At 37.6% G+C, this 72089-nt stretch overlaps 3 protein-coding genes across 3 annotated transcripts; 1 reads left to right on the top strand and 2 right to left on the bottom strand.

Annotated features, from left to right (window-relative positions):
* The first annotated feature begins 38374 nt into the window (after positions 1-38374).
* On the top strand, positions 38375-41363 carry LOC122308325 (subtilisin-like protease SBT1.8). The gene is made up of 2 exons (XM_043121592.1): positions 38375-40093; positions 40169-41363. The coding sequence occupies exons 1-2, from the start codon at positions 38464-38466 to the stop codon at positions 40843-40845; spliced, it is 2307 nt and encodes a 768-aa protein (XP_042977526.1). The 5' UTR covers positions 38375-38463; the 3' UTR covers positions 40846-41363.
* Positions 41364-42353: 990 nt separating this feature from the next.
* LOC122306764 (guanine nucleotide-binding protein subunit gamma 3) lies at positions 42354-46492 on the bottom strand. The gene is made up of 5 exons (XM_043119277.1): positions 45632-46492; positions 44090-44142; positions 43901-43945; positions 43755-43799; positions 42354-42895 (listed from the first exon to the last, which is right to left on the bottom strand). The coding sequence occupies exons 1-5, from the start codon at positions 45776-45778 to the stop codon at positions 42502-42504; spliced, it is 684 nt and encodes a 227-aa protein (XP_042975211.1). The 5' UTR covers positions 45779-46492; the 3' UTR covers positions 42354-42501.
* Positions 46493-50503: 4011 nt separating this feature from the next.
* LOC122308223 lies at positions 50504-51322 on the bottom strand. The gene has a single exon (XM_043121424.1). It carries the CDS (start codon positions 51266-51268, stop codon positions 50795-50797), a length of 474 nt encoding a protein of 157 aa, XP_042977358.1. The 5' UTR covers positions 51269-51322; the 3' UTR covers positions 50504-50794.
* Between the last annotated feature and the right edge of the window lie 20767 nt (positions 51323-72089).

Here is a 72089-nt window from a genome sequence, read left to right as displayed (position 1 = left end):
ATCCAAACCTCTTCTGCATGGTAGATTCATTAACTTGGATGGGAGCCGATATTGGATCCCTTTCAAGTATGAAAGATTACCTACATTTTGTTTTCAATGCAGGACTATTAAACATGTTGGCCTCTCCTGTCCAAACTCTCCATTAGGAGTAAAACTACGTGAAGAAACTGAAGTGCAGTATGGAACATGGCTCAGGGCAAGCTCTTAGCAAAGAAGTGCTTCCTTCTTTGGCAAGAAGGGTGGAGAATCCGAGAGCTCAGGAAGTTGGTGCCAAAACAAGTCAGGGGGCAGTAGGACTGACTTGGATTGGACAGGGCCTAGCAAACAGGTTAAGCCTGGAGCAGTTCTCGAGCAAGCAGAGATGGGGAGTTCTGACAGTTTATAGCTGAGTGGCATTTTACTAGGGAAAGGAAGCAAGTACACACCTGGTAGTCAACTGAACATCCCTCTTCAGGCAAGTAGTGGTAACCTACAGACTCCCCTAGTGGCTGTAGAACAGTCTAAAGAGGCTGGGATATCAACCCGAGTCACCTCTAGTCAAGGCCTCAGCATGGCACAAGGGAACTACTCTAGTTCAAGTCCTATCAGGGATAACCCCCAAGTTAGTTCCCCATCACATAACTCTCCTATTAAAGTACCCTCTAGCAGTCAATGCAAAGGTCCTACGTGGAAGAGAAGAGCGAAGGTATTGGTTTTATGGGTGCTCTTGACCCTCCTGGATCACAGGGTCTGAGTGACACTATTATGACTGATTCTAATGGCCTGAAACAAAAGAAAAGATCAGGGGTGGAGTTGCATGAACCTATTATGACTAGGAGAAGGGCTAAACAAGCTAAGTTGGCAGAGGCTGAATTCTAGCCCTGCCAATTCCCATGAAACACTTAGCTTGGAACTACCAAGGGCTTGGGAACCCTCGGACACTTCGTGAGCTTCACCTTCTAGTGAAGGAGAAGAGCCCTGATGTGATCTTTCTTAGTGAAACTAAATGCAAGAAGGAAAGGATTGAAAAAATTAGAGACAGATTAAAGTTTGAATGTAGCTTCTCAGTAGACGGTAGTGGAAGAAGTGGGGGACTGACATTTCTATGGAAGGAGAGGGTGGAAGCAGAATTAGATTCTTACTCTCAACACCAAATATCCCTTTTGATTAATGCAAGCAACTTGAGTTTTAAAAGGACTCTAACTAATTTCTATGGTCAACCAATCATAGCTAAAAGAAATGAAAGTTGGGATCTTTTGAGACTAATTCACTCTAGAATCCAAACTCCATGATTAAGTATGGGAGATTTTAATGAAATCATGTACCAAGAAGAGCAATTTGGTTCTGCTACCCGCCCTTTCAAGCAAATGGAAGAATTCAGGTTGGCCTTGGTTGACTGTGGTTTGATGGACATGGGTTACATAGGCTCTATCTTTACTTGGTGCAATAGAAGGGAAGGGTCAGAACTCACAAAGTCCAGATTAGATAGGGCTCTGATAAATGAGGATTGGGCAAATCTGTTTGATGTTAATAAAGCCTATGTTCTACCTGGCCAGTGCTCTGACCATAACCCACTAATAATCCAATGTGTCAATTCTGATCAAGAAGAAGTTCCAAAGCGAAAGATGTTCATATATGAAGTGGCTTGGGGCAAAAAAGAGGGTTGCAAGGATCTTATTAAAGAAGTATGGAGCCAATGGAATTTGAAGGGGACTAAGCTTGAAGACACTCGAGCAGGGCTGGAGGGATGTAGAGAAAAACTTCAGTCATGGAGTAAGGAGGCATTTAGAAATCAGAAGAGATTGCTTGACCAAAAGAGAGAAGAGCTCAGAAGACTTCCAGACTCTAACACAGGCCAGTTTAGTTGTCTGATTAAAACACTACAAAAGGAAGTAGATGAGCTTCTTGAAGAGGAAGAACTCAAGTGGAGTCAAAGAGCAAAACAAAGGTGGCTTAGGGATGGGGACAGAAAGACCAAGTATTTCCATAAGTGTGCTACTCATAGGAAACAGATGAATTCAATTAAAGTGGTTACCAGTGAGGAAGGTGTTAGAGAGCATAGTCAAGAAGGCATAGCCAGGGTCTTTCAAGCTTTCTACCAAGTCCTCTTTTCTACCTCCCATCCAATGATTATTGATGAAGCCTTGCAGTCTGTTCAGCCTTGTGTAAGTGAAGATATGAACTCCTGACTCACTAAGGCTTTCACTGAAGAAGAAGTGATAGCAGCAATTAAATGCATGAACCCTCTTGGCTCTCCTAGCCCGGATGGCTTCCCAGCTGTTTTTTTATCAACGACATTGGTGCACAGTTGGTAAGAGAGTTACAAAAGCAGTCATTGAAGCACTAAATAGTAGGCAAGGGCTTGGTGACCTAACCCAAACTTTCATCTCTCTAATACCAAAGAAGAAGCTCCCCCAATCTATTGTTGATTTCAAACCCATCAGCTTATGTAATGTCCTCTATAAAATTGTTTCCAAAGTAATAGCAAATAGGGTCAAAACCATCCTATCAACCTGATTTCATCATCTCAAAGTGCTTTTGTCCCAAGGAGGTTAATTTCTGACAATGTAGTGGTGGCTTATGAGCTTCTACACTCGACGCAAACTAGACTTAAAGGAAAACATAATGGGTTTATGGCCTTAAAGTTAGACATGAGCAAGGCTTATGATAGAGTGGAATGGGTTTTTCTGCAAAAAATAATGCTTAAAATGGGCTTTGCTGTCAGTTGGGTAGATTTGATTATGTAGTGTGTTACAACTATTAGCTACTCCTTGTTGATCAATGGAATTCCTCAAAAGGCTTTCCACCCCACTAGAGGTATTAGGCAGGGAGATCCTCTCTCCCCATATCTATTCATTATATGTTTAGAGTTTCTGAGTCACAGCCTCAACAGAGCAGAGAATCAAGGCCTAATTTCTGGTTTACCAGCAGCTCGAGATGGCCTAAAAATAAAGCATCTGCTATTTGCTGATGACAGCTTAGTATTCTGCGGGTCCAAGCCAGAAGAATGGAGTAGGCTACAACAAGTACTAAGCAGTTATGAACAAGTCACTGGTCAAAGGCTCAACATAGAGAAGACTTCCATATTCTTCAGCAAAAACACCAGGAGAGAGGTTCAGCAGTCTATCCTTCAGCAAGCAGGGCTCAGAGCTCATGGTCCTTTTGATAAGTATTTGGGACTCCCTTCTTATGTTGGGAAACAAAGAACCAAAGCCTTTAGTTCAATTGTGGATAGGATCAAGACTAAAATGGCTAGCTAGAAGACTAAAGTGCTATCCCAAGGTGGAAAGGAAATGCTGCTGAAATCTATTTTGCAATCAATCCCCACTTATAGCATAGGAATCTTTAAACTCCCTAAGTCAATCGTTAAGAGTCTCAACAAGTTGTTACAATCCTTTTGGTGGGGTCAAACAGATACTAAGTCTAAAGTTCACTATTTGAGCTGGCAGACAATGGGAAAACTCAAGGAACAGGGGGGCTTGGGGTTTAGAGACTTTGAGCTTTTTAACCTAGCATTGCTGGCTAAACAAGGTTGGAGAATCATTCAAAACCCTCTCTCCCTTGCAGCTCAGGTACTGAAGGCCAAGTATTTTTCAGGCTCTAGTTTCTTCTCAGCTAAGGGAAAAGCAAGCGACAAGGCATGTACTTATGGAGGGATTTGGAAAGATAAGTGGCTTCCAAGTCCTTCCACCTTTAAAGTGCAATCACCTGTAAGAATTCTGAATGCAGAGGCAACAGTAGCAGAACTCATGAATCTAGACACTAGGCAGTGGGACTTGAATCTAATCCATGCCATTTTCTCAGAACTTGAGGCCAGTGTAATCAGCAAAATGACTATTAGCCAGTGTGGTAGTCAGGATGTGTAGACGTGGAGGTGTTTAGAAAATGGGAAATTCACAATTAAAACTGCATACCATTTACAAGGAACAATGGAGGAAGGTAGGAAGGGGCAATGTTCAAGCTTGAACCAAGTGTCGAAGTTCTGGAGGAAGGTATGGGGTTTGCATGCACCTCAAGCCACAAAGTCCTTTCTGTGGAGAGCAGCTAAGGAGTCCCTTCCCATGTGTTTGAACCTGTATAATAGGAAGATAGTGGAATCTCCCCTCTGTCCAATCTGCTCCAATGCTCCTGAATCAATTACTCATGCTCTATGGTCATGCTCAGCTGCACAAGATGTTTGGTCTATGAGTTCTAGAAGATTACAAAAACTAAGTGTTCAAAGTGGCCCCTTTTTAGAGGTTTTGAAATCTATGTTAGAAAATCTCTCCTCTCATGAGCTAACAGAAGTGGCAGTTACAGCAAGAGCACTATGGAACAGGAGGAATTTGTGGCTGTTTGAGCAATCCTTACACTCACCCTTCCAGGTCTCCAAACAAATCCACACAGAGTTGTCAGCAATTGATCACTGGGCAAGTAAAAAGGATAAAGCTTATGTGACTCAGGTGGAAAGTAGGACTGAGTGGACTGCCCCTTCACCAGGTTTCTACAAGGCTAACTGGGATGCAGCAGTGGATAAAGAGAACTCCAAGATTGGTGTGGGAGTGGTTGTAAGAGATTCAAGTGGTATGGTCATAGCTTCAATGTGTTCATCCATGTCCTTAAATCCAGATCCTTTGCTGGGGGAAGCAGTAGCAGCTCTCAAAGCATCTACACTCTGCTTTGATATAGGATTGAACCAGGTCATGTTAGAAGGAGACTCATCAGCAGTGGTTCAAGCTGTCCAACACAGAGATGAAAGCTGGAGCCCCACGGGTCTGGTGGTTAGAGATATTAAGCTTGTTCTGTCAAGATTTCATTCTTGGTCTATCCATTACATTTCTAGGAAGTTCAATGTAGTAGCACATGCGCTAGCTAAGTTTGCATTGACATGTTCAGGGGAACATACCTTTATGGAGAACTACCCTCCATGTATTCAATATCTTCTTTAGTGAAATGAAAATTTTCCTTTCAAAAAAAAAAAAAAAACTCAAATTAGAAGTTTAACCATGGCCAAGTGAAAACCCTAGGTGCATGTGACACATCTTGGGCTTGAGGGAAACCAATAGTATGGTGTATGTGTTTTCTAATTGGAAGAATGAAATAAAACACAAGGCGTTGGGCTTCGAGGGTTGGGCTTTGGTTGGGCCAAAAGTGTAAGCCTTGGTTCTAGAATTTATTTCTAGATTTGTGGGGCCTATCCATCAAGTTGGGCCTAAGGCCTTAGTGTCTCTCCTAAGCCTTTATACCCAAAAATCTTGGGCCCTTAATAAACCAAGCTCTTGGGCCTTCCTAAATCCATCAAAAAGTTAACCCAAATTACTTAACCCAATAAGGTGGCAAAATCTCCAATATGCCACTTGTCATTCTAACACTATCCTCTTGGCACCTTTTCTCAAAATTAATTAAGTACTAAAAGTTCTCGAAAATAATACTACTAAACCAATCAAGATCTAAATTTTTTTTTTTCCTCAAAATCAATATTGCACTAGAATCTCTAATAATTTTACTAAACCCAAAGTATACGACCCTTTTTCCAATTCAAGTATCCAAAATTGTTTTTATTCTCAAATTTCTCAACTCCTAATTAATTAGGATTAAGGCTACTAAGATCAAGGCCTAAGGAGCTTTTCAGGCAGGGTGTTACATTCCCCCCCCCCCCCCTAAAAAAAAGAAGATTTCATCCTTGAAATCAGGGCATGGATATGGATGAATAAATAATGCAACACACATATACCATGTATGCATACCTACCAGAGATTCTACGGTCCCAAATTGGATGAAGAATCCTCGGCGACATCCTCATTATCCGATACCTCCTCCTTTGTGTGATAGAAGAATCTATCTTCCTTTGAGTCATAGTACGTGTTAACTCATTCTTCCATTTCCCTCCAATGTTCAGTTGATGCGTCTTTGATCTCTAGAGATCCTTCTTCACAGTATTGTATGCGACAAAAAGAGGGATCGGTGACTTTGAGGTATTCATGGAAGAGATAACTAGATACAAAGATTCTTGGTTTATCCTCTTTCTCCAAGTGGCTTATTCAATGTTGTAATTTTGCCAAAGCACCTTCACTAAATGAATTCTTTCGATTCCTAAGTTCTTTTGATTACAATCCATAATCTGAACGAAAGCTTCCTCATATGTCAAGTTGGGTTGTAACAAAATGTCCTCCAGATTTTTAGGCCTAAAATTATGGCAGCTAACTCTAAGTCGTAGGTGGGGTAATTCTGCTCATTCCTCCTAAGTTGTCGAGAATCGTAAGCAACAACACGTTCATCTTGCATCCAAGTCCTTATAGTCTAGAGAAACTCTCTATGAACCTTTGGTAACAATCGGCTAATCTCAAGAAACTTTAGACCTTGCATACATTGGTAGGATGCTGCCAATACACTACTACTTCAATCATACTAGGATCAACCACTACTCCTTTACGTGAAATCTTATGCACTAAGAATTTTACTTCCATGAGTGAAAATTCACACTTGCATACAGAATATGTTCCTTCAATCTTTCTAGCACTAAGCTAAGATCTTGCCTATGTTCCTCTATCTAAACCTTCAACTCCTTTAATTCTAACGGGCCATTTGGTATGGTGTTCTATTTGTGGCATGTTCTAGATCTATAACGGACTTTGTTTCCCTATTGGGAGTAATCTTGGTGAGTCATCTATGAACCTTAGGAAAATACTCAACTACAAGTATTCCCCAAATCTCTTTATTCCTACTGGAGCCTTCAAGTATCAGGATAAATAGGCTATCGTACCGTAAGCGATGCAGTTGCTAACTAAAGAGGGAATAGTCTTTATAGTTTCTCTTATCCCACCATCTTCCAGTGAGTCAAACAAAATCTCAGTCCTCTCTTGGCATAGTGTTTAGGTAACCAATTCATTCCTAATATCAAATCAAACCTCAATAGGCTAAAAATAATAAGATATGCTTCCATAATCCTTCCATCTAGATTTATTGGGAAATTCCTAACGACTCAGGTACACTTGATTGTACTTCCATCGAGAATCAAAACTACTACGTTCTGAGGTAAAGATTCTTTTAGCAAGTTACATGTTTACCACTAACTCGAAAGACCACATTGTGCCAAAGCCAAATAAGGCACATTTAGTAAATTTTTATAACGTCATATTACCTAAAGCATAATCATCAACTATCGAATACCTAGAAGCTAAATTAAAAGGCTAGTTTCTATAAAAAGAGAGGGGTACTAAGGGAAAATACCAATAGCTACTTCTATTTCTTCAACTCCTTGTGCTTCCTCTTCCATATCACCGGGGGTAATATTGTAAATGTGGGCTTATGCAGGTGGCCTCTGATTCAACTTGTTACTAGGGTTAGGAGCACTTTTTCCTTCTTGTGCATTTTAAAGACATTCCGAAACATATGGCCAGGTTGACTACATTTGAAACATACCCCCAATACAAATTTGGACTCTCTATCCTGGACCTTTACACACTTTGGGCAAGTAGTAGGTGGGGTAGGCATAATGCCCTTTCCTTTGTTAGATCTTGTACTATCCCACTCTTGATGTTGCTTCCTTCCACAGTGAAGGGAGAAGCCCCCTTTCTCTCCATGCTAATCTGAGCCACATCATTTCATTGATTCACTTTATTGTGGCCATATTGACTAACTCTTGGAAGTTATTGGTGCGAAAGCTGGCTACATAACTGTGAATCTGAGGTTGCAGTCCACCTTAAAAATTTTGAGCCTACATCTTTTCAGTGGCAATCAGAAGTGGAGTGAACTGACGTTATTTCAAATGTGTTCTTTCAAGTGTAGAAGTACCAAGTTGTATCAAGAATAAATCCATAATGGTATTCCACAGGGACAAAAGGGTATTAAAACAACCTTGAAAATGTTATGTAAAAGCTTATGGTTTATGTATAAAGAAAGGAGAGAGGGTGCTATGTGAATTCCTTTTAAACGTTTTATGGATATATAAAAACAAAGTGTATGTAAGCATTTATGTATTCTAATTACAAAAGCAAGCTATAAACATATCCACATGTGGCTCCGAATCTAAATGATGAGGTATCAATTCCATTCCTACTTCTTAACATGTAAAGAATCATTGAAAATAGGATAAACAATGTATGAAACTAAATGAAACAAAATGAAGTCAGAAAATACTTAAGATTTGAAAAGGGAAAATCTAAGAAGCAATTTATCAAACACTTGAGCTACGGATGGGACTCTTTTTGTTTTGGTTTTTAGTAAGTTTTCTCAACTATCAATCCAGTCAAGGAATTGATAATCAGAAAATGAAGAGTTCACATTCAAATTTTCACCATTTCTTTAAAATCTTCACTACATTACCAGCTAAACCCATAATAACATCCGACCGAAATGAGCCTTGATAAATCAAGCCTTTGTTGTGTCTTACGTCTACAACAAAGCAAGAACAAGAGCTTCTTTCTACTTTCAAATTGATTTCAAGCTTGCAACATAGTAAAAATAATGTTTAAACCATAGAAATATCATTAATTAATTTCAAGCTTGCAACATAGTAAAAATAACGTTTAAGCCACAGAAATATCATTAACCAAAAACCCAAACAAATTGAGCCTCATCCTGCAACCCAAGCTAGCAAAACTAGCCTTGCATCATCTTTTCAAAAGTGAGAATAAAAACAAGAAAAAAAAAACATAGCTCATAGAAGAAATGCCCAACGCAAAGCCACACACTCTCTACTGTGAATCTTTGTGCTACCTCCCATTGATTCCGCCTCATTCCAGCACAACTCCTTGTATATATAACCTCTCGTGCTCTACTTTTCTCCCTAATGTTGCACACACCCATTCACATAGCCTTAGTCCATAATTGATTTTATTCTCTGTTGGTTCACATCCCACCTCTCTCCCATAGCCTCAGACTTAGCATCATATTTTGTTGAGGCTTTTCTACTTCCTTCCAAGAATGCCCTCTCATGCTTTTATTCTCCATTGCAATGCTCCTTTCTTCCTAAAGAAATGTCAAGTGAAGGGTGAGGAGATGAAACTTTTAGTCGTTTTACCCACTGGAGATGAAACTTCCATTACTAGAATTTGATGCATAATTAAGTACTCAACTCTTCTTTGATGAAATAAATCACTCACTTAAGCAACTTAATTAAGCATTTCTAACACTTTATCACACCCCCAACTAGCTTTTTGCTAGTCTCTAGCAAATAAAGTGATTGCGAGGCGAAACAGATTCAACTTTACTTCAAAATCACTTAACTCAAAAATCTATGCCATAGATCAGATTCGTTGGTTTTAAAGCATTGGGGCTAATGTAAATCAGATATTAATTCTCCACATAAGTTTATACATTATCCAGTTAATCATCCAGAGAAGTAAAATTCCAAAAGAATGCTTAACCCTGTGTGTGCAAGTGTAATAAGATTTTCAAATTTGACTCCTAAATTCCATTTAAAGGTTCCAACAATAGCAACTGATAAAACAAGACCAACTGCTCTTACTCTAATTTGAAACCATTGCAATGGTGGCTTTCACGCTATTACACTTTAAAAGGCCCCCGTTTTTTTAGCCTTTATTTTTTTTTTTTTATGAACCCCTGTAATAGGCAGCCTTTTCCATCACACACAACTTTTCTCTATCCCTAGCTTGTCCCTCTTCTCATCTATTTTTCATGCTTTCATTCTCTTCTTTTTCTTTCTATGCTTAACAAAGTTGCTTCCTAAGTCATTTGGATATGGTTCATTGGAGTTTCATATAGCTGCTATGATGAACACCCAATCATGATATAAAAGTGTCAACTAAGGTATTCCAAGTGTATGTCTAGATTACCAGTTAGCAGTTTTCTTAGCAAACCACCCCTAGCTTAATCAACTAAAAATTGGATAAACTTCTATTTTGAGTTAAAAATCTAGATCCTTAAATGCTAAAGTAGCTCATAATTCCAACAGGTCTTTTCACAGGTATATAAATTTGAAAAATAGTAATTTTAAAACCAATTGAATTATGAAAGAAATCAATTCCTTTCAAAATTTCTTGGCGGTGCAATAAAACTATTTCACATAAAGCATGCTAGTAAAAAAAAAGTACTAAGCAATAACAGGAAAAGTAGGATCTTGCAAAAGACTGGTGGTAGTCTCAGGTGAAAAATTCCCTAGAAAAGGCTTGAGCCTTTGACTATTTATTTTGAAGGTATTTCCATTTTGAGGGTTCACAACCTCAATAGCCCCATGAGGGAAAATAGTCTTTACCACATAGGGTCCACTCCACTGAGATCTTAGCTTACCAGGGAATGAATGGTGTCTAGAATTATAAAGTAAAACTTGCTGATCAGGCTCAAAAGATTTTCTGAGAATATTTTATCATGCAAGATTTTCATATGTTCCTTGGTTAGCTTAGAATTCTCATAGGCATCCCTCCTTAATTCCTCTAGTTCAAAAAGCTGTAGCTTTCTCAAGGATCTAGCTTGTTCCATGTCAAAATTAAACTTTTTAACTGTCCAGTATGCTTTGTGCTCAAGTTCCACGGGGAGGTGGCATGCTTTATCATAGACCAGCCTATATGGAGACATACATGCCCACAAGGCATCAACCAACCTCAATGACTAATCCTTTCTTGAGGGATTAATAGTTTTTTCAAGGATATGTTTAATTTCCCTATTTGCTAATTCAACTTGGCCATTGGTTTGTGGATGGTAAGGGGTGGACACCTTATGATGGTTCCCATACTTTTTCAAAAGGGATTCCATTGGTTTATTGCAGAAGTGTGTCCCATTTTCACTAATGATAGCTTTTGGCATGCCAAACCTCGATACAATGTTATCTTTTATAAATTAAGCACCACTTGATGATCATTCTTTTTTAATGGAATAGCCTCTACCCACTTAGAGACATAGTCCATTGCAACCAAAATATACACATGCCCAAAAGTTGGAGAGAATGGCCCCATAAAGTCTAGACCCCAACAATAAAAAATCTCAAGAACTAAAACTAGTTGTAAGGGCATCGTATTCCTCCTAGTTATCCCTCCCATTTTCTGATATGGTTCACAATTTTTACAAAATTGAAAAGCATCTTTGACCAATGGGGCCAATACGAACCAGATTGTAAAATTTTGGCAACTGTCATCTTAGCAAAACAATGCCCACCACAAGCTTCAGTGTGACAAGTAGTAAGAACTGAGGTTATATCAATGTTTGGGATGAACTTACGAACTATTTGATTAGAATAATACTTAAACAAGTAAGGGTCATCATTTAAAAAAAAATTACCTAACTTCTATTTTGAAACGCTTTCAGTATTGAGTAGTCCAATGTGGGGGTGTCTTTCCTGTCACCAAAAAGTTCACTATGTCTACATACCAAGGGTTGAACTCAATTGAAAGAATATGTTCATTAGGGAAAGAGTAAGAAATGGGCAAGGAAGGTTCAGTTTCTATGAAGGTGAGTCTGGACAGGTGGTCAGCCACTACATTTTCTACCCCTTTCTTGTCTTTAATTGTGATGTCAAACTCTTGGAGGAGTAGCACCCATCGGATCAAACTTAGATTAGCATCTTTCTTGGTCAATAAATATTTCAAAGCTGCATGGTCAATGAAAATAACCACAGGTGACCCAAGAATGTAAGATCTAAACTTGTCTAAAGCAAAAACAATTGCAAGCAGCTCTTTCTCTGTGGTAGAGTAATTTTTATGGCTCCCATCAAGGTTTTGCTAGTGTAATAAATGACATAGGGAAGCTTATTCCTACTCTGACCAAGTACAGCACCTATGGCAAAATCATTGGCAACACACATTATTTCAAAGGGAATGGACCAATCAGGAGGTTGCATGATGGGGGCTGTGATGAGTAGATTCTTGAGTTGGTCAAATGCAATTTGATGCTCTGTGGTCCACTCAAAAATAGTGTCATGCATGAGTAGTTTACATAAAGGTTTAGAAATGGAGCTAAAACCTCTTATAAATCTCCTATAAAACCCTACATGCCCAAAAAAATGACCTAATGTTTCTCACTGTTTTAGGTATGGGAAGTTTAGAAATGAAATTAATCTTTGACTTATCAACCTCAATACCCTTAGAAGACACTATATGCCCCAGTACTATACCTTGCTGAGCCATAAAATGGCATTTTTCCTAGTTAAGCAAAAAATTCTTTTCCTCACACCTAGTCAAAATAGCTTGTAGGTTGCTAAGCAGTTTTCAAAAGTGCTTCCAAAGACAGGGAAGTCATCCATGAAAACTTCTAAACTACTTTCAATTAAATCACTTAATATACTGAGCTTGCATCTTTTGAAAGTTGCAGGAACATTACAAAGCCCGAAAGGCATTCTTCTAAATGCAAAAGTTTCAAATGGATAGGTAAATGTAGTCTTTTTTTGTCTTCAAGTGCTATTTCAAGCTGATAATAGCCCGAGAACCCATCCAAAAAGCAACAAAATACATGACCAACAACATTTTCTAGGACTTGGTCAAGAAATGGCAAGGGGAAATGGTCTTTTCTTGTGGCTGCATTAAGCTTCCTATAGTCTATGCACATTCTCCAGCCTGTAGTCACCCTTATGGGCATTAACTCATTCTCCTCATTATTTACTACTGTCAACCCAGATTGTTTTGGCACTACTTGTATAGGGCTAACCCACCTACTATCAGAGATGAGGTAAATGATACCCATATCTAACAACTTAAGTACCTCATTCTTCACTACTTCTTTCATTGTGGGGTTAAGTCTCCTTTGCATTTCCCTAGAAGGTTTGGCATGCTCCTCCAAATAGATCTTATGAGTACAAATTAAAGGGTTAATGTCCAACCTATGTCCTTTTTATATTTTTTAGGACCTCTAATAGCTTCTCCTCTTGTCTATTAGTTAGGTGAGAAGAGATTACCACTGGGAAGGTATTATGGGGTCCCAAGAAAGCATGCCCCAGCTCTGCTAGTAGGGACTTGAGATCCAAAATTGGGATTTGCACCTCTAAAGGTTTCAATGCTGCTGTCACAGGTGGAAGCTGCTCAAACTTGGGCTTCTAATGCAACTCAACTTGGTTTCCTACAAATGAAGTAGAGGACAATTCATCATATGTGTTAATTGGGTCAAAATCATCTTCTAAATCATTAAATGAATCAGTAAACTGGTAGGACAATGGAAGAGTTTCTGAAAAAATGCTTTACAACATATTTAGTTCCTATACTTCTTCCACTTCTTGGGGCTGCCTGCACAAGTTGAAAATGTTTAGTTCCATTTTCATATTTCCAAAACTTAATTTTAGAACACCAATTCTATAATTTATTAGAGCATTTGAGGTAGTAAGAAATGGTCTTCCCAAAGTTGCATGTCAATAACAACAAAATTCACTAAGTAACAAAACTTATCAACCCGGTGTAAAACATCCTCCATTACCCCTCCAAGTATTTTGATTGATCTGTCAGCTAGCTTTAAGGTAATGGAGGTAGGTTTCAACTTACCTAGGCCAAGCTTTCACAAACATTGTAAGGCAGTAGGTTCACACTAGACTCCAAATCTAGTAATGCATAACCAATTTTACAGTTTCCAATCCAATTATGCAAGCAGTAGTAGGTGAACCTGGGTCTTTGTATTTGGGTGGGGTGTTGCTTTGTATGATTGCACTGACCTACTCAGTGAGAAAAAATTTCTTTTCACACTCAGTTTCCTCTTGATAGTACACAAGTCTTTTAGAAATTTTTCATAAGCAGGAATTTGCTGGATGGCATGTAATAAAGGTATATTAATTCTCACTTGCTTAAAACCTTCTAAAATCTCAGCATGATTCTTGTCTTTGTGTAAAGGGACTAACCTTTTAGGAAAAGGTGCAGGTGCTTGCCAATTGTTCTTTTCAGTTTCAACATGCAATGGGTTAGAATCCTTACCAATGGTGCCTGGTTTAGCAGTTGGATTTTCTAGAACTTTACCACTCCTCAAGGTAGTGACAACTTTTACTGGTTTAAGGGTGGCGCCTTCAACTGCATCTGACACTTGATGGAGTTGGTCATGAGGATTAGGTTGTGGCAGAGCAAGGAACTTTCCTTTCTCTTGGATGCTTAGGGTTGTAGTCAACCTTTTTAGCGACCCCCTGACACCATTGATGGCTTGTGAGTTTTGGTTTTTGATGGTGGCTTGCCCTTGCGTAAACTATTGGAGGTTTGCTGCCATTGGGATTGTAGGTATTGGAGAAGGGAACTGCAAAAGCTTTTGCAACCATGTTAACAACATTAGCTTGATCCAAAAGAAATTCTTTAAAAGTTGGGATTGTAGGGCAATCATTAGTTGAGTGCTCTATCCCCTAAGAGATAGTGCATTTATCTGGGATTTTTTGAACAGCTTCAACTTCATGAGGTTTATTAACATCTATGGTCTCCAACTTTCTATAAATCATATATAACCTAGCATGCAAATCATCTACTTCCCTCAAGTTATACTTTCCCCCTCCACTAATGGTTTTTAAGGGTTCAGCCCTAACATATATATTTGAGGTATCCCATGACTGGGCATTTTCAGATAATAATCAAAATAGTCAAAGGCCTCGTCTGGTTCTTTATTAAAAACTTCTCCATTGCATATTGTTTCCACAAACTGCCTCATCTTGAGTTGTAAACCCTCAAAAAAAAAAAAAAAAAACTAATTATTCTCTACTTTTCATACTCATGGCAAGTGCAAGCATTAAGCAAACCTTTAAATCTCTCCCAACATTGATAAAAAGTCTCAGTGTCTTTTTTATCAAAATTCATGATTTGCCTTTTCAATGTATCCGTTCTATGCATAGGAAAAAACTTTTTTAAGAACTCAATTTGCATTTCCTACCAAGTTCAAATGGATCTAGGCCTTAAAGAGTTCAACCAGGTTTTGGCTTTGTCTTTTAATGAGAATGGGAACGGTTTAAGCCTAATTACTTCCTCAATACAAGTTTGATCCATGAAGGTTGAACAAACTTCCTCAAATTCCTTAATATGCAAATATGGGTTCTCTGATTCATTCCCATGAAAATGAGGTATCAAGGGAATCATGCCAAGTTTAAAGTTAAAGTTATTTGCACATAAGGGTTGGATTATGCAATAGGGTGAGCTGATCCTAATAGGTTGCACGTAATCTCTGAGGGTTCTATTAAGGTTACCCACCCTACTCTCATCTTGTTCATCTTTAGCCATAGTGCTAGATTTTTCAAAGGATAAATCAAGTGAAATTGATGCACAATCAGAGTATGTCTCAAATTCTATCCTAACCAAACTAGATGTATGATCTCTACTCCAAACAGACAAGCAAATATTCAACAAAACCATCAGACTAACATCAAGGTTGGTGGATAGTAATAGCAAAAAGTGAGTAAATGACAGTAAAATTTTTCATTCAGTATTATTCAAAAGTAACAACCAAAAGAAGAGAGAATTAGGGTTAGATGTCACCAGAATATGAAGCGGTTCACATCATCATGCTACCTCGACTTCCTCAAACAAAATTGCTTTAATGAACACCAATTGTCTCCAACAACGGCGCCAAAAGCTTGACGTTATTCCACGTGTTCTTCCAAGTGTAGAAGTGACAAGTTGTATCAAGGATAAATCCAAAATCGTATTTTAGAGGGACACAAGTGTATTAAAACAACCTTGAAAATGCCTTATAAAATCTTATGGTTTATGTATAAAGAAAGGAGAGAGCGTGATATGTGAATTCTTTTTTAACTTTCTATGGCTATATAAAAACAAAGTGTATGTACGAATTTATGTAATCTAATTACAAAAGCAAGCTGTAAACATATCCACATGTGAGTCTGAATATAAATGATAAGGTATCAATTTCATTCCTACTTCTTAACATGTAAAGAATCATTGAAAATAGGATAAACAATGTATGAAACTAAATGCAGCAAAATGAAGTTAGAAAATACATAAGATTTTAAAAGGAAAAATCTAAGAAGCAAATTATCAAATACTTGAGTTGCAGCTAGGACTATTTTTGTTTCGATTTTTAGGAAGTTTTCTCAACTATCAATCTAGTCAAGGAATTGATAATCGGAAGATGGAGAGTTCTCATTCAAATTTGCACCATTACTTTAAAATCTTCACTACATTACCAGCTAACCCATAATAACATACGATCGAAAGGAGCCTTGATAAATCAAGCCTTTGTTGCGCCTTACGTCCACAACAAAGCAAGAACAAGAGCTTTTTTCTTGTTTCAAATTGATTTCAAGCTTGCAACATAGTAAAAATAACTTAAACCATAGAAATATCATTAAGCAAAAACCCAAACAAATGAAGCCTCGTCCTGCAACCCAACCTACTAATATTAACCTTGCATCATCTTTTCAACAAGAAAAAAAAATAGCTCATAGAAGAAATGCCCAGCGCAAAACCACACACTCTCTATTGTGAATTTTTGTGCTACTTCCCTGTGATTCCCCCTCATTCTAGTGCAATTCCTTACTCTCTACTTTTCTCCCTCATGTCGCACACGCCCCCTCACATAGCCTTAGTCCATAACTGATTTTATTCTCTATTGGTTCACGTCCCACCTCTCTCCCATAGCCTCAGACTTAGCATCATATTCTGTTGAGGCTTTTCTTCTTCCTTCCAAGAATGCCCTCTCATACTTTGCTTCTCCATTACAAGGCTCCTTTCTTCCCAAAGAAATGTCGGGTGAAGGGTGAGGAGATGAAACTTTTAGTTGTTTTAGGTTTTACCCACTAGTGCTTGTAATTACAATTTTGTCCTTAACCAACTCATATTAAGTCTGAAACTCCCCATGACACATGACTCTTTTACTTTTCATAAATGCCCCACAGCATATAAGCATAATATAAGTGTTTATTATTTTAAGGGCAAACATGGAACTTTTGTGTGCAAAATATTGGCATCTATCAGCTTGGCATACAGTACTAGAATTTGATGCACAATTAAGTGCTCAACTCTTCTTTAATGAAATAAATCACTCACGTAAGCAACTTAATTAAGCATTTCTAGCACTTTATCAAAAACCTTCCTAACTTCATAAACTTAGTAGCATATTACTCAATCATGAGGCTTCCTTGCACCAAGGTTGCAAACTCTTGTGCTTTATTTTGCTTAACGAATTATGGGAAGAATGAATTGTCAAACTCATCCTTGAAACTTTCCCAACTCAAGGAAGAAATATCGCCTAACTCTCTTATCAACAACTACCACTTGGTATCACACCAAATACCAGCTTCCCCTTGCAACTAGTGCCCAGCATTGCACCTTCTGCTTCTCAGTGCAACCACTAATCTCAAAGGTCCTATCGAGATCTAATAACTACTTGTTGGCCTTCACAGGTCCTTCAATTTTAATGAAGTTGGGATATCTATATATTAAGAACTTCTCATACATGCAACCCATCATCTCAACTCTTTCTTGCCTTTCTACTTGGTATTGTGCTGCTATTGGTTCTGCCTAAAGACAATCTCCTGTTGTTGCCTCATTGTTTCCATCATTTGGTGAATAGCATTAGCCAAAGCATGTCCACCATCTGACAAAGGATCTTGCTCCCTGTGGGCACTAGAGCCTTCAAGTTTCCTTTTACGCCTTCCACACTGCATATGTCCTTAATCTTCCAACTCCTAAGATGTATGTGTATCAGACCGAGCTCCAACTATAGGATTCAATTCTATGCAAAACTAAAGATTCAAACCTGTATTTTGGAATAAAACTCCTAAGGACATGTGGTTTTACCCAGAGACATAGTTACACTGATACCACCTTGTGACACCCCCAACCTCTGCTTGGGATGGAATAAAAACTTGGAGTGTTAGGACATGCAACACAATATTACATACCCTCATTCATGACAACTAAAAGATACAACTAGTAGTATGCAATAATTGTAGCAGAAATATGGGTGATAAAAAAAATTATTGATGTCATAATGAACTAAACATCCCAATGATCTATAAACCATAAATAGGTATTTCCTCATTTAAGAGGTCCACTTGAGCTCAACATAACGTGGGAGATGGAATCTCCATAATCCAAATACTACGTCAAAGTCTCCCAGTCAAATCAATCCTCTCTTTCACTCTATAGTATATAGAGTCATCGCTATAAACACTAAAATCAAATCCAGTCTCCTTTCTAGATTGGGCTTCTCAACCATTTGAAGCCGGTGGTTCATCTTTCTCGTCGTATGCCGATCTTGATACAACTTCTACCATTCTGGAGGGAATGGTAGTGGGACTACCATGGTGAGATTCCTTGAAATCTCCATAAGTTAAATAACCAACTTGCATAGAGATAAGATATGAATGATTAATGACAAACATAAGATGCATACAATGATATGCAGAAAAAATCAGTATTTGTCTCCCATACAGGTTCCTCAACATTTTTCAGAAAAAATTTAATGCAAATTTTCTTTCAGAGAACATTTCTTACTTTAACTGACAAAAGAATCATAACATTTCATCATTATTAGCAATTCATACTTAATCGTAATATCATAACGTATGGTATCGTCACAGTTCCCTATATACATTGTGAGTACCTACTGGCAACCGCAGTACAACCCACATTGAAACTACGTTGTCTACAAGATAGTTTACAAATTTTGTGGCCCTTAAAGCTCCCAAAACAATTTTCATGACTGCAGTACCTACTGGTGACCGCAGTGCAACCCCCAATTTTGAATTAAGCATGATAACCTTTTCTAAACTCAACCAAATTTCACTTCAACACTTAAAAGAAAGACTTGATATGAAAACTAAGATCTAAGGCAAGAAAATTTACAATTTTCATGGCCCTTAAAGCTCCCAAAACAACTTCACTAAAAAACTCTCAAGAACTTCACTCAGTTTCACTCTATTGCTCACTAAGGTGAGAAATGCTCTCAAGACTCAAGAGAAGGCTTGGAGGAGAGGTGTGGACAAATGAGGAAGTAAGAGAGGTATTTATAGGCTTCCAGAGGGGAGGGGGATGTTGGTTGTTTCCAAGGAAGTGAATGTGAGTGGTGGAGGGGGGAGGTGGAGTGTTGATTGCATTTTCCAGATTTATCATGGCTTGGTCAGCTGAATAGTGACCTAAAGTGTCATCATTTCATCATGGCCAAGAGATAGGAGATGTCCATAGCTGCAGGGGTTGCTTGATTCAGATTTTTGAAACAAGAATTCACAAGACAAGCAAGTCATAGCCAAAGGTTTTGGGTTTCCTTCAAAGCTATCCAAATTTTTTATCCTCTTTTGTCCCATTCTCTTTGTCTAATTTAGGGTCATTATGACCATCATTTAAAGTATTTTTCAGGTGAGGAAGAGAGGCAGGATTGGCTACCAAGTGATCATGCTTGAGCACAAAATGAAAGGGGCAAAAGAGGTGACGGTTTTTCAAGTGTGCCTCTCTTTGTTCCAATCGGTTGGGCTACGGGGAGAAAATTAGTCAACCAAGAACTTGAGTGCTTTGAAGCACTTCCAAGGGAAAAAAAATTCTAGGGTGGTGGTGTGTGGGAGTGGCTGGTTTTGGTGCAAAAAAATCCTTGAAGAAGCTAAGGGCACTTGGTTTGGCTCCAACTAGATTTTCAAAGGAAATGGTTGGATTTTGGGTTGGTTTCTTGGAGGTACTTCACCCTTTTCTAGGTCTGGTCCATAAGTGATGAGATGATGTCTTATTTTTAGAGTTACAAATGAAAATATAATGGAAAAGGAATGGCCTAGGGGATGATTTGATGCAATGCACATGAAGGTGCACCTAGGGGCCAATTGGTGGTGACTGGGGCATTGACATGGCTTTGCTTCTATTGATTGGGCCAAAAGTGCAAGCCTTGGTTGTGGGCTTTGGAGTGAACTTTATTTCTAGATTTGTGAGGCCTATCCATAGCCTCAAAGGACTACTAGGTTGGTTCCTAATCTTTGGGTCTTTCCTCAATTGGGTCAAATTCTTGAACCTTACTTAGCTAGGCCAATGGCCGTGTGCTTAATAAGTTGGGCCTAATATCTTGGGTCTAATAAGTTAGGCCCAGAGTCTTGTGTCCAAGAAGTGAGACCTAAAATCTTATTTCTTCCAAATTGGGCCTAAGGCCTTCACTCTTCTAAGTTAGGCCCAATGGATTTATGTCCTTTACATTGGGCCTATTTTCTAGTTTCCTCCAATAAAGGCTTAAAACTTTATATCTCCCAAGTTGGGCCTAAGGCTTTTTAACATCTTATCCTTAGCCCATTACATCACTATTGAATTAGAGCCCTAAAGTCTTATGTCCATCAAGTTGGGCCTAAGGCCTTAGTGTCTCTCCTAAGCCTTTATATCCAAAAAGCTTGTGCCCTTAATAAACCAATCTCTTGGGCCTTCCTAAATCCATAAAAGAACTTAACCCAAATTACTTAGCCCAATAAGATGGCAAAATATCCAATATGCTACTTGTCATTCTAACATTGGCCTCCTGACACCTTTTCTTAAAATTAATCAAGTACTAAAAATTACCCAAAATAATACTACTAAACCAATCAAGATCCAAACATTTTCCTTTTTTCTCAAAATCAATATTGCATTAGAATCTTCTAATAATTCTACTAAACCCAAAGTATGCGGCCTTTTTTCCAATTGAAGTATCCTTATTTGTTCTTATTCTCAAATAGCTCAACTCCTAAGTAACTAGGATTAAGGCTACTAAGGTCAAGGCCTAATGAGCTTTTTAGGCGGGGTGTTACACTGACACCCTCACGATCAGCTACAGGAGCTTTAGCGTCTGGGGGAAAGAGTCGGGGATCAACTCTCAGCCTAACCCATAGTTGTGCTCAAGGGCAACGGGATCAGGAGGAAGCTTGCGAATATTGAGGGCTCTCAAATGTGCATCAAGCGCAAGCGCTTGTGAGCTTGCTTGAGGCTTCAAAATGACATAATCAAGCATCCTCTTAAGACCTTCGATATACCCATGCATCCAAGCTTTGTTGCGGACAAAGAGGGCCTATCCCAACTACCTGCTTAGGCTAGAAATGACGTCCTGCACCTAGATAGATCACTCCGCAAGTCCTTGATAACCATGTCCAAAATGGTTATCCTCCAAATCTTTCAATGCCCCCTTAGCTCTCATCTTCTCCGATTCAGCCATGGCCTGAGTAGCTGATAGTGAGCCCTCTCACTCCTTCAAGGTAGCCGAAAGGGATGATTGCTCCCCCTCCAGTAGTTTGATTTGTTGAGTGTCAGAGTCTCGACAACCCCTCAGCTCATCACTCTCCAACTAAAGCCAACCCAGCAACTCCTTCAAGGCCGTCACTGAAACGATCGGCTTTTCAACCAACTCCTGGGCTGAGGTGGTCACCATCAAAGCAACCAAGGTTTTGTTTTAGGCTAGCTCAGCCTATGCTTTTGACGCTACCAGCTCTACCTCCAAGCGCCTCTTTTCCTCTACTCTCCACTAGCGAGGCAAAGCACCATCCACGCCAAGGAACAAAGGTCGCATTTCTCCTCTTCAACCACCTCTTGGCCACTCACTATAAAGTCAACCAATAGGTTGGCTCCTTACAGCCCACCATAATAAATGTCAGAATGGTTAGGAAAAAGGAAAACAAACAAAGAAATGAGAAGGTAGAATAAACAGGAACCTCGGAGAAGAAGCCCCTCAAGGATTCAGCCACCCACTCCAGGGCCTCCACCCAAACTCCCCCAACTTCAAGGTGGGTGGACACAAGTATGACCTCCACCGGGTTATCCATGGGAGGTGGCCGTTCAACCTCTCTTGCACCCTCAGCTTACCTGGTGGCCTCATTGGCTGAGCTAGCGGCTGAAGGATGAGAAGGACACCCAGTTATGCGTGGTCAATCCTCCTGGGGAGGGGGTTCCATCCCTTCCAAAAGCACATGAACCGCCCTATTTAGACCTCAAGATGGAATTTATCACCTACTCGGTAGCTAGCAGGGCGACAACAGGCAACCTAGCTCCCCTTCCAAGAGTCTTCTCGACCAACTCCTCAACAGGCATCGCCATAAGGTCAATGAGGATAGCGACTGACGTGGCATTATCTCCAAGAGATTTGACGCGAAGAGGCTTGGGTGAAGGTGTACCCTCCTCGAAAGTGTTGAATCCTTCTACGAAGTCCTCAGAAGTATCCCTGAAGACTTGTTCCTCAACCACAGAATGAGCAATGGAGGCAGAGAAGTGATCATCTCCATGTCCACCTTAGGAGGAGGTTCAATTAAAGTCAATTTCGACAAGGTCTGCTCTAGGAGGGCTCCCCATAAATGCATCTGGAGTGTATTAGCCAACTGGAATAGCTCGCACAGTCCTTCAGGCACAGTGAGTGCTTCTGGAGCGACGGTCATAATTGGCTCCACAACTAAAGCTATGATGAGAGAAGAAGTAGCTAATGCACCGAGGCCAGCGGGGTTCTCTCCCTCTGGCCCTGAACACAAGATCCGTGGGAGACACTCGAGAGCTTGGGTGCTGGGTAGGTATTGCGGTTTCAGTCGCTACACGTCGACCACCTTCAACAATTCATCTGGAGGGGGCTGAGAAGGGGGCTTGGGGCTGCTATCCACCCTAATCATCTCTGTGTGCAGTTTCTTCCCCTTGCCTTCGATGGGAAGGTTGGGGGAATGCTTCCTTATCGAGGCAACTGGGGCACAACTCCTCAGGAGTAGTCTTCGGGTGCAAGGTCTTGTCATTAGGAACAACACCCCACTGGGCCCTGACGGGGAACTCAGTGCATTTTATCTCCCCAATGGGAAATTTGTATCCCCAGCCAGACACAAGAAGAACTTGCTGGTGCAATCCTTGATTTTGCAATACCACTGCTCCAATACGACAAGTGCATTCACCACCTTGAAACTGCAAATATTCCTGGCACACCTTATAACATTGTGGGTCATGAGGAACTCACGGCTGGTCAAGTCAACATTCTTTAGGTTAGACTTCAATAGCGTGCACTACCACAAAATGCAGTAGCATATCAGGATCCGCCAATTGTTTGGGTGAAGTTGGGAGGGAGCCAACCCAAGATGATCCAAGACTTTGCAAACAGAGCAAGGGAAAGGCAACCTCAGCCCACAAGAGAACATGTTGGAGGATGGGGAAGGAACCATCAGTGTCAACGACCCCATCTCGTGGCCTAGGAATCTCAAAACCACTGTGTCAGGGATGTGATAGGTAGAGATGAGCGACATCAAAAATTTGCGGAAGCCCCCAAGCACCAGTGATGATTAGCATAGTCTAGCCCCAGAGTACTAGCCTCAAGCATGTCTTGTTCATTAGAGATTGTGGGTTCACCGGAATTCCTTGCCGCCATTAGAAGTAAGGATGAGGAAGGAGACGAAGAAAGTGAGAGGTTGAACAAAGAGGAAAGGGATGAAAGGAAAAGGCAAATGAAGTGAGAGGAGAATGACAAGGATAGGACAAAGCTTATATAAAGGAGCAGCGGTTGGCTTTTCAACTTCCACGAACTAAATGTGGGAAGTGGAGTGGTTTGAATCCCATGGAACAAGCGGCACGACACAAATTTGGAGAAACCACCTAACAACCATTAATGCGGAAGGGACAGAACGGTCAGCACCAAGTCCCAGAACCCAACTGTCAAATAACATGTCAGTAAAGTCAAAAAGTAAAGCATCAAATGTCACATCAATTGACAAAATGGAGCCCCAGGGGCCTGACACATGGAGGAGTAGGAAGGAGAAAGAACCACCCTACTTGGGAGGGGAGGATACCAAGTGACGATGGTTGGGTAAAGATGTGAAAGGAAAGGAAGGAAGAAGGTCCCACCAGAACAGTCCAATGAGAATTGGTGGGGAAACTGTAAGGGATTTTTTTTTTCCTGGGCCAAAAGCCTAAAGTATAAGCCCAACACCACAAGTGGCCCAAGCCAATTGAACAACCCATCAGCCCAATCAAAGGGTCCCAGGCTTTGGAACAAAGGTCAGTCTATGACTGGGAAGGCGCGAAAAAACCACCATAACACAAAGGAAGAAGGAACACATCACCTCAATGGAACTTAATCCCATGTAGCCCTAAGTAGACAGGTGGGTGCAAATCACGAGGAGCCCTTGATCCTTCGATGGATGGGGAAGGAAGAGCCTAACGGTGTGCATCCACAGGCTAAATGGGGCAGAGAGCCATGCCGCATTAAATGCGCCACCCCAGAGGCCTCGATGCAATAAAGGAGCCTAACTGAAGGAACTGCTGAGAGGACACATCCCCCTAATACAGGGCATGGGCATCTAACCCTAGAGATCGGATATAAAAAGCAATCCCTAGATACTAGGAACTCTCTCTGAACTCTTTACATACTTGCACTAAGCTATAAGACGATACTGACTTTGGCATCGAAGACTCCCCAGCCACCACTACGGCCCCATCTCGAGTGTTTTTTTTGTGTCCACTGGCCCAAGATTGAAAACCTGAGTTGCTGAGAGTTCAGCCTAAAGCCGTGTGAAACACGACATTAACAATGAGCATTTACAGAATTCAGAATGCATAACAAAATATTTTACTTTCAGAATGTGGAAATCATAACATATTATTGAAAATATTAGAGTAAAACTTCAGAAATATTCCTATTCAAAAGTCCTTTGTCATAGCAAAACCGAGCATCATCTTCCTCACATCAAGCATCATATCATAACAGAAGCCATGTTTAACCCTCATGGTAGGGTTGTGCATCTGTGAATAGTAAAGCAGAACATAAATCACTCTTTCACCAAAGGGTGTGCACTCAAATATAGGCCACTACTATAATACATGGTAGGACCATATACTACTATTATCACTAGTGGCAAAGCCGTATACCACTACTATCCCCTATGGCAGAGTCGTATACCACTGTTATTACTCGTGACAGGGTCATATACCACTATTATCACCCGTGGTGGGGCCGTATTGGAATAGAACAGAAACAAAATTAGATAAAGAATAAAAAATTCATGCCAAAGGTTTCTCATATGCCACAACATATCAAACCAAAATGCTGAACAAATTCATATCATCTTCACAATATCAAAAACATATTCAAAGCGTCTTCACTTAAATAATACACAAATTTTCAGATCTTACCTTTGCTCTTTTTACAGAGTTCAAAAACAGAATGTCAAAAATAAGTTCATGTCCATATCAGTCATGAAAAAAAAAATACTTTCTTCTTATATAAAGTTTCATGAGTAATATAGAACACATGACTGAACTTGTTTTCACATTTCTTTTCAAAATATATCATGCACATTTTTCATAAAATCAACATTAGTCCATTCATTTTATGCAAAGTTTAGCATAGGAACCCCGCTTACTTGAACTTTTTAGCTTTTCATAATTTTTCCACAACTGTGTTGAACGAATATTAATTGTCAGATATAAATTAGTAACGTAACATCCATAAATTTTTCATCAAACATGTATTTCAATACTTAAATCTAAAAGACTAAAATAACCTATTTTCTTAAAATTCCAAATTTCTCATAACCCTAAAATGTCATCACTTCCTAATTTCCTTGATATCCACTTAATATTCACTTAACCTAATTCCAACCCAATCACAAGTCTATTTAAAGTCAAGCCCAACCCACTTAAGTATTATAGCAGTTGCTATAAACAAAATATTAAAGGCCAAAAATAATTTAGGACCCAAGTCCAACCCAATGACATAAATGTTTAACTTCATAATCATTTAACATAACCCAACTCCAAATAACAACAAGCCCAGTATGTAAACAAAGCCCATGTTGTCCGAGGTAAGCCCGTCCCAATTAATGAAATAGCAAAGTTGTTATTAGGATTTACAAAAGGCTACACAAAAATAAATGGCAAGCCATGTTTTGGGTGGAAATAACAAAGTCACAAGGAGAGCTTGTAATAGACTCGCCGTGAGGGAAGGAGTTGCGACGAAGCTGGGTGAGGTGGACGGTGGCTATCGTGACTACAAAGCACAGAGAGAGAGAGAGAGAGAGAGAGAGAGAGAGAGAGAGAGAGAGAGAGAGAGAGAGAACGTGGGAGAAAGAGAGATGGAGAGAAATAGTGGGGAGCATCGGCGAGGCTTATCGAGAGGAAAACAGCAAACCTGGGGTGGCACAGCCAGCAATTTCTGTTGCTCTTCTAGGTGGTTCACACTTGTTCTGTCATGGGTTTCAAGGCTAAGCAACTGAGCGGCAACGTTGTGGCTCACAATGGAGAGTGTATGCTCTATTTTCATGTGGTGGAATAGAGCCTTTTGTTGTGTTATAAGGCAATGTCGTGGAGGAGCAAGGTGGTTTTCATGGTTGGTAGTTGAGGAGAGTAGAAGAGGAGTAACAGTGGTGCAACGGCTAAACACGTTGGGACGTGGGGCTTCCTTGGCCACAACACCATGGGACTCACGGTTGTCACTGTCATGGTTTAGCGGTGTTGTAGCTTGCTGTCGGTTGTTCTTTGTGGAGGAGATATGGCTATAGAGATTAACGTGAAATAGGGCTTCATCATTGGAATGAAAGGGGAAAAAAAAAGGATGAAGCTACTCTGTTTTGAGTGAGAGTGAGAACAAAGGCTGAAGGTGGCTTTGGACGATAGTGTTGGTGTGCGGGTCGACAGAATGCGTGGCACTCGAAAGTGTCTTGTTTGTTGCCAATGTGTTATCCATGCCCTAGAGGAACGAAACCATGAAGGCTGAGTGGCTTGGGCTGGAAGTCTTGAGCGGAGAAAGTGTGTGTGGTGACAACCCTAGGCTCTAGAAGGAGAAGGTTGTGATCAACCACTCTTTTCTCTCGATTGGTCATGAGTTTCAAATTGGTGTTTTAAACCTCAAAACTGTATTTTAAATTTACCATATTACTTTTAAATGAAACCCAATGTTTTAAAGTCTTCAAAATATTTTAAATGTCCAAAATTATTTCAAATGGGGTGTTTTTGGTATTATTGAACCAAGCCTGATTTTCAATAAGCCTTTTTATATTTTGAAGCCCTCTCCACCATGGATCTCTCCCCGAAGCCCAGGGATTTCTCACCCTATGCCCGTCTCTCTCCCCGATCCATCTCCCTCATGCCACCTCTACTCATCTAGTCGCCACCGCATGTCGACAATACCACGAGAACACCATCACCAGCGACTTCCCCACCATAGGTCTCTCTCTCTCTCTCTCTCTCTCTCTCTCTCTCTACAAACCACCTAGTGTCGTCGCGTCCTTAGCTGCCACACCACCAACTACCAGTGTAGCCACCCCCCAACGGTCCCCAACCCTCCACCAAAGCTCTCCCTCACCCTCTCGTCGAAGCCCTTTCTTTCTCCCTCTCAAATCTCAGTAGATCCTTGTTCCCCCCCAACTGTGCGCCGCCTTCCTCTACAGTGCAACACCACCGCAAGGCCACCCCTATGCTCCATCGCAACCCACAAGCCACCACTCGCTTAGCCCCCGAGTCACACTCTCTCCATTTCTCTTGATCAATGCCACCCTTGACTGCCACCACAAACACCGCAACCCACCACACACGGCAACAGACCGTGAAGCCCAATCAGCCGCTACCTCTATCCCCTGCACCACCAAGAGCAGCCACTGCCCAACTCAGCTTCTCCACCTAGGTTATAATTTCTACCCCTTTTTATTGAGAAAATGTTATGTTTATTTGTTTGTATGGATGTTGGTGTGTGGTATGGAGTTATGTTATTGGCAGATTTGATGTGTTTAATGGTTGTGTTGATTTGGTGGATTTAGAAGAGGGAGATGTGGTCATGATTGTGTTCGAAGAGTAAGTGTGGATGTGTGTGGTGTAGTTGTGAGGTAGCTTGTGTGTTGCGAAGCGATGAGGCAAGATGTGAAGTTATGCTTAGGTTGTGATTAAAGAGCAATTGTGTATATGTGTCATGTAGTTGTGATTTGGCTCGTGTATTATGACGTGATGGATATTAATGGGCGAAATGTGACTATGATGGTGCTAGTTGTTTTATTGGAGTTCAACTGGCCTATGGATTTAGCATTTATTTTGGTGATTGGTTGTGTAGTGGTTTTGTGTGTAGCTCAAGTGTTGGATAGAATATTTATATTTTGATGGATTGATGCACTTGGGCATCAAGTTGTTAGTATTTATTATGATTCAAGTTGGGTATATAGAATGATGGGATGGAATTATATAAATCGGTATAAGATATTAAAGTGGCATTTTGCTTTGGGTCGTATAAATGGTTGTGGACATGTATGATGTTTATTAGGCTTTATGGTTTTAATTGTGTAATATATTGTGGGTGAGGAAGTAAATAAGGACTTAGGATTGATGTTGGTTTGGATTATGTACGAGAAAAGGGTATTATTTAAAGACTAGAATTGTGATTGCAGTTGGGTTGTATGATGAAGTGAGGTCAAGTTGTAGGCTCATGAATGATGCTGGGAGATTAAAGTGAAGCATGGGAGCTCACTTTGTTAATCAGAAGATGGAGTTAGGATTTCTAGATTCATAGTCTAGGCTTAAGATTTATGAAAGTGGTTATACTTCAAGGATTGGATGATGACATGTGTATGTTAAATGAATGGATATTTAGAATACCTAGAGGTGTAAGCTTGCACAAATAGAGATGTCATGAAGATTCATGTAAGTAAATGGTTAGAAAAATTAAGTGGACGGTGACTAGTCTAAGTGGAGGAAGTCTAAGTCATGAACCAATGAGAGGTTAAGGTCAGGTGGAATATAATGGACTAAGATTAGGAATATTCTTATGATGCAAGTTTTAAGTGTAAAGTTCTTATGTAAATAGAAAGGAAATGATGTGAGGTTGTGTACGCATGTAGGTTGCCATCTAACACATATGTGAATGGACTGGATGAAATGTGCTTAGCATGGAGTCTAGGTAAGTATTACGTTTATGCTTTTTTAGAGTTTTTCTACTTATGAAAATGAAAATAAATTGCTTTTATGAAAATTATTATTTTATGAAATGAAAAGAAAAGAAATGTTTTCTCATGATGAAAGTGCTTTACGAATCTATGCTAAGGTATAATAAGTATATGTATATAATAACCTTCTTTGGCAACCCCTTTTTATGCACTGCAAAAAATAGTTGTATGCATGTGATTGGATGCTATACGTAGTATGTAATGTGTGTATGTTCCATAAAATGAATGATAAGGTTTTATGTTTTATGTTACAAAAAGATGTACTTTGAAATGAACTGATGCATGAAAGAAATGAAATGAATGAATGAAAGGAAATGAAATGAAAGAATTGAAAGAAATGAATGTTTTAATGTATGAAATTATGTAACAACCACGACTGATGAATGTTGGTATCAAAGGACTGGGCACATTGCAATGTCAAGTAAGTAGTACTGGTAGTGCACCTAGTGCTACCCCTGGTTGCGAGTTTCCGACGGAATTGGATCCAAAAGATTGCTAACTCCAACACACGAGGTGTAATAGTGTGTATCGGCCGAAAGAAAGTGATAAGATTAATTTTATAGATGAAAGGTTTTAGTTTTATAAAGGAAAGTACAAGGTGGGCAATGTTTTGAGAGAGAGAGAGAGAGAGGAAAAAAAAACCTTTTTTAAAAGAAAAATCCCACATTGTAATATTTTAAAGAAAAGAAAGTGATTTATGTAAAGTATGTATGTGAGTGAGAATGCATGATTGAAAACGTATGTTTTTATATTTTTACAGTATGAGGTGATGCTTATTGAATATTCGACTCATTTTATTTTTATATGTGCCCACCTAGGAACGAAATGAGGACAAAGTGTCAGGACAGACATAGCCAAAGGAAAAAGTGACGGAAGCCTAGGTCTTTTTGTAGTTTATTAAAACTTATTTTTGTAAAAGAATTTGTATTTTAGTTAATGATTTCCACTACAAAACCCTCCATCTAAATGCAAGTTTTTAACTTTTAACTGTGGAATCTTTTATATCTTGTGAAGGGAAAGAAAAGTTTTAAAAAGTTAGTAATTCTCATCTTATTTTCCTAAAATCATTTCTTCTAAAATTCACACCATAAGGACGGGCGTTACAAAGGTAAAGGTGCATTGGGCCAGTGCATGAATATGTGTATATGTGTGTGTATATATATATAGTGTTGCCGTTAATGGAATGGAGACGTGCATGGTGTGGGGTTTATAAATGAAGTGAACTTTGGATCTCACAGTTTAGACCGCACGGGTCTAGGTCAGTTAAAGCAGTCCAAAAATCTCTAACTTGTCCGTATTTTCATGGGTCGAGTATTTTAATAAATACTAATGAGCCTTGATTCAAATTCTAAAATCAACTTGTCACATAAATTTTCCAGGGACTAATTCCCATTTGGTCCTAATTATCAAGCCCAATAAAATTCATACTTTGCCAAAATAAATTTTAGGCCTGTAGCTTGTTCTAAAATTACTCGTTAAATTTCAAGGGAACTTCTCATACATATTAACTTAAAAATTATAGAACTCGTGCTCAGCTTGGGCTTGGTGCTGGGCGTGGGTGTTACATCCTATAGGTACATGTGTGACACCACTTTACTCCTTCGGCCCAAAATTCCAAATTCGTCTCACCAAAACTTCCCTTTTTTCATCAACAATATACAACTCTCTATAGACTGAGCTGATGGACTCTAGCATTCTAGCCTTCTTAAGTGTGAATCTGAAGGCACAAGATGTGGAAATCGCCATCAAATGAAACAAGGCCATTGACCATAGTGCACCAACTTCAACTGAAGCTCTAACCGCAATTGATCTGTCTACATGTTGGATGCTTTCGCCTTGGTTTTGCCATGAATTGAACGAGGGTCAAACTTTTGGTTCATTGTCTTTTTTATGCATTAAGTTGATTGTGTTGGGCATTTTTGTTTGGGACACCACATTCCAGAAGAAAATCAACACAAGTTGATGATTGAGAAATCTCACCATACTTACACCATGAGAGTAGTATTGTATTTATATTCAAGTATCGTGTGCAGAGACTATAGCTATACATGGTAATAGACAATTGTGTATTCTAAACAAGCTAAGACTTAACAAATTACAACAACAAATTACAAGGAGTAAAATCAAGAGTTAAAATTTGCACTATAATCAGTCTGCTACACTCTCGGCATCCATATTTGCCATACTATATGTCATGCTCTTCTCCATATCAACAGTTTCCATTTCAGGAATATTGTTGATTGAATGATGAATGTTATCATCCGGCCTCAAACTATGCTCGGTAAGGAGGCATAGTTTGTGCTTAAGCTTGTCCAAGTCATATCTGGTTTGTGGCTTGGTGAAGACATCTGCAATCTGAGCTGAAGTTGAGATATGTTGAGTGGTTAACAACCCAAGAGAGACTCTTTCCATGATATAATAATAATCTAACTCAATGTGTTTACTTCTAGCGTGAAACATAGGATTTACAGTCATGAACAATGAATTTAGATTATCACAAAATAAAACTGGAGGTTTCATCAATGGTACTTGGTTGTTTCTTTGTACTCCAAGAAATAATGTTACTACCAAGGTATGTACAGAAACCAGTTGTGGAACGTCGTGTTTGTGGACAGCTAGCCCAATCAACATCCGAGAAGGCATAAAGATCCAATGTACTTGAGTGCTGCATATGCAAACCATGGTGGACAGTCCCTTTGACATATCTCAGAATCCTTCTTACCATTGTGAAATGGTCTTTTGTTGGAGGGTGCATAAAATGAGAAACATAATTAACACTAAATGAAATGTCAGGACATGTGAGTGTTAAATATTGTAATGCACCAACTAGAGATCGATAGGTGTGAGGATCACCAAGTGTTGTTGAACCCGTGACTGTTTTGAACTTTTGAGTCATTGGAGTATGAATTGGTTTGCAATCTCTCATCAATGCACAATCAAGCAGATCAATAGCATACTTAGATTGGTGTAGTACAAGGCCATCTGAAACAGAAGTAACTTCAATTCCCAAAAAATAATGAAGTGCACCAAGGTCCTTCATTGCAAATTTAGTGTGCAACATAGCTATGAACTGATCAATTAACTGATCTGAGGAACCCGTGAGGATGATATCATCCACATATAAAAGTAGTACCAAGGTGCCATAAGCCAAATGTTTGATAGATAGACTTGGATCAGCTGTACTATAGAAAAAACCAAATTCAAGTAGAAATGAGCTAAATCTATCAAACCAAGCTCTTTAGAGCTTGCTTTAACCCATAGATAGCCTTATTAAGTAGGCACACATGATGAGATTTTTCTTGGTGCACAAAGCCAGGAGGTTGCTCTATGAATATCTTTTCTGACAAGAGTCCATGCAGGAATGCATTTTTCACATCTAGCTGTCTAATACTCCAGTGTTGTACTACTGCTGGTGAGATGATTATTCGAATAGTAGCTGGTTTAACTACAGGAGAATAAGTCTCTGTGAAGTCTACACCATCTACTTGATGAAAACCTTTAGCTACCAGACTTGCCTTTAGGCGTTGCAATGATCCATCAGGATTGATTTTGGGCCCAACGTGAGCCAACCACATTCATTGTGGAATTTCTTGGAACAAGAGACCAGGTCTCATTTTGCCTCAAAGCTTCCAATTCCTCTTCCATAGCTTGCTTCCATCCAGGATACTTAACAGCCGATTGAATTGTTCTTGGTGGCTTTGGTATGCTACCATAATGATGAATTAAAGTATACTTAGGATTAGGCTTATGAATACTTGATTTTGCACGAGTTTGCATAGTGTGTGAAGGAGCAGGCAGTATAGAATTTGAAGACTCTTCATGAACTATCACAGACTGATCAGTCAATCCATGTCCTTCTAATTGATATTGGGCTGTAGTTCTGCACCAGAAACTAAATCAGAGAGAATTAGTTGTTTATTCAATGGTGCATTAGGAATTGGATTATTTGTATTTGCTAATGGAAGAGAATGAGAACATATAGGAGCTGTTGAAGAATCCCATTCAGTAAAAGTAGTCACTAAAAAATCTGAAGGATGCTTATTATTGGAGACTTGATTTTTGAAGTGAAGAGAGTCCTCATCAAATGCTACATGTCTGGAAATAAAAGTCCTTCTTGTAGGTGGATAATAACACCTATATCCCTTATGTCGATCACTATAGCCCAAGAATGCACAAGGAAGAGACTTTGGATCGAATTTACTTGTCTTTTGGTCCCAAACATATGGATAACATCTTGAACCAAAGACACGAAGAGATCCATAATCTGGTGTTTTGTGATAAAGCATAGAGTAAGGGGACTCCCATTCTAAAGTGACAATAGGAAGTATGTTGATGAGGAAAACAGCTGTGGTAAATGCTTCAACCCAAAAACACTTAGGAACATTTGTATGCAGCATCATTGTAAGGCCCAACTCTCTAATATTTCGATGTCTCCTTTCAACAAAGCCATTCTGCTCAGGCGTGTATGGACATGAGATGTGATGTAAAATACAAAAATTTGGCAAATGACTAACAAATGCATGGTTCAAAAATTCTCCCCCTCCATCTGTTTGTACTACTTTTATGTGTTGCCCAAATTGCCTCAAGACATATTTTTCAAATAATAAGAACTGAGTAAAGAAATCTAATTTCTGCTTTAAGGGAATAAACCAAATGAACTTGGTGAAATCATCCACAATGGCAGCATAATAATGAAATTTATTCATGGAAGGAACAGGAGCAGGTCCCCACAAGTCAATGTGAAGTTTATCAAAAAGAGCAAATGTACTAGACACTGAAGCAGCAAAAGGAAGCTTAGACATCTTCCCTAGTTGACAACTCTCACAAACTTTATTTTCTAACTTATTGGACAATACTTTAATAAAACCATTGCTTTGCAGATTGGAAACAATAGCTACTTGAGGATGCCCGAGCCTTTGATGCCAGAGGTCCCTTGTTACTGCTCGAAACCTTGTTGAAAAGAAAGCAATTGGTGTAGCTCGAATGGTGTAGAGATTATCATGCTTAAGGCCCTTCATTAGCACCCTTTGTGTCACTTGATCCTTGACCACAAAATTCTGATTAGAAAACTCACAATTTACTAGGTATTTAGTGGTCAATTGTCCAATAAATAACAAATTTTTCTCTAAATCAGGGACCAACAAAACATTATTTAAAGTGAGCTTTGAAGATCCTGTCCCAATGGTAGCATCTCCAATGTGTGTAATTTTTAGAAAATCTCTATTGCCAATTAACACATTATTTGAACAAACATAAGGTTTTAAGTTGTGTAAAATACCTTCATGAGAAATCATGTAAGCAGAAGTTCCTGTATCAGAAGTCCATTCATCAGTGCTGGTTTCTGAGTCAATGTTGAGAGTTGCAAAGGCTTTTGGCAAGTTCTCAGGCTGAATTGAGTGGTTAAATCTATGCCAACAATGAATTGCAGTGTGATCTCGTTTGTCACAAATTTGACATAAAAGATCACGATGAGATTCACGGGTAGAATTAGTTGACACATTTGGAGAACCTTGATTAATTGGCTTCATAGTTGCTTGATTAGCAGGAGAAAAACCTTTATCTTTTGATGAGAAACTACCTGTTGCCGAGATCCCTTGTTGATGAACTTTGAGTTATTTTTCTGACCATAAAAGGCAGTGTAGGCTGCTGAGTCAAGAGAGTACAAACTAATTCCGGTTTCATAGCTTTGCAATAAAGGCACTACTTCTGCATAACTTGGCATAGGAGGTTTAAGCATAGAGGTGGTAAAAAGTTCATAACTTGCTCCCAAGCCATTTAACATAGAGAATACCTTAGTTTTGTCATCAACAGGGAAGCCAATAGCAGATAGACTATCACACACACCTTTGAATTTACGTAGGTAGTCATTCAGGGGCATATCAGAACACTTCTTCATGTGATTGAGTTGCTGTGTAAGTTGAAACTGTCGCTCCTGAGAAGATTGAGCATAGGCCTCTTTAAGAACCCTCCATACCTGTGCCGAGGTATCCAGTCCAATAACAATCCCAAGAGCCTCTTCAAATAAGGTGCCAATGATCCATCCTCTAAGTAGTTGATCAGCAGTCTTCCATCTTACAAAATCTGGGTTAGGAACAGATTGATGGTTTGAACCCTCTGGAGGTGGAAGTACACTCTTAGGGATAGGGACTTCTCCCATAAGATAGGCCACCAATTCTTGACTTTCTATTAGAGCAATGACTGGCTCACGCCAGAGAGGATAATTTTTAGACTTGAGTCTGAGTGTGAGTGTGACAAAATTGCCAATGTTCATAGATACTGAAGACATGTTTGCGGGAAAAAAAAAATAGCCCTCCTCACAGTATGATTTCTCTGATACCAAGAAGAAAATCAACACAAGTCGATAATTGAGAAATCTCACCACACTTACACCGTGAGAGTAGTATTGTATTTATATTCAAAGATTGAGTACAGAGACTATAGCTATACATGGTAATAGACAATTGTGTATTCTAAACAAGGTAAGACTTAACAAATTACAACAGCAAATTACAAGGAGTAAAATCAGGAGTAAAATCTGCACTATAATCAGTCTGCTACACTCTTGGCATCCATATTTGTCATGCTATCTGTCATACTCTTCTCCATATCATAAGTTTCCATTTCAAGAATATTGTTGATTGAATGATGAATGTTATCAATTCCTTCTTCTATTCTTAAGTTTTAATTCAATGTACGGATGATTACAAAATATATAATAGAGTAATGTTATATACAAGTCATAAGTGTTCAAGTTAAGAAAAAAAAAAATGTAAGACTCACTCAAAAAATTAAGTGACTTTACTCATTGTGCTAGCAGGATTTTTCAGTATCATTCATCTCTCATTCACATTATTACTAGCGATAGCAGCAATGACTACGAATCACTAAGCCCACCAAGAAAAATCTCATTAAAGAAGTAGGGAAAAGTTATGCACGTATTGGAGTGTTGTTTTAAATTTGTAACGTGAAAGACAAGTGTTGTACAAAGAGTTAGGCAGAGATGGGCCTCTTTGAGACATAATTGCCTCTACTTGTTTAAGCCACAAATGTACCTTTTATTTACCTTAAAATTAGGAAAGTGCATGTGCATAGTACCCATATGGCTTTTAATTGGATTGAAGACACAAATTATGGGTCCATCCCCATCTTACCTACCCTTAACCTACTTCAAGGAAAGTAGCTGCATGTTGTAGGAAATATATTGACCAGGACTCGTGCATCTAATTTCCCATATTTCAATCCTTAAAAGGTGGCTTCTGGATCATGTTGAATATAATTCTTTAACAAAATTTTATGTGCTATCATTTTTACGTATTTATTTTATATTTTATTAATGTAATTGGTTGCATTATTTTTTTAATATAAAATAACTATTTTGATCAATCACATTAGTGAAATATATAAAGAATATGCAGAAGTAACTATATGTAGCAGAACTCATTTTTTAATATCCAAATCTCGTGTTTGGAATATATATTAACTCAAACTCATTTATCCAAACACCGCCTTAAGATTTAGCTAAATGATTAAGTTCAATCAATTGAAATTAGTTTGCTATGGTTGTGTTCTAAGATTAAACATAATTAGAAAAATATTTTATAACTGTTTCTTTACTTTAAAAGGGAGAAAAAAAAACATAAAAATATATTTCCACATACAAATAGTTCTTATGTCTGAAAATAATTTAAAGGAAAATGATTTATTCAATTATAGAACTCTCTTACCTGTGCTGTGCACTATATTTGAAAACAAATAGTAGAAATCAAGGACCCACGTGGACTTCATTTTTTTCAAATATAAGTGCTACATATACAAATATATTACACAAAGTAAACATATAAACTTGTCTGACTTTATGTGATCCGTTATATATATTTTATAATTTAACATACTATATCAAATTATGTCATTTTATAAATTTATTTTTATATAATTTTTTTATAATTAGAGTATTTATATTTTTTAAAGATAATGTACGAAATTTAGACACTCTTAGATTTTATTTAAACTATAATAAACATAATGTCCTAGTGACTGGCTCAATGTTAGATTTATCTAACCAAACACAATACAACTATATTTAAAGTTCTATTTAGATAGGAAGCTGATTTTAAATATTATGTAAATAGTAATAAAATAATAATAAAATAATAATAATAAAATGATAAATAATAATGATGTAACACCGAACCCCTATTCCTTAATTTACGATCAAGTTTTGCTACATACAAATACAGTCGCGTATTAATCTGTGTATTAATATTGATTTATTCATACTTAAAATTTAAATTAATATTATTTTTAATAAAATTTATTTTTTGATCAATTACATCATATTAATATACAAATTAATACACAATTACGCTTAAAATTATATTTTTTCATTTACTATCCGTATATTATAAAAAAACACGTGCAGTCGACGTCGACATAGTGGTACACGGAACATTGTGCGTACTTTCGTAGATTAAAAAAGTTATCAGTAGAGTGGGGGCCACATGTAAATCTAGCCGTTAACCACTTGTTCAAGAAAAATATTACGGGATAATTTCTCAATTTTCTCTACTAATTTTCCTCTCGTATTTAAAACTCGTCCCACCCCTACCAAAGGTACGGGTAACTATGCAATGGATGCATAAATGAGTAAGGAAAATGCTACTTAGAGAAATATAACCCATAAAGTTGATCGATTGCTTTTTATTATTATTATTTAATAGTTAATGAGTGATTATTAGTGGATTAATATTTTTTTATTTTTTAAAAATATTTAAAGATATATAAAATTCAAATAATAAAATAAAAATATATATTTGCACTTATCGATCTAAACTATCAATGAGTAAAGATATATGTATAATTTTTTATTCCATGATGTTTTAAATTGAAGATATTTCTACAAAATGCTATTATTTTTATAAGCTACTTTTATAAAAATATCCCCATTTTAAATAACATTATGTAAAATGTTGTAAAAATAGTTGTATGCGTATAATTTTCCTATTAAATTTTATAGCCTCTATGCTATGTTATTTATGTGCATTTTTAGGAGTGAAAATGCTTTTATGACAGTCAATTTTAATTGACAATTTTTAATATCTGCGTTGATAAATAAATTAGTAATAAAACACCTACAATTTTTGGACTTATTTTATAATCAATCAATGCAATTAAACCACTTCATTAAAAAAAAAAAAATCTTAATTTTATAAAACCACCCTCAATTTTACGTAGAGTTGTAAAAGAGACGAATTAGAGTATAAAGAGTTGATTCACAATAACCTAATAAATGGACTTCATTTTCTTGTTCAACAAGGCATCCTCCATGTTGTGTTACAAATTACAATTGGTATGAAAACTAATGATCTTTCTATTGAAATGCTTCACTACAATATAAATGTTATTTTATTTTATTTTTTCAAACAAATATATACTCTTTTTTATTTTCTTGTTCAACAAACTATCTTGTTTATCATAAAATCAGGACAATCTTTCTATGAATCTTGCCATTTCTTTATAATAAATTGAAGATTAGAAGATTGCATAGCCAGGGTATACCATTCTCATTACCATGTATGGATTTGGAACTCCCAATACATATTCTTGTTTAGCTTGGTTGATTTGAGGATTTTGTGGTATTTGGTTTTTAATTCTGGCTCCATTTTTCCTTTTCTTTTCTTATTGTGTGTGAGTGCATGTGTGTCTATATATAGAGTCTCCTGAGCACTCTCACCACTACTTTTCTCTCTGCGGCAGAACTCAGAAACATGAGCTCTATGGCCATGCTCTTGCTCGTTCCTCTTCTTGCTCTTCTCCTTCCTTGCTTCTCTGTGGCGTCCAAGCAAACTTACATTGTTCACATGAAACACCATGAAAAACCATCCGCCTTCGCTACCCACCATGACTGGTACTCCGCTCGCCTTCAATCCCTCTCCTCCTCCACTACCTCTGACTCTCTCCTCTACACCTACACTACCGCATATCATGGTTTCGCTGCCTCGCTCGATCCCGACCAAGCCGATTTACTTCGCAGATTCGATTCGGTCCTAGGTGTCTATGAAGATACGCTTTACACTCTCCACACTACCCGCACCCCCGAGTTCCTTGGCCTAGACTCGGAATCCGGCCTCTGGGCTGGTAATAATACTCAGGAACTCGACGAAGCCTCTCATGACGTTGTCGTTGGGGTCCTCGATACTGGGGTCTGGCCGGAGTCGAAGAGCTTCGACGACTCTGGTATGCCAGAGATCCCGAGCCGGTGGAGGGGCGGATGCGAATCCGCACCGGATTTCAGCCCCTCGCTCTGTAACAAGAAGCTCATCGGGGCTCGCAGCTTCTCAACGGGCTATCGAATGGCCTCTGGCGGTAGCTTCCTGAAGAAACCCACGGAGACTGTGTCACCTCGGGACCAAGACGGCCACGGTACTCACACCGCGAGTACAGCAGCTGGATCCCACATCACCAATGCCAGCCTCCTCGGCTATGCCAGCGGGAAGGCTCGTGGGATGGCCACCCATGCGCGCGTCGCCATATATAAGGTGTGCTGGAGCATCGGATGCTTCGGTTCCGACATTCTTGCAGGAATTGATCGGGCCATTTTGGACGGCGTCGATGTGCTGTCACTCTCTCTGGGTGGTGGGTCCGTCCCTTATTACCGCGACAACATCGCCATTGGAGCATTCGCGGCCATGGAAAGGGGTATTTTTGTCTCTTGCTCCGCCGGAAACAGTGGGCCCAACCGAGCCTCGTTGGCGAATGAGGCCCCCTGGATCATGACGGTTGGGGCCGGAACCTTGGACCGGGATTTCCCGGCTTACGCCATACTCGGAAACAAAAACCAGTTCACGGGAGTGTCACTTTACAGCGGGAAGGGAATGGGAAATAAACCGGTAGGTTTGGTTTACAGCAACGGAAGTACTAACTCGAACAACATGTGCTTGCCCGGTTCCCTCGACCCGGAGTTTGTACGTGGGAAAGTAGTGGTCTGTGACAGAGGGACAAACGCACGCGTGGAGAAAGGAGAGGTGGTACGCGACGCGGGTGGGGTTGGGATGATACTCGCGAACACATTGGCTAATGGCGAGGAACTGGTGGCCGATAGTCACCTGATACCAGCCATGGCGGTTGGGCGGAAGGCCGGGGAGATAATTAGGGGGTATGTGCGTTCAGATCCAAATCCGACGGCTAAGCTGAGGTTTGGTGGGACCGTTTTGAACGTGCGGCCATCGCCAGTCGTGGCGGCATTTAGTTCGAGAGGGCCCAATCTGGTGTCTCCACAGATCTTGAAGCCGGACGTGATTGGGCCAGGTGTCAACATCTTGGCCGCTTGGTCCGAAGCCATTGGGCCCACTGGGTTGGAGAAGGACACCAGGAAGACCCAATTCAACATCTTGTCAGGTTTGGCTTGATCAGATTCAGTTAATCGTTTGTACCGTTTCGATTGGTGTTTTATATGCGCTTCGAAAATTACAGGTACATCGATGTCTTGTCCCCATATCAGTGGGCTAGCGGCATTGCTTAAAGCAGCCCATCCGAATTGGAGTCCAAGCGCAATCAAATCCGCGCTGATGACTACTGCCTACACCAAAGACGACACCAACTCTCCGCTCCGGGATGCTGCTGGCGATGGTGCATTTTCCGATCCTTGGTCTCACGGTGCAGGTCATGTTGACCCTCGCAAGGCCCTCTCTCCGGGCCTTGTGTACGATCTCTCACCAGATGACTATGTTGCCTTCCTGTGCTCGTTGGACTATAGTATTGATGATGTCCAAACCATTGTCAAACGCCCCAATGTTACCTGCTCGAGGAAGTTTTCTGACCCTGGACAGCTCAATTACCCATCGTTCTCAGTTGTGTTCCGAGACAAGAGGTTTGTTCGATACACTCGTGAACTGACGAATGTGGGTGCTGCTGGGTCAGTCTACGACGTGACAATCAGTGCACCACAAATGGTGGCGGTGAAAGTGACCCCTAAGAGGCTGGTTTTCAAAAATGAAGGGGGGAAACAGAAGTACACGGTTACCTTTATGGCTAGGAAAGGTATTCCTAGAGTGGCTAGGTCCGAGTTTGGTTCAATCATTTGGAGCAACAACGAACACCAAGTGAAGAGCCCAGTTGCTTTTGCATGGACTCAGCTGGTGAGATCGTAAGCCGTTTTGGGGTTGATTTTTCCCTCCAATGCAGTTTGGGGCCAGTGCAGTAGTTTGGTAAGAAAAGAAAACAGTTAAGAAGGCCAAAGCTCTATCTAAAACGATCATTGTTGTTGAATTCAGCATTTGGTTTTGCCAAGATGAAAGCCGTACAAACTCTTCAGAGAGGGGAGGAGAATTGAGGACACTCAGGACAGTCGAGAGAGAATGTATGGAGTTGAAGTTTACCACGAAGCTTGGAGGAGAGAATGGCATACCAATATTAATGTAGCCGCCTAATGGTAGAGTTGGCTTTTAACGAATTGAATGTTATGGGTTTCTTTAGAAATAATTGTTTAATATATATTGACTTTCTGTTGAAGTGGAAGTTGGAAATTTCTACAGTTTGTTTATGATCTCATTTATGGCGGCCATTCCAACTTGGTCACAATTTGGTTTGAGTTTTGCAGTCTACCAAAGTATTGTATTGTGTAATATAGTATTTGATCTTAAATTAAAGTTCTCGTTTGTTGCTGAAATTGGATTTATGCAAACTCCAATGACGATGCACAACCCATAAGGCTTTCTGCTAGAGGACCGAGGTTTCACAGTTTGGCAGGATAAAGAGAATCGGACAAACCTAGAAGATCCAAAATACGACCTGCCCACTTTATTGTTAGCATGGATCATTGGGCTTCTTGTCGGACCATTGATTTGAACTATGGTACACACCAACCGGGTTATCTAAGGATCCACCTTGTAGACTCAAATTGACCATGGGCGGAGCTTGGAGTTTGTGGGGGTCAAAACTATAAAATTATTTTTTTTGATGGGGAGAAATTAATATTATTTAGTTGTTTTTTTTTTTTCAATTTTGGGTAGGGGTGTGATCGGTCCGGTTCGGTTCAGTTTTAAAAAAATTTTGAAATCAAACAGATATATACTAATTTTAAAAATTTAAAAATCGATACTGACCGATTTATAAACCAGAAATTTCAATTTTCTAATTTTGGTCCGGTTTTCTGGTTATAGAAACCCCAATTCAGTTTGGCTCAACCAATTTTCCAATTTTTTCTTACATCTCTAATTTTGGGCATGCTTCAACCACAGGCTAACTTAGCAGTAAGTTGATCAAACTATTAGTAAATGATACCTAAATGATCAAACCAGTCATTATAACTAAAGACATTTATCTATATCAAATATGTATGGAAAATGGCATTCAATAGTGATTTTGTACGAGTAATGCTTCCCATCATCTATTTTACCATCATCATCTTCATTATTCCATGATATAATATTAAATTATTAGAAACTATTTAATATGTTTTACTTGTAGACATATTATTTAATGCCACGTTAAGGGATGTTGAGAAGATAATGATAAAAAGAATGATCAATAGATTTATCCTTTATACATTAATCTGGCTTTTTAAGTTGCATGTGTTGCAATGAAAAATTGTTGATAATGCAATCACAATATTTATATATATATATATCGAAAATTTGTGAAAACCAAAGCAACAATCTCAGAAAAAGCAGATCAACCAATTGCCCATTTATAATGAACTTGAAGATACTTTCTTACAGCCATCCACATATCCAAGTTTTATACCCAATTAAAAATAAACTTCCATGTTGAAGAACTGTGCTCCAGAATGGGATTGCACCAATATACTAGCAACACAGATAACAAGGGTTGCAACAGGTTTTTGTACAACAGCAACAAGGGCGTACCTTTGGACATTTGGGACGTGTACATCTCCATATGCAGCAAGAGCAGTCAGGGCATGAAGGAGATGGGAAATTGCAACAACTTCTGCTGCACGAAACTTTTTTACAGCATTGTGATCTGGGGCAAGCACAACAGCACCACCACTTCGGGAAATGACAACAGCTGACACAGGAACCACAGTTACATGGATTGCAATCACAACTGCTGCAGCAGCTGACACAGGAACCACACTTGCATGGGTTGCTGTCACAGCAGCAGCGCGGCATCTCTAGATGAAGTGAGCACCCAGTAGAGCAGCAACAGCGGATCCAAGAGAGGTTAAAACAAGGCATTCCACTACAAAAAAGCGCACGCCAGTTACTTAAGGATGTTTATACACAAAATGGAAAATTCTGCTTCTAAGATCAGACAAAAATAAATGCTGATTGTTCTAAATTGGTGGTTCAGCAACTTCTGCATGAAATTGAAAGGAACCCGAGTTTTCTTTAGGGGTAAATAACAGAATAAAGTTTCCAGTGAGTTTTCGGGTCAGACTAGGTTCATCATCATTTATTCTTGTCAATCTTATTCAGAGCATGATATGCAGGAAACATTCTTTACTACTGGAGTGTCTACACCAGAAAGGAAATCAGTTTTTTCCATCCATTACATTCACTATTTCCTTAAATAGTAAAAACTACGTATACTGCCTTACAGGATGTAAACTACTTTCTAAAATTAAATGTAACTCGTCTTTGTGAATTATAGAAGATCCTATGTCATATATTCTACATTGCATTTCAGAATCACCAAGGTAAAGCAGAAAATGTGTGGTCAGTTGCTACTTGATCCAAAAATGTACAAAAACTTTTCCTCCTCAACAAATACAGAAAATACAGCATTTAATTTTTCATAACTACTTAGTCATTTTGACAGTAAATACAGAAAAAATTAATTGGCTGTAATGTCTAGATAATATGAATGCAATTGAGCCTCGTTGCAATATTCCTATCATTGTGAAGATTATAATTGAGGATCCTAATAACATGTACAACTGCAAGAAAACAGAATGGCTATGTTCATGGGTAGCAATGGTGCATGCTATTGCTGCTTGTGCTTATCATATTCCAACCAATGAACTTTAAAGAGTCTGTATGGTAAAACACAGATGGTACAATTTCAGATGTATAGGCATACTACAAAATGATAATAGTACCAGAGCCATTTCCACAAGCGACAGGTCCGATGATTCCTTCGATTTCTGCTTAAAAAGGAAAATATAGGAGGATTGTTATCCCTTAAAGTTTGTAGAATACTTAACAAAAAAATGTTTGTAGAAGATATAGACAACAGAATACATACGTAGGTATAAAAGGATCTGAGTTTGCCACCACATAATCAGCAATCCTGCAAAATTATCGTGTCTATATAATCCTTAGGACATGAAAAAAAAAAAATGGAAAAAGTCTCAAAAGAAATTCGCAAGATTGAACGCCATATAACTGATTTTGTAAACTAGATACTGAACAAGCAATTGGGAGTTAAACATACTCTTTGCAGCATCTAGAAGCAGTTTGAAGGCTTTGAGCGGATTTTAAGTCTTCCTGCTCAGAGAAAAGTTATCAAAACTTTTGCCCACCCAAAATAACTAAAAGAACATGAAAAGCTACTCATTTGAACAGTTATGTATAAACTTGTCTTTTTGCAAACTTATGATTAGAAATTTAGAGGAATTGACTACATCAGTCGCATTCAGTTTCATTTCAATCTAAACCTGAAGCACATCTCATTGCCACCAATAATTCCAATTTGACCTCAGAGGTTAGACGAAATTAGCAATAGATCAAAATTTTCAGATAAGTAAGCCTAAAGGAAAAGACACAGAACATCATGCACAATCACTAGCATATCTCTGTTAACCACTTCTATTATAATGTAGATGAATCATTAGCAGAACACATGTATTGAGAGTTCATTCGCTAGGATGCTTATGCAATGAATGGTGGTGATTTGATGCTTGTGATATTATTATTTATAAGTGTAATGGTTGAGTTACAAAATAACTAGCCTATCAAGTATGAAAGATTATCCAGGTGGATAACGTGAGCTGGTTACAGTTCTAAGGTTCCTACCTAATTAAGGCCGAAACAACTGCCACTAACAATGGCCAACTTCAGCTTTGACCACTTTCATTTGCCAGAATGCATATATTTGTATGTATATGCTACGCTAATCTTTCAACCAAAAAAAGGGCAAAAGCGATCCACCCTCAAAGATCTGTTTACCATTTTTTTAAGAAATACTCCAAACGTGTCCTTTTATAGGGTCAATACATTCACCCTTTGGTTAGCTGTATTTTCTAAACTTGAAATTCAGTGTTCACAACTACAGAGGAACGTTCTTGTCTTTGATGGAAAACGAGAGTTGGTTAAAGTCCCTAACTAGTTAAGGTCGAAACAACAGCCACTAATGAAGACCAACTTCAGCTTTCATAGTTTTTATATGCAAAACGACATATATTGGCATGTATGCTAAGCTAATTTTTCAACCACAAAAGCAAACAGGGCAAAAGCGATCCCCCCTCAAATATTTGTTTACGATTTCTTAAGATACTCTCCAAATGTGTCCTCCATTAGGTTCTATAAAACACCCTTTGATTAGCTGTATTTCGTTAACTTGAAATTCAGTGTCCACCATACATGAATATTCTCGTCTTTGATCCCATAAAACTCTCATCCTCCTCAGATTCACTAACAAAAACCTTTCCCCTATACATCCAATCACGCATTTCCCTTACTTGTTTATAGTCAAGACTGTCAAAAAAAAAAAAAAACCAGTGAATACTTAAAAATTCGTAGCAACAGAGAAAAAAATCTCGGATTTTTCTTTTCCTCCAAAAAAAAGAAAAATTCTTCCCTAGAAGAATGTGTCAAATCCCAATATACTATGACAAAGTTAAGTTCTCCCTTACAAAGGCCATTAAATTAAGCCCATCTAAAACGCGTTAGCAATGCCTTCCCCCACCCAAAAATAGAAAAAAAAAAAGGTCCTTTCACTGCAAAATAATCACAAGAAAATATACACTCAACTCACCTCAAGAAAGCCAATCTCTCTTTCAAGCATCTGAACCTTGGCCATTTCGCGGCGCTTGCCATATAAATCTGGATAGTCCGGCGGCGACTTCGGACGAGGTGGCGGCAGCGTTGGCAGCGAGGAAGAGAAACCCGACGGAGCAGCCATTTGGTCACAAACTTAATAAGTCCTCAAATCTTTGAATCGCTCAAACTTAAAAACCAGGGAGTGAAGAAATAGACCGAGCAAGAAGTGCCTGTACTTTAAGTATTAATAAGCAGTAATAGTTCCGGTACATGTAGCAGTTACAAGAAGCAGCAGCAGTAATAGGAAGTAAGAAAGAAGACGCTGCTAGCATACATATGATGCTAGGTGTAATGAAAGCTATACGAAAGGTTTTGTGGAAAGGGCAGTAATTAGGCTATCTGACAATGATAATTAATACCCATAAACAAGAAAAACCCTGGAAGAAAAAAGTTTCTGCAGGGAACTGTGGGGTACATAAATGCATGTATCACTGCGGTTGCAGGGATTAAATGAGGCTCAAAGGTAAGAGAAAGAGTAGTGATAATAAGGCTAAAAAGAGAGCCATTATTGTCACAGTGATCTATGAGTGAAAAAGAAGAAGGAGATGATGGCCAGAGTCTGAGCCTCTCTCTCGAGGCACATCTTTCGTGCCTTGTGCTGGCTGGTTGGAGGAGTAGAAATAATAATAATAGTAAAAACGGCTGTGATAAAAGCCTGCAGCTGTAAGCGTCTGTACGAACCCATTTGGCAAAGTTGAGGGATTTGATCGAAATCTGAGTGAGATTTTTGAGTTTGTAAAAACAAAACTCAGAGAGACTGTTTGTATTTTTCTTTTTCTTTTCTTGTGTTTTCTCTCTGGCGAGGTTGCAGAGGAGGGAGCGAAAAGCACGATGGGAGGACATCAGATCAGACCCCACGTGACCGCTGCGTAGGAAAGAGAAGAGCACCGGATTGTGTGTTGTTTTGAGCCTTCAACGATGCATCAGCTCTGACTTTGAGAAAAAAAAAAAAACAAAAACAAAAACAAAAAAGAGAGAGAGAGAGAAAAATACTGCCAAACCAATGTAATTTCATGTCAAATATTATTTGAGTTGCCTTTCATGTAAGAAGATGCAGCATTCCTTTCTTTTTCAGCCATGACAGGAGACTTTTAACCTCGGAAATCATGTATTGAAAAATGCAAACGTAAAGAAAGAGAGTAACGGCTTGTTAGAATGAAAGCAATAAATGTTTATATTCTTAGCTCTCAGTTTTCTATCTTTTAAAATCGGGAAATTAATTATTTTATAAAATATTCTTATTTTCTAAATTCAAATCCATCAAAATTAAATAAAATTTAAATAATATTATTATTAAACTAAATGTGTTTGAGTATTAGAATTATTTATTACTATTCATTATTTTATCATATTTTTTATATACGTGAATTTCAAATTAATTATCTATTATTTTAATGAGATACATGGATATTACATATTTTAAAACTGTAAATATTATTTAATAATACGACGTTCTTTACTAACTAAATGATAAATATACGAAGTTAATTAAATATATCTAATAAATGGAAATTCACGTTACGCTAAACTCTAAATCTAAATCAAGCTTGAACCTTCGTGGAAAGTGATCTATTGTTAATTAAAAACCCCCATGCGAGCGCTAAAGCATCAAATGATATAGCCTATATGTAGGTAGGGCAACAACATTTACTATAGTAATCTTTGTTGGTGGGGGAAACAAACGCCAGAAAGCATCCAAACTCGACATCCAGTGGTTTCAGAAAGCGAAGCGAAGTCGCTGTCATTTTGACAGAACTTGGTTGAACACAGACTATCAGAATATGGGCAGCATCTTATTTTTCGTTCGTTCAAGAACAAAGCAGAAAGCCCGAAGTTTGGCTGTAATGAGTGCGCTTTGAATAATATTGAAACTCATATTTCCAGAGGGCTCTCTCACTCATGCATTCTCAACCTGCACATTTTCTCCACCGAAGAAGAAGAAGAAGAGATCCCTCCCATTCCCCGAAGAGCAGAGAAGCCCACCACGTACGCACGCATGCAAAACGGCCTGAAATGCACGCGCACTCGAATTGCGTGAGCACGCATCCCTAGATAGGCAACCGAGACCACCGACATGTCGTTGTCCTCCTCAGTCTATTGCTCGTTCCCAAAAACGTACCACGGCAAAAAGAGTGGTTAGGGGAGGTGTGGTGTCAACCCAGAATTCATTCTTTAGTCCTCCACAGAAGGCAGAAGCCACTGTATTGTGTGTTTGGTCTTTTTCGAGTTTGATGTTCCTTTTCCTTTTTCTTAATTTATTCATTTGCTGTGGTATTATGGGATTAATTATCATTAAAAGATCAGCTTTTTTCTGTTTTCAGTTACTGTATTGTCACTATTTTTGAATTAAAGTGAAAAAAAAATAACTTTTTTAAATGAAAATTGTGTTTAATTATTTATCTCTCCACTAGTAAGAAAAAAAAAATCGATTGTTAATTAATTTTAATATATATAAAAAATAAATAAATAAATAAAAAGGGGAAACAAATACTTCTAAAAAGAGATACTCATATTCAAGACGGTCCAAAATGAATAGCAGGATTGCAGCGGTAAAGTTGCATGTGAAATGTTTAACTGATGGCGAACGCTGCCTTATTTACTTCGTATTCAAGACCCTGCAGGTTTGGATGCTGTGCCTCCTGTAAGCGACTGGTCTTGAGATGCTGGGCTGGGCTGGGCTGGGCTCTAAGTCCTACTTAGTGGGCACAAACAATGGACGACAATTCATAATTTGCAAATTCAACAGTGTGAGCCACAGAGTGGATGTACGGCGCTGCTCAACCACTATATTAACATAAAAAATGAGTTTTATTATGTATAATTAAGGTTGTATATTAATTTATATATTAATATTAATTTTTTTATATTTAAAATTTAAATTAACATTATTTTTAATAAAATCTATTTTTTTATTAATCACATTAAATTAATATACATATTAATACGCAGTTATACTTGTAACTAAATTTTTCTATAAAAAATTGTACAACAGATCGAAATGAAGAAAAAAATTATTCTCAATCCAAAGTTAAGTTTTGCAGAAGGAATGTGAAGAATAACATATAGCTCGGCAACCCCACTTTCTTTTTATATATATTTGGAGAGATGGTTTCGAATCCAAAACCTTCATTTTGGAGGGTTTTTTATATATATTTCCGGCCTTTAGCATTCGGCAATCCCACTTACTCTATCTCAAAGTTGCTTTATTTCCAAGTATGTGCATTGTGATCAAATGAGTGGGAAGAGATCAAAGCATGTGTGGAGTTGCTGCAAGTGTAATATCCAGGTGGAGATGGCGTTACAAACTAGTTGTTGAGGTGGCAACATATTGCTGCCATGTGTCAGGCTCAAATTGGGCCACTTGGCGCAAATCATAAATTGCAAGTGTAATAATATCCAAGTGGAGATGGCGTTACGAACTAATTAAGTTCCAACTTGAGCAATGGTGCAAATCATTTTCTCTAATTATGATCCAAAGTATCTCAAATAATTCCAAAATATTTTGAGTTCAGTTGAGGACCATAAATTGACATTGTTTCTTGAAATGAAATTCTCATTAGTTTAATCCATAACAATCATATGTTTTCATATTAAATCAATATATCTAAAATTTAAAGGTTTTTTTTTTTATTATTTTTGGATTTTTAATCTAAGTTTTCTTTTGGGGTATCACAGTGGCCATTTTTCATTTTAATACGTAAGCTAGTTTATACAAATTTGATGCAAAATCAAGATATTTTAATATCACATTAAGTATATAATGTTAAAATTGAGATCGTAAACAAATTATTTATTGTTTAATGAATCTAAGAGATCAAAATTCTCAACTATTTTTTAATACAAAATATCAACCTTAATTAAATGATTGTTCTAATGTTTACTTTAACCTTACCTTTTATATTTGAGCTTTCCATAAATCAACTTATTCTGGATATTATATATCCTGTGTCAACATTTACCCATCAATATTCCTAAATTGATCTGGGACGCTTGCAATGGTATATTGACACATGATTTGAGCAGCTGAAAGGTGCCACCATCTGAGCAGGGTTACCATTTTTCCTTTTACTGTTATGTATCAACTCCACTATACTGTAGCCTCCACAAAATTGTATTATTACATAATATTTATAATAGAAATGCTTTAGCTATTAAAAAAAGTTTTATAAAAATAAATCTATGAATTGACGTGACTTGATATTATACGTTATATTATAAAGTAGATCTAATGTATGATATGAAATCATATGAGATTGTGAGTATGCTTTGAGAAATCTTAGTTTGCTACGTTGCTAATAATACGGTTTTATTACTTAAAAGCTGTCCACTCTGTTTTTTGGATCTCTCTATGCAATTTCATTCTGCATCGTCATTTTGCTTGCATTTAACTTATTGTGCACCGCTTCATTATCTGACTGCCAGCCAAATAAGGCCAAATCCACACAAATGGACGCCTGAAATTTGACTCGGATCCATCCAATTAAAGCAAAACCACCGAACATGGATTGTTGCAAGACTCCTTAATTTATTCCTTTCTTTCATTCCATTCATACAGCAAAGACACAGAAACTAATTCAAAGCCGTCTTTTGAGTAGCCATAGAAAATTGGCCCCAGTATTTTCTGTAACTCAGATTTTTGATAACCAAAAAACTAGACCCTTCTCCATTTTCTTGGAGCCTAAAAGAACAGATTCACCAACGAAAATCATGTATATTCAAATATGCAATGGAACAATTCAACTGTAATTGCAAATCCAAACACAACTCGAACATGATTTCACAATCCACAATTACGTGCTTAGGCCTTAGGATCCCTATCCTTTACAACATTTTATGAGAGAAGAAGAAAAAGGCAAGAGTAAAAAGACAACAAAAAAAAAGGGAGATTTCGAAGTGTTCGAGATATATTATATACAAAATGATAGGTCCAGCAAACTAAGACATCTTGAGAGAAATCAACACCCATTTCCTTTCCTAAGTATCTTATCACTTCAACATGGCTATTAGATCCTTTGGACAGAGAGAAACAGAGTTCCCTACTTTATCTACGCTTTGACCTCTAAAATTTCAATAACCCATTAACGGTACAGAGAAGGCTTTAACATAACCCATTAACGGTACAGAGAAGAGACACAACTTTCTGACCGGAACAGACCCGAACCCCATCGGCCGCATTCAAATCTGCGGTTGAATTGACCCGAAGCAGTCTCGGGGAGTCCAAGCTTCGCCTGAGACGCCTGCCCATGGCGGAGATAGGGTGCTCTGCTTGTTTCAGAGAGCACGATGATCTGAATCGAATGCAGAAAGTGATGTGTCGGTCGAGTGCTTCTTCGGTGGAGATAAGCATGTTCGATCTTAGAACCTCGTCTTTCACAGCCTCGACACAGAGCCCGCATATCCACCGGCCTTGGTACCTTTCCCGGACACGAAGAATGTATGCAGGGGTGCACTCCTCTGTAAATCCGCACGAGTCACATTTTACGGACAAGACGTCCATTACAGGAGGGACTTCGGTGGTGGTGGAGTGAGTCTCAGAACCTGTAATGGCCATTGCATGGTCTGAGCAGAGCATTGAACAGTTCTCTCTTATATATTTGCCTCTGTAAGAGGGGGGAAGGCGAGAGAACATACACTTCGCATTTAAAACGTGTAAATTTATTAAAGGAACCTTTTTCAGCCTATCCTTTCTCTAGAAGGCGAAATTTGTTGGCATCCAAGATTTCGTGACATGGTGAATTTTTTATTTCGAAAAAAATTTGTACCGGTCCAAAAGTTTCTTTATGAAAAAATATTTGTATTCAATTGACAAGGCTAGATTATGAATATGCATGCTAAGGCATATCTGAGAATACAAAAGAATGTGTTTATCTTGTCATAACTAATTGTTATATCTATTTTATCCTAGTCTAAGCTCCGCTAAGAGAAATGTGGCAACAATGACTCTGATACTCCCCCTCAAGTTGGGTTGGAAAGCAACCCAGATAAATGAGCAGCTCCAAGAGGTTTCTTGAAGAGATCATCATTTTTGTGAAGAAAGGATATGAGATGTCGATATCAAACAAATTTCGAGCTTCTCTCGAACCGCATGACAATCAATATCTATATGCTTTGTGCATTAGTTGATGACTGGATTTGCGGCAATGTGCAATGCTACCTTGTTGTCATAGTGCAGTAGAGCTGGTTGGGGATGCAAAATATTAGTCTTTCAAGATGGAAACAAGTCAAGTGATCTCACAAACTGTAACAACTATTGTTATGTATTCTGCTTTGGTAAATGAATGAGAGATTGTGTTTTGTTTCTTTGATTTCTAGGAGATGGGAGGATTATCAAGGAGGATACAATAACATGTAACGAAACGTCTGTTGTCCATGCAACTAGCCCTTAAGTAGATGGAGTTATGAGATGTTAAGAAAATTCCTTGGCTAGGTGAGCTTGATGTAACAAAGCAAACGGTGGGCTGCATCCAAGTGTGGTTGCTGAGGAGTGGACATGTATTGGCTCATTACCTGAATAGAGTATGTGAGGTCTAGGCACTGTGCGCGTAATGGTGCGATAGACAAGTCGTCCAACAAATCAATGATAAGTAACAGGATGAGTTAAGAGTGGTCCATATAAGTTGTCGAGTTTCAAATTTTGCTCCACTGGGAAGGAGAAGGCAAACAAAGAAAACCAGTATCTTAAAATATTTCTAGTGCATATTTACAATGACATAGGGAGATACCTTGTTTTGATTGTGCAACCTCAAGACCAACAAAGTATTTAAAATTGCCACGGTCTTTGAGCTTGAAATTGGTGTTGAGATGATTTGTTAGCTCATCAACAGTAGGGAGATTGTTACTTGCAATGATTATGTTATGAACATTGTGATATATGTGTCAACTATTTTGTATTCAACCTGTTACTAACTGATGTTCATGCAGAAATTAAATACATGTGATAAGCAACAGCTCTTATATTACTAATGAAGTGATGAGGACGTGCAGTGCATTAAACGGCATCCTAGCAGTACATTAAACGGCATCCTAAGCAATGCATCAAACGGTGCCGTCTTAATTAAAGGATGGGATGAAGGAGAGCCGTTTGATTGATCTTTGCTTCATGTATATATATGTGCTTATTCGTTTTAGGGTTTGAGGGGACTCATTCTATACTTTGGCCTTCTGAGAGTTTAGGGGTGAATTCGAGAGGTATAGAGAACTAGGGTTTGTTGAGGGAAAAAGAAAAGCCAAATCTTGTGGCTTTTCTTGGCTCGATTGTAGTTCAATCTTGTACAATGGCACATTGGCTTTGCAGATTCATCAATAAAATGATCTCTGAGGCTGTTCCTACCGTGGACGTAGGCCATTAGGGTCGAACCACGTAATCCCTATTTGTATATTCTGTTTTCTTATTCCTTGCATATTTCTTGTTCTTTTACAGATTTATTTTGCTTATCTTGTTATCATTATCTTATCATATTATAATTCTCGACTTAGTTTCGGTTTTGATCATTATCTTATCATATTGAGATTCTTGATTTAGTTTCTGCTTTGAATCTATCTTATCATATTGAAATACTTGATTGGATTTCTGTGTTGGGATCCTTGAGTTTAATAAGCATTCGGATTTGAAACATAACAAACATAGATGAGTAAAGCCATAAAAAAGGAACCATGTTGCTAAGTGAAGATAGAGTAATGTGATTTGGAATGAGTGAAACCACAATAAAATAACGCAAATGAGAACTTGGAGAACCATTGCTAAAAGTATGCTTTAGATCATACCATAGGTGAAACCATGTTGAGGCTAAAGGGGCCCAAGGCACCCAAAAAAAAAAAATTAATAATAATAATCATTATTATTTAAATTTAAATAAAATTTGACAAAAATAATATTGATCTAAAAAAATATTAAAAATTCTTAAAATATTTTAAAAATATGAGAATTTTCTTCTAATCCCATCTAAAACTTTTGAGTCTTCTTAAAAGTATGAAAAGTTTCTAATTTTCTTAAAGTTCATAATTTTGCATCCAAAATATAAAAATGAGTACACATACGTTAAAAAATAATAATAAAAAAATAAAAATAAAAATAAAATAAAATAAAAACCAAAAATAGACTACCACTGCAAATTTAAAAACTTGAAAATATAAGTTAAAAAATATACAATCCAAAAAATATTTCTTATATATTGAAGGGATACGTCTATAATGCATTTTCTTATAATTATAAAGAACAATGTGTATAATATATATATACACACATAGGCGTGTATGCATGTATCATCCTCATTGCATAGATCAATATGTCCCCCCCCCCCCCCCCCAAAAAAAAAGAAAAAAAAAACACCATCCAAAATAGAATTTTTGATTTCGACATTGGATCGTACAAGGATTTGTTGAGGCGAAAAACTAAGTGCTCCCCTTGTCGAGTGAACTTGGGAGGAAGAGTCATGTAGAACTCCTCATTAAGATCCCTATGCAAAAATGCGTTGTTGATGTCGAGTTGCTGAAGGTACCAATTTTCTATAGCAGCAATGGCAAGTAAACATCTTACAGTCACGATTTTGGCAAATGAAAAAATGTTTCATGATAATTGAGCCCCTTTTGCTGATTGTATCCCCTAGCCACTAATTGAGCTTTGTAATGCTCAATGGTACCACAAGCTTATGCTTGATGTAGTATACCTTGCTTACAGCGATTGTCTGTTTGTGAAGCGATAAAGAAGTGACAATGTGTGATTGTCTTCCAATGCCTTAATCTTTGTAGCCATGGAATCTTGCCAGAGTTGGTGTTTCACAATCTCACATAAAGTCTTTTGTTCAGTGTGATAGGGGAGTGCAATGGAAAAGTTAAGGTAAGAAGGAGATGAGTGATAATATGATATGAAGGAAGAAAGATAAAAAGGTGTACCTAACTTTGTGGAACAGCATGGCCAATTGACAATGGTAGTCTTGAAGATACCCTGGTAGGTGACGAGCACAAGTGAAATGATGTGAGGTGGATGCGCTAGTGTGAAAGAGACAGACATAGAAGAATGAGGGATAGGCATATCAATGGAAACAATTGGACTTGGCAAGACATGTGAAGTCTCGTGCTCTGGTGGACTTTGATTAGAAGCTACAAAGAGAAAAATACTTTCATGAAAAAACCATCCCTTGACACAAATGTGCGTTTAGTTTGTAAATCAAGAAGCTTGTAGCCATTGGTAACAAATGGATATCCAAGAAAGACACAAGCTCAGGTATGTGGGTCAAACTTGGACCTATTATGAGCAATGGTAGAGGCCTAACAGAGGCAACTGGAGGTCTGAAGATTGGAGTAGCTTGGCATGGAGTTAAAAAGAACCTCATAAGGTGAATGGTCAGAAAATAGAGGTATGAGAACTTGATTGATAAGGTAAGTTGCTATGAGGATAGAATCCCCCCATAATTGTAGGGGTAAATGAGATTGGAACCAAAGGACAAGGATAACGTTTAAGAGATGTTGATGCTTGCATTCGACTACAACATTTTGTTGTGGTGTAGTGATGAACTTGTGTGGATAAATGATATCATTTTCAGCAAAGAAAGATTACATATCAAATTCCATGCCATTGTCACTATGAACAATATGAACCTTGGAAGAGAATTAGGTGTCAATGAGTTTAATGAAAGAAGATAATAAGGAATGAATTGTGGTTTCTTACTCATGAGATAAACCCATGTACCATGTGTGAAGCCATTCACAGTGGTTTAGAAATACTTTGAACCATTGTTAGAAGCAATGGGCATTGGTCCCTATACACCACAATTCAATAGTTCAAAAGGGAAAGTGGAAGAAATCTTGCTAGTAGGGAAGGAAAGACATTGTTGTTTTGCTAAGAGGAAAATAATACAATGCTCATGTTTTGAAATGGGGACATTGAGTAAATATGAAGCCATATCATATAAAGCTATATCATAGAAAGCCATATCGTATGAAACTGTATCAACTTCTAATGTGCCCAAATAAGAGCCCTTTTTGTGGCTTGTCTTGCATCCAATCCGTATTCTGTGGCTTGTCTTCCATCCAATCCATAGTCCTTTTCCAACTACGAGCATTTTGTGTGGAGCTAGACTATACCTCTAGGTTCAAAAGATCTGGCTTGCAGAGTCGTAGCCTTTTGCCTACAGACCCACTCTAGATGTAATCTTTCAAATGGAATGTGGACTTCTGCATATGGCAATGTCGTCCTCTAAGTGTTTATGTGTTATTCCAAAAAGCTCATACATATCTACAAGTCTTGTCCCTAATGGTTGCTCACCTTAGGCTTATAGCTTGCCCACTGCACTAGCCTCTTCAATTCCTCTTTCTCCCCTTCCTCATCAGTCTTTTTCACCTTCTTTTTTGATCCACTGATATAGGATGAAAAGTTCTTTGTTACACCCTGTGCTAAGATGTGTTTGCCAAGCTTTCTATGTGGTGCCACTTGCCCTTTTGTTGCATTAATTGCACTCTGCACACTAATTCTTCTCATTTTTTACCAAACCAATGAAGAAGGTCATTTTTGCCTTCCACTTGTTAAGGAAAGACTCTTTTCTTTACCTTCCCTTTGTCCTCAAAAGGTGGTTTGCCCTCTTTTGCTAGCATGATCCTCACATCCTCCCCTACTTACGAGAAAATGTGTCCTCGAAATTCGATGAGGACCATCCTTCGATATGACATACCAAGAGATGCGGTGGCATGTTTTCGTTGTTCTCTATTGACACCACTTGAAGTACGTCCTTTCCTTCACCTCGATCCATCACCGAACCTTCACGATCTACTATTCGGACAAGATTAGTCATACTGAACTCATATTGAACCTTCACGATCCACTACTGGGACAAGATTAGTCACAGCAAACCTTATAAACCTTCACATATATATTAGAGGTTTGATATGAGAAAAACAAAATTGAAAAAGAGACGTAATTGACATTTAAGAACCGTATATGTCAAGTGCTAAATTGAATGTGGTGTGCTTTGCTATGCGAATAGCAAAGTTAAGAAACACACATACTAAAAACAAGATAGGGTGCGAACACATACGATTCTATGAGAGATACCAGTATCAGGTATTCTTTGATACCATGTAGAGAATAGTATAAAATAGAAAATGGAGATAGAGAAGAGATAATGAGGGAGAGATTTTAAGAGCTACATCTTTACTATTCTCAATTATTCTTGAATACATAACATATGTCCCTATGTATAGGGAAATAAGGATAGACAAAGAATGAAAATACAATAAATCAATTATACTGGTTGATACTTATTGATTTACATAATAAACTAAATACGATAGAGAATAAATCATATTACCATATTTTCTTACACATACAACAATTGTGAGTGTCGACATGTATGGATGTTTTGCAAACATTTTTGTAGCGCCCATCCAATAGATCATTAGCAGCTATTGAGTCTTGTGGAATGGTACGTGCCAATAGATTCATGATGGAAGGCAGTTGATCAAGCTCTATTCTTCCGACAATGCTGTTATACATAAATCGAGCCATGCATGGTGATGCCCGGTCTGATTTGGGTTTGATGTGAAGGAGACAAAGAAGTACTCATAAGATGGTTTTTAATTGACAGCAAGTTATAGGACCACAAGTTCGACTTAAATCTACAAAAATGCGTTCAAATAAATAGATCGAATTGATTATTGTGAATAAATTATAAATGAATAGATATCATCCATTGGCTTTTTAAGAAGATAAATTCAATAAATTTTTCAGTAAATATAAATCCAACTTATAAGGAGGATTACTTTGCTCTCTGTGGAAGATTTAATACATCCGGTTTGATAGAGGTGATTTGCAGGAATCGCTCATGGTCATCGATCAAAGTTTCTTAATTACTTTCACGTGTTAATGGGTCCAAATGATAAAGATAGCCATTGGAATCACATGATTAATGGGCATAAATGATGACACGTTTTGTGAATTGGCTGGTTGTCCCATGCACCCTTAAAAACATAAAATAAATAAATAAAAACAAAGCAAGCGCCGAATCGCGGATGTAGTTTGGATATATTAAGAGCAAGTTTGATAAGTAAGATAAGAATTTTGAATTGAGATGAGATAAAAAAAAAATTTGAGTTGAGATAAAAATTTAAAATATTATTTTTGAGTATTATTATTATTTTAACATTTGAAAAAGTTGTATTAGGATTTAAAAAAATTAAATTTTTATTATATTTTATGTAAAAATTTTAAAAAATTATAATGATAATATGAGAATTTTAAATTAAAATGTACCTTCCAAACTTGCCCTTAACCTATTCGTTTAAAAAAAAAAATTCTATGTGAAGTCATTTTTGCGGACTCCTTAGTGCACTCTAGTGATATGATTGGTTATGTATTAAAAAAAAATTAATCCAACCAATCATATCAGTGGAATACGCAGAGAGTACGCAAAAATAACTGTATGTAGCATTACTCTATTCACAAAATATTTGAAGTCACTTCACTATCTAAACACATAGAGCTTGTTTAGAAAAACTTTCCATGCCAAAGTTTCCATTTCATTCTATCTCATTCTCAAACATCATTTAAATATAAATACTTTCAAACTAATCATTACAACTTTACTAAACTTTCAAATAAAAAATAAAAATAATTCAATTTTTTTAAATTTTCAAACAAAATTAATATTAAAAATTATATTCTAACAATATTTTAACTTTATAATATATTTTATTTAACTTTTTGCCTCTCATTTTTCAAAACTTCATAAAACATTAATTCAAATTATCTTACTACTATTTATAAACTATTTTATTCCTATTTAAAATATTTTTATTTCATCTCACTCACCAACATGCCGTAAGAAGCACTATAAGAGCAAGATGTCTGTGAGTGAATACCTTTTTTTCTTCTTTCACATGTGCCTTTGAGTAAATAGTTTCATGCTGAGATGCGTAATCTAGCTTCCAAAATTAAAGGACACGAGAAAAAGGCTATGGGATGATATACATGATGAGCCACGTGCAATCCATGCCATTTCTTCTAATGTGACATTTCTAATGTGTAATCCATGCCATTTCTTTTACTTGGATGATATACATGATGAGCCATGTGCAATCCATGATAAGAAAAAGGCTATGCTAGGAGGGCAACGTACAATTGGTCAAGGAATAACTCGAGTAGCAAGTTGTAGAGAGCCTGACAGATGCGGGACAGCACAGGGCGATGAAGCAAGGTTCATTCGATACCAGTCAAGCAAAGGATGTACTAACCATACAAAGCCGAAATCACCAGATGGGTGGCCTTAACCGACACTCTTGCATAACTTATCTTATCTTCACTTTGGGGTTCAAACAAAAATTCTCTCTTCCTACAGTCTATCTTAACATAGTTCTTAAATAGCCAGTTCATTTATAAAATTAGGTCGAACTCAATCTGACTGAATACCAATAGGTCAGCCTTCAACATCCTTCCTTCTAATTTAATAGGACAGTCCTTAACTAAATTGGGTACAAGCTATTGTATTCCCATCAGAGATCATTACAATAACCTTACGAAGTAACAGGTTGGCTTGTAAACTACATATATGTTTAAATGCTATGGACACAAAAGACTGAACTTGCTTGAATTGAATAGTGCACAAGCTGTGAACCTTAACAGGTGATGTTTCTTAACATAAATATAAAGTGATACTACTATCAATAGCAGTCCTATCATCTACACTAAAATAAAGTACAAAAGTATTCTAGACAATACCACTGATGATATTAGCTTTCTCTATTTTTGACGTGTCAGCGTCAACATCACCTAGTTACAACATAAACTCGTGCTAGAACGTGGGGACTTAGTTTGTTGTCACCGTTGTAACTAGCTCCACTGCTTTGAATAGCTTTGGGACATTCTTTGATCGTGTTCCCGAGTTTTCCGCATCTAAAGCATACACCATATCCTTAGTAGCACACTTCGATGTGAAGCTTGCCATATTGGTGCACTGCAGGTTGAAAGACGACGTTTGTCTCCTGTTACTATTCTTTTACCTTTAACCAAACTAGAAAAGACCTCTTCTTCTCAGCACTACCACTTGAAGTAAACGGCATGGTCCTCTTCCATTCAAAATTGATCTGGATGGCCAAACCTCTCTATTTAGCCTCTGCTATCGCAACCATGTTCATTAACTCTTGGTAATTCTTTATTCTGAAATAAGCTACTTGGCTACAAATCTGCGACTAAATTCCTCCCTGTAACTTCTGTGCTTGCATCCTCTTTGTAGAAATTAGATAAGGGCCAAACTTCCCTAATGCCATAAACTTGGCATTAGGACAGAGTTGCAAACTCCTGCACTTTTTGTTGTTTGACAGAATCTGGAAAGAATCTATTGTCAAACTCCTCTTTAAATCTTCCCCATGTCAAAGCAGTTAGGGTTCATAGCTCCCTCACTAGAAGTTGTCTTTGTGTATCCCACCCAATGTCATCTTCTCCTTGGAAAATGTATCCAACGTGTAGAACTGGTCCTCAGCGCAGATATTGTACATCCTTTTGAGATCAATAATTCACTTTTTTGCCCACAGAGACCCTTCATTACCAAAAAAGTTCAGGTAACGGCAAGTCAGAAACTTCTTCTACGAACAACCCCTCACTTTAGGTCTAGGGACGTGCACTAGCTGCTATTGCTATTGTTTGAGCACGTCCATCAACAGGCGTAGGGCTTTAGCTATTTTCCATTGCCCATTGGAGGGTTCCAATCTTCCTAATTGTTAACTTCGATTTCGAGGTACTTTATCATGTGTCATGTGTTACTTTCTGAACCACACGAGTACGCATATTAGCTCTACGTGCTAACTCTTATACTCAGAAAATTCAAGCCTAAGAAAGATTATAATTTCAATCTTATATTTTGGTACAATTCTTAGGGACATGGGGGTTTAATCCAGAGACGTATTATTCTGATACCATCCTATGATGTTTAAAAGTTATAGTGTATCTCCAAAATCTGTAGCATCACGAGTACTAAAGACAGCACTCCTTAAGTACATGTAAATACTATAAAATATACTACGCTAATCATTCGAGTAGTTCGCGTAACTAAGCAAATGAAGCCAACATACTATTGATAAAATAGAGCATCGAGGCTATTGAAATCCAGAAAAGCAAATGAAACCTCTCTATTGGCAATGGTACCCTTAGGTACTCGACTCCCTATCCTTAGCTATTCTTGCTCACATTTTCTATTCCTAATCCCTAGTTGAACCATCAACATCATTTGAGAAACATTATGAAGATAAGAGGATAAATTATCAACAACTCAATAATAAAATAATATATATTAGTATCATATCATATTAGATCATATCATATACCATGTGTTTAACCCCATGGTAGGGTAGTGCTATCCCCGGTGGCCAAACTAGGTAGTATCAGAATGTAAATCTTTTCCTTATTCATTCTCGGAGCCTTGAGTATGCACACAAGAAAGAACATGTAGAAAAAACACTTTGTTTCCAAAGTGGGTGCACTCATATCAGAGATGTTGGTACCAACCATATAACAAAATCTAAACCTATTAGGACAAGAAATAGAATGAGATATAGAAAGTCATGCCAAAAGTTTTTCAAATGCCATATCATATTAAATAGAGTATTAAACATTTTCATATCATTTTCACATAATCAAAAAGGATTCAAAGCATCTTCATATAACATGTATGAAACTCACATATTTCATATTCTTTTTTTTGCACATTTCAGAAATAACGTGTCAAAATATTGCTCATGTTTATACCAATCATGTAAGAAAACATTTTCTCGTTTATATAGATTTCATAAGTAATGTATAACATAAAACTTAGGTCGTTTTCACATTTCTTTTCAATACATATCATGCACATTTTTCATAAAATCAATCTCATTTCATTTTATTTTCATGTAAAGTCTAATATAGGAATCCTGCTTACCTAACTACGGTAATATATTCTCTACGTTTTGGAACTGTAATCTAACTATGTCAAGATAACCTAAATTGTAATATTTGTACACATGTTAATAACCATACCAGCATATAAACATAATTATCCAAAATTTTCACCATCCTATGAATAGAATAAAACAAATCTATAAGTACTTAAAATTTTAAACAGGCCCAACACCTACTATTTCAAGCAATAACCAGCATTCATTTACTCTTTACATGTCGATAAATTAAACATTTCACAAACTAACCTATCTCACACACAAACCAGTTTAAAGTGTTACAAATAGTCATCCCCACATGTCACAAGTAAACCCAATCAGCAAACACTTAAGTCCTGAACATCACACAACTTACAATATGTCAACGCAGCCAACCCAACATGACCAACCTAATCACAGTCACAAAGTAAACATGTACAACCACATCACTCAACCCAAAACAACCATTATGTTAATCTCCATGACCAATATAACCTGTCACATCATCCAACATGTCCAGTCCTACGCCAAGAGAGTTAAAACAACCCAAGAAACCCTCCAATATGGATAACGACAATATCAAGTATCCCGTAGTCAACATCAATCCAATAATAAAAATATAAATTTAAAGCAAAATCAAATTCAACTCTAACAGTCCCTATATAAACAAGAGCAACCCATAAAACCAATTCAATCTGCCACATACACCAACCCAGACAACCAACATCCACTTAAACAACCTGCATCATACATTCCTCCAGCCACTTTCTCCAACAGAGAAAACTCTCAACACAACAATCCAATAATAAAAGCAAGCCCAAATAATTTTAACCATACTAACATATTCTGCTAGAAAAAAATTCTAGCACTCATAATTTATTTATATCACCCATGTAACCTAGCAAAACAATAGAAAAACTCACCTAAATGTGTAGTAGCACGGTATAGTTGCAGTGTGGTGGCAAAGTGGCTGTCTACAAGGGAGTCCACGAACAAAGGTGATGACTTACGGATTGGTCACACACGGTGGGCATGGTAGTTGGAACCAACATAGAAATGAGTGAGAAAAGTTTAGAGACTTACTATGTCACCCATGAATTAACAATAAAACTGATTGAAAACAGATTTTGAAGTGAGAGAGAGATATGAGATGCTTACAATAGCAACGAGAAGATTGAAGGTGGCGTTGGGTAGGGGTGATGTATCCCGAGTATAGAAATGCTCAGCGTGAGGAGGAAAGTCAACGTGTGACGATGCTTGATGGTGAAGGATCACGGCGTGGTGGAGGGAGGTAATATTCTGTGTGAGAAAGAGAGGGAATGTCATGAGGGGATGCGGTGAGGTAGAGGGAAAAAAAAGGACATATAATAAAGGGGTTAAGAGGACACAACAAAGCCACTTACTAGCATTGCTCAGGTGGTAAAGCTCGTTGGCGGCAAGATTCTCATACTACCATAGTAGTGAGAGACAAAATCCTAACCAATGCAATAATAAGAGAAAAATAGAATGAGAACTAATGAGAGCAAGAGGGATTTTAAGGGAATCGGTTGAGAGAGATTTGGGAGGATGAGGTATAACTATTGAGACATGGGAAGGTAGAAAACGGGGAGGAGAGAGAGGAAATTGGGATGTAACACCCGGGGGATGTAACATCCGGGTCCAGCATCAAGATGCTTTCTAAAATTTTTGGGTTTATACAGATGAAAAAGCCACATTGAGATTAACAACTATTTTTTTAATGGACTACGGGACCCTCGAGATTAACGACTTTTTTTTTAATGGACTACGGGCCCAAATTTTTATTTTGGGTGATATCGAAATTTTTTTGAACTTATTAAGTGAGTTAAAATAATTAAATATTTTTAGATTGGGTGAAATATTTTTATGGGCCGAGAAAAATGGTGAGACAGGTTAGATTATTTTAGAGGTTGAATCAAAGCCCAAAACTCAAGGAAAAAGCTCAAATCTTGCACGCTCAAAACCCATGCACATGAAAGCCAGGACCAGTTCCCCCGTTTGTCATGCATGGTTCACTTTCCTTTTTGTTCTCATCTAGGGTTTTTATATCCCCTCTTTAAATACACGCTTGTATTTCTCTCCTGCAAAGTTGCCACAGCCTAAGTTTTCAGTGAATCACCTCCTCCCACAACCACAAATAATGCCAACAAGCATGCCACTTTGCTGCTACACTATCGTGGGCAAACCATAGCCAAAGGTACTCCTCCACAGAGCTGCCCTTGCACCACCAACCCATACCCAGCCTCCATCTTGCATCACAACAACCCTGGATAGAAACCACACAGCGTGCAGTGATCCTCCCTACACGATAAAAGCCTATCAAACCTATTGCCTTAAACCACCGCCCATACCGCTGCAACTACCGAAAGCCTTTGTTTCAGGAAACCCCAAAAAAAGCAAGAAAACCAATTCCCCATTTCAAATTTTCATCCTCATGACACGTCGATGAAGCCTAGCGACATCACTAGCTCCACCACGTCGCGCCACCTGCATGAAAAGGGTCATCAGACCGTTGCATGCCACTTCGTTGTTGTAATTCTAAGGGGTATGATCACCAAACGATATACCCATTGGAATGACACCCTCTCCATGGTGATGGTTTCTATGAGGGGTGATGTTTAAGAAAGTGTTAAGAGACACAATCTTTTGATTTAATCAAAATGTTGTGTCACTTCTTAAGGTTCTGTCATTTGCCAACCATTGAACTACCAATGATTGTGCCTTTTGCCAACCATTAAGCTACCAATGGTTATGTCCTTTGCTAACCAGTGCATGATGGCCTATAAATAGGGGTCATTGGTGCACAATTTGATTCACTCAATTTCCTTTGTCTATCACCAACTTGTGAGATAAATACTCTCAAGAGAGTATCACCATTTTGCCAGTTTTATGTTTATTTTTGTCCATTTTGTTTCTCCACTTTTCTACAGTGGTCTCACGATGAGTTTCCTTCCTCTTTCACACAGAGCTCTCTCCCCATCTCTCTCTCACCCATCACTCTCTATTAGAGGACTTCGTGGACCTCAGGAGCATGTCAGAATCTTCAATGTTGGTGACCATATCGCCAGACGAAAGTGAAGACATAAACTTCATAGATTCTAAGAACACCTAGCGTAAGGAAAAAGAAGACCTTGGCCATTTCATCCAACGATCATAATATTCAAAATTAGAGTGGGCTGAACGACTATGAGCCAAACGACAACATCATTTCATCCAACGGTCAGAATTCAAAATTGTCTATGCTATACAACATAGTCATTGTGTCATTCAACCCATAGTGCCAAACGGGTGTCGTTTTGGCTATTGAAGAGAATGGAAATGGAAGTGACATGATTAGTGAAGATAAATGAGAAGAACACAATGCTTGGGCAAAAGCTTTATGGATGTAGTTGAGGTAAAGTATGGTTTAAGATCGGATAGTTATATACATTTATTATTAGATAAGTATAACCGAAATTGCATAAAAAAGAATGATGACATTGGTGATCATGTATTTCAAATGGAGTTGATTGCAAAAGAACTATATGGTGCAGGTCATCCTCTCACTGATAAAATGCAAGTTACAACTATACTTAATAATTTTCCTTCATCTTGGGATCATATTGCTACTTCATTAACACATAGTGTAAATGAAATAAGAATATCACTTCTAGTACTTTTGGTACTTGAAGAAGAAAGGATGAAGAGGAGGAATAGAGATGATGAATCATCTAATTTGTTAATGGCTCAAGAAAAATGTTCTAAACAGAACAAAATCAAACTAAAACAATTTAAGAAAAAGAAATAGTTGAAAAAGAAACAAATTAAACCATTTACTGGAAATTGTTTTAAGTGTGGGAAAAGGGGCATTACAACTCACAATGTGCTAATAAAGGAAAAGCACAAGAAAGTAAGGATATTATGATGATAGTCTTAAAAGTAATGCTCATGGAACCAGCATCAAATTCATGGTGGGTTGACTCTGCAGCAACAAGACATATATGCAGGAACAAAGATATATTTGTCAAACTTGAATATAAACAAGCAGGAGAGCACATAGTGTACATGTGCAACAACACATATTGCGATATTTTGGAACAAGCTACATGTAAATTTAAAGTAAATGGTTATGTTATTTTACTAAGTGATGTATTATATGTACCTAGTATTCATAGGAATCTAATATCAATGCCTATATTAGATCAGAAAGGCTACACAATTGAGTTTAAGTTTGGAACCATTGTAAGAAGTAAGGGTAATATATTAGTGAAAGGCATGAAAGATCACGATATGTATATACTGAATATTGATATCAATAAAAAATCTATTTCTAATTATTTAAATGTGTTTATTGATTGTACATATTTATGACATTTAAGATCAAACCACATAAATAAAAATCAAATGATCAATATGTGTAAAAGTGGATTAAGACCACAAATAAACTCAAATAATTTTGATATATGTGAACCATGTATCAAAGAAAAAATGAGTAGTAAATCTTTTTCAAAAAGTTAGAAATCTACATATTTACTTGAAATTGTACATTCTGATGTTTGTAGACCTTTTAGAACTAAAACCCATAGAGAATTAGAATACTTTATAACTTTTACTGATGACTATTAAAGATATGGGTATATCTATTTAATCAAAATAAATATGAGGCAATAGAGAAATTTAAAGAATATAAAATAGAAGTAAAACCCCAGTTGAGTAGGCCTATTAATGGTTTGAATAGTGATAGAGGAGGTGAATTTGAAACTTTGGATGATTTCTGCAAACTGAATGGTATAAGACATATGTATGCTATGTCATATAAACCTTAACAAAATGACATTGCAGAAAGAAGAAACAGAACTATATTGGGTATGACGAGATCGATGATGGCATATGCTGATCTACCAACACAACTGACAATGAAAATTCTGATATATTCAAATACAGAATAATAAGAATAAAAGAAAGTCGGATGAAAATCAATATTCAAGAATTCATGTTGGAGACAATGGAAGTAAAATAACCAAATGACCATCGATATTATTTCAAAATCATTATGCACTAAATACTAGTTTGGAAAATTTAGAAAATGATCCTGAAAATTTTTCTAAGGCAATCAATAGTATCATTGCTAGGATGAATTTGGAATTACATCAACTAGATGTAAACACAGTTTTTCTTAATGGTGAATTAAAAGATGATATTTTTATCATTCAACCCGAAGGATTCCAAATTAAAGGATATGAAGAAAAAGTCTACAAGTTGAAGAAGTTACTGTATGGATTTAAGCAATCTTCAAGACAGTGATACTTGAAATTTCACATCCACTAAATCACTGTGTATACATATGAAAAAATGATAATAAATTAACATTATTATCATTATATGTTCATGATATATTATTTGCACGTAATTGTCTAGATATGATGAATGAAACAAAAGAATTCTTGAAATGTAAATTTGAAATGAAAGACATGGGTGAAGCTGCCTATGTTCTTGGTATAAGAATTTCTAGAGATAGAAATTCAAATATATTGTATTTGGATCAAGAAAAATATTTAGCAAAAGTATTTAAAAGATTTGGTATGGAAAATTGTAAACCCTTAAGTACACATGTTTGTAAAGGTCATGCTTTAAATAAAAGTATGTGCTCAAAAGTTGAGGAAAAAATAAGTGAAATGCTTAATGTTCCCTATGCTCTAAGTCTCATGTATGCAATGACAAGTACAAAACCAGATATTTGTCATGCAGTATAATTGGTAAGTAGATATCAATTGAATCTAGGGGTGTTATCCGCACCATACTGTGCGGGGTAGACCCCTCCCCGCCCCCCACTCCTGCATGGGGCGGATGGGGAATTCTTTCCCCGTCCCTCAACCCCGGTGTGAGGGGGCAGGGTACCCCATCCCGCATAATGAGGTGCGGATTGGGGGGGCATCCGTCCGCCCCCCCGCACCCCTAGTGGGCCTTGGGCCCAAAAGCGGTCTCTGGGCCATTTTTGGCCCAGAGACCGCTGACATGGGCCTAAAATGGCCCACAAGCTTTTCTTTTAGGCCCAAAAAAGCTTGTAGGTCATTTTCAACCCATAAAAGTATAAGTAAAATGAAAAAAAATTTAAAAATCAGATTAAAAAAAAGTTTGCATTTTAGTAATTGATTTTATGGCTAATAAAAGTTACTAGTATAATACCTAATAAATTAATAATAATAACTAAGCTATTACAAAATTAAAAGGCTAAACAATTATAAAATTACAAACATAAAAGTGTCCAAGGGATATTGTATCAACATTACAAATCATTGAATACAAAATATGAACAAATAATTCAAATTTTGAATATTCTAAAGAGAGAGCTGTCAACTGTGACTTGTCTTTGACTGTGACACTTGGGGCAGCCCGGGCTTGAGCACATATTTATGTTGCAGCGAAGCTAGATGTCGTTTCATGTGTTACTACAAGAATTAATACTAAAATTAATAACGATGAAATCAAAATGAATATAAATAAATCAAAATAATAAAATAAAAAACAATTACCAGGTGTTCCAAATCCAGACTGATCACCACCCTCCTCATCGGTCTCTTTAAAATCTAAAATATCTAGAACATGAATATCATTTCCTATCGTCCAACTCTGTGTACATATCAATGCCTCCATAGTTATAGGAGACAATGAATTACGGAAAGGATCCAATATGCGACCTTCGATACTAAAGGCTGACTCTGAGGCAACGGTGCTAATAGGGATGGCCAAAATGTAGCAATCAATCTCAAAAATGATGGGATATTTCTTTGATGCATTCTTCCACCATCCTAGTATATCGAAATTATCATCATCATCTTAGACCATATCTACTGACAAATAGTTATCTAACTCTGAAACCACTTCCATAGATTGATGGACTAGTGTGAGATTCTATGCGAGGGTCTTAGTCCATGGCATTCTGCGCTTCTTTGTAGGAGACCCAGTCACAGTGTCTGTAGAAGGCGTTGGGGTAGGTGTATGTGCCTTGGATGTAGTACCACCCTTAATTGCATTAAACTCATCATACAATTTAGTCAGGGAATCTTGGGTCATACAATTTAGTCAGGGTATCTTGGGTCATACAATTTAGTCAGGGTATCTCGGGCCATTTCACCAATAAGATCAGTCCATGCCTAATCGTGAGCAAGTTCCAAACCATATAACAAGCCTGAAACTTTCAGACGGGAATCAAGAATAACAGCCACATATAACAAAATATTCATTCTAATCAAATCTCCCAATACTTGTCATATTTTAACATCATGGTCACTGCCATCCCCATCATCCTTTCATTGGAACCTCTACGCATATCTTCTAATTCTTCTTTCACCTTATATATTTGTTGACAAAACCCATGGGATGTAGGGTACAAAGAACCAGATATATTCAATGTGACGTCGTAAAAAAGTCTGAGAAAATCAATAAAAGTATAAACTACCACCCAATCATCATCATTAGGCTTTCCTAATCCCCCGTGCTTATCAAAGTATTTGACATATTAGATGTCTTCATCACCCAATAATTGAAATGCTGCTTGATCAGCTTAAAATTTTGTCTTCTAAGTGTAGAAGCTGTCAAAGTAATACAAGGATAAGTCCAGGATCATATTCCATAGGGACAAAGAGTTATCAAAGCGTTTGTGAGATTTTCTTTGTGTAAAAAGATGTATCGATTATGAAAGATGAAAATGGATGTGAATATATGATTCTAAAATTACCAAAACTAAAAAAAAAAAACTTAGAGAAAGTGTGTAGTAAATAAATTAAACTTGTAAGAAATAATAAAAACAAATACTTGGGATGCAATTTTCACCCACTGATTTAGAGATGGATTTACTTCTCTTTTCACATTCTCTCAACTATGATCCTATTCCTAGAAGTCATGGTCGGATAATATAGCAATGAACAACAATTCTTGGCCTAATAAAACTACTTGACAGATTATATAACAATTAAAAAAAAATGAAAGAAAACCATCAAAGTCTTGTTACTTGTTCAAGTATTAATTGTGCCTTTACGTCTACAACTAATCTAAACCAAGAACAAAGAACTTCGATCCTTTCTATATGTAAATTGAAATATCATCCACCAAGTTAATCATTGCAATCACATAATATTAAAGAAAATTCACTCCAAAACAGTCATAGGTTACTCATTGAATCCCAAGCTTAAAATCTAGCATATCATCTGTAAATTAGTAAAATGCTCAAAAATGATGAATTCTAACATTTCAAGTTATTGTAAGAAAATAAATGCAAAATAAATAAAACAAGCCAAAGGAACCAAAATCTGGAAATCACTAAAAGCTAACTAGAAAACTCAAACGAAACTAAAGGAAATAAAAGACCCAGAGAGGGAGACACTTCCACGCCGTAAACGTCAATGTAAAACTAAAATCAGAAAAAGAGATTCAATCCAAACTGGACAAATAAATGAGAAACAGCCGAAAACTAAAATTCACCAAAGAAAAGTCTGGAATGGAAATGTAAAGCAAAGAAAAACAAAACAATAACTTCAGCTGCCGAACGAAAGACGCTGAACCAAAATGAAAAGAAGTAAACAACAACAGCTGCCTCCGTTTAAACGAAAAAAGAAAGAAAAAAATAAAACTCAGGACTACTCTGCTGCGCCGAACGAGAACGAAACAACAAGAAGAAAAGAAATAAAAATAATCCGCCCAGGGTCTGAAACGAAAGAAAGTATTCTCTAAAAAACAATAAAACTCTTGCACTATCCTCTGCTGCCTTGGTCTAAACGAAAAGCAAGAAGTGAATAAAAACGAAACCAGCCGCCTACGTCTAAAATGAAAAAGAAAGAAATAAGACTAAGGACTACTCTTTTGCTGCTACTTCCAGCTACCCGAACGAAAACCAAGTGAAGTAAAAAAAAAGATATATCAATGCGTCCAGCTTAAACGAAAAAGAAAGAAATAAAAATCTACTCTGCTGGGCCGAATGAAAACCAAAAGAAGCCGAGAAATAATAAATAAAAGCTTCCGCCCAGCGTCTTCAACGAAAGAAAGAAATAAAACTAAAACTGCTGCTGCGCCGAAGACTCTAACTAAAATAGAGTGAAACATAAAAATAAATACCAGCCGCCTCTCTAAACGAAAAAGTAAGCTCTAAGAAAATGCCATGCTAAAACAAAGAGCTACCGAAAAATAAACTGTTTTGGAATGAAAATAATTGCCGTCAGACCAAGCAAGCCGCCTGCCTCTTAAACGAGAAGAAAAGAAATAAAATTCCAGCTACTCTACCCTAGTGTTCGGTCTGGAATCAAAAAGCAATTCACATGCCAAAAGCTACTGAAAAACCAAACTGTCTAGAACGAAAAATAAAATAAGTAAAACTAAGAAAAACAAATGATGAAGCCGCCCTCTCTCCTGCAACGTGCTCCTGCTTTCCAACAAAATCCAGCATGATCTCTTCTTTGAGTGAAGTCCACCGTGATTGTCATGAGCTGTGCTGCTTTGCTGTAGCTTTCAACTTGCAGCCCCTTTTGCATTTGTTTATGACTTGTCAAAATGTCCTACAACATATAAACATCATATGGAAAGAGTAAAATTAAAATATTTATTTTGATGTGAAACAATTGTGTTATAAATATTTTTAAGCACAACAAAATATTAAAATTTATCAATGGTCTCAAGTATCATGATCTACTATATAATTAAGTACTTAAATCATTTTTGGTTAAACAATTTATTCACTTAAGTAGCTTAATTAAGTAGTTTTATCACTTCATCACTGCCTTATGTTCTTGTGCCGCCTCCAACATCAAGAAAGTTGAGTTCCATCTTGTAGGAACATCAGTATAAAGACTATTTTTCGATGTTATGCCCACAGCTTTTGCAACAACTTTGAATTTCTCCAATCTAGAAGGAGAAGACCTCACAAATTCCACACCATTCTAACTCATGCAATCGAGTCATCAACATCATTCAACCCCTCAGTCACAATTAAATTCAAAATATGTGTAGCACATCTAACATGCAAATATTCAGCACCCAAGAATGTCCTATTTGTCTCTTTAAGATAATTCTTTAGATATCTCAATGCAATATCATTAGACGATGCATTATCAACCGAAACAGTCAAAATCTTTTCCAACCCCCACTCCTTTATTACGGCCTCCAAGGCCTCCCCAATCATGTCACCCTTATAATTAGTTATTTGACAAAATTTAATAATCTTCTTGTAAAGAACCCAATCTGAATCAACAAAATACATAGTCAACGACATGTAATTCATATTTTAGATAAAAGTACAAGTATCGGTAGTGAGGCAAACTACCAAACCAGCCAATTGGTCCCTCAAAAATCTTTATCTTTTATGTACATGTTTCTAATATCCTTTGCCACAATGTGATGAGAAGAAAGCGTAAATCTCAGTTCCAACTCATGGACAAATTCTTGGAACCCTTTACCCTCCACAAACCAAAAAGGCAGCTCGTCCATGACAATCATACGAGCTAACTTCC

The sequence above is a fragment of the Carya illinoinensis genome, chromosome 4, assembly GCF_018687715.1.
Source record: "Carya illinoinensis cultivar Pawnee chromosome 4, C.illinoinensisPawnee_v1, whole genome shotgun sequence".
NCBI lineage: Eukaryota > Viridiplantae > Streptophyta > Magnoliopsida > Fagales > Juglandaceae > Carya > Carya illinoinensis.
The sequence above is the reverse complement of the archived record's forward strand: the minus strand, read 5'-3'. Positions and strand labels throughout refer to the sequence as shown.

Excerpts from the sequence above, each read along its gene's own strand:
- LOC122308325 (XM_043121592.1), top strand. The coding sequence starts at position 38,464 with ATGAGCTCTATGGCCATGCTCTTGCTCGTTCCTCTTCTTGCTCTTCTC. Across the intron at positions 40,094-40,168 it reads CCAATTCAACATCTTGTCAG|GTACATCGATGTCTTGTCCC; the intron begins GTTTGGCTTGAT and ends CGAAAATTACAG.
- LOC122306764 (XM_043119277.1), bottom strand. The coding sequence starts at position 45,778 with ATGGCTGCTCCGTCGGGTTTCTCTTCCTCGCTGCCAACGCTGCCGCCA. Across the intron at positions 44,143-45,631 it reads GAGAGATTGGCTTTCTTGAG|GAAGACTTAAAATCCGCTCA; the intron begins GTGAGTTGAGTG and ends TTCTCTGAGCAG. Across the intron at positions 42,896-43,754 it reads CGCTTGTGGAAATGGCTCTG|TGGAATGCCTTGTTTTAACC; the intron begins GTACTATTATCA and ends GCTTTTTTGTAG.
- LOC122308223 (XM_043121424.1), bottom strand. The coding sequence starts at position 51,268 with ATGCTCTGCTCAGACCATGCAATGGCCATTACAGGTTCTGAGACTCAC.